The sequence below is a fragment of the Kogia breviceps genome, chromosome 19, assembly GCF_026419965.1.
Source record: "Kogia breviceps isolate mKogBre1 chromosome 19, mKogBre1 haplotype 1, whole genome shotgun sequence".
Taxonomy (NCBI): domain Eukaryota; kingdom Metazoa; phylum Chordata; class Mammalia; order Artiodactyla; family Physeteridae; genus Kogia; species Kogia breviceps.
In genome coordinates this window covers 38,462,917-38,531,002 of record NC_081328.1, presented here as the reverse complement: position 1 = coordinate 38,531,002, position 68,086 = coordinate 38,462,917, and the positions used below count along the sequence as shown (strand labels likewise).

The 68,086-nt window shown below is 53.7% G+C and overlaps 4 protein-coding genes across 4 annotated transcripts; all 4 read left to right on the top strand.

Annotated features, from left to right (window-relative positions):
* The first annotated feature begins 5,351 nt into the window (after positions 1-5,351).
* Positions 5,352-9,303, top strand: LOC131746918 (keratin, type I cytoskeletal 14-like). Its single transcript, XM_059048690.2, has 8 exons — positions 5,352-5,934; positions 6,673-6,755; positions 7,352-7,508; positions 7,663-7,824; positions 7,908-8,033; positions 8,130-8,350; positions 8,445-8,491; positions 9,038-9,303. The coding sequence occupies exons 1-8, from the start codon at positions 5,404-5,406 to the stop codon at positions 9,133-9,135; spliced, it is 1,425 nt and encodes a 474-aa protein (XP_058904673.1). The 5' UTR covers positions 5,352-5,403; the 3' UTR covers positions 9,136-9,303.
* A 29,275-nt stretch (positions 9,304-38,578) lies between these two features.
* LOC131746921 (keratin, type I cytoskeletal 19) lies at positions 38,579-43,430 on the top strand. Its single transcript, XM_059048696.2, has 7 exons — positions 38,579-38,661; positions 39,793-40,248; positions 41,728-41,810; positions 42,042-42,198; positions 42,505-42,666; positions 42,789-42,914; positions 43,046-43,430. Exons 1-7 carry the CDS (start codon positions 38,638-38,640, stop codon positions 43,298-43,300), a joined length of 1,263 nt encoding a protein of 420 aa, XP_058904679.2. The 5' UTR covers positions 38,579-38,637; the 3' UTR covers positions 43,301-43,430.
* Positions 43,431-49,133: 5,703 nt separating this feature from the next.
* LOC131746920 (keratin, type I cytoskeletal 15) lies at positions 49,134-53,910 on the top strand. The gene is made up of 8 exons (XM_059048695.2): positions 49,134-49,595; positions 50,424-50,506; positions 50,614-50,770; positions 51,243-51,404; positions 51,490-51,615; positions 51,793-52,013; positions 52,465-52,490; positions 53,185-53,910. The coding sequence occupies exons 1-8, from the start codon at positions 49,134-49,136 to the stop codon at positions 53,277-53,279; spliced, it is 1,332 nt and encodes a 443-aa protein (XP_058904678.1). The 3' UTR covers positions 53,280-53,910.
* Positions 53,911-61,409: 7,499 nt separating this feature from the next.
* LOC131746919 (keratin, type I cytoskeletal 13) lies at positions 61,410-64,371 on the top strand. Its single transcript, XM_067021345.1, has 7 exons — positions 61,410-61,874; positions 62,966-63,048; positions 63,361-63,517; positions 63,705-63,866; positions 63,956-64,081; positions 64,175-64,190; positions 64,229-64,371. The coding sequence occupies exons 1-7, from the start codon at positions 61,410-61,412 to the stop codon at positions 64,288-64,290; spliced, it is 1,071 nt and encodes a 356-aa protein (XP_066877446.1). The 3' UTR covers positions 64,291-64,371.
* The last annotated feature ends 3,715 nt before the right edge of the window (positions 64,372-68,086 follow it).

Below are 68,086 nucleotides of genomic sequence, written 5' to 3'. Positions count from 1 at the left end.
AGGGACCTAATAGAGGGTTAGTGAATCCACCTGTTGCTGGCCTTTGGTTACCTAACCATTAATGTTCTTAACAACCCGAATGTGATTCTGGGGTGCAGGCACAGCTCTTTTCACCCTATACATTGTCACCCTGTCTAGCTCAGATTCCTGGCTAACAATTGTTAAACACTTGGCACTTTCAAAGCAGGTTCCGCTGTGTGACTTTGAACGTGAACTTTCCCCTCTCTGGACCGCGGTTTCCCCATCTGTAAAGTTAAGAGACTTGTCTAGATGAACCCTGAGGACCTTTCTGGCTCAGACTTTTGGAGACCCTCTGGCAGGAGGGGACCTGTCTTTGAGAAGCGAGGCTTACAGCCCAGGCAGAGCTGGGATTGAATCCTGGCTGAGAAGCTTCCTTGCTGTGGACACTTGAGAATTTCCTCAACCTCTGAAACTTCTGCATCTAAAACGCAGTATGGTCAGTCTCTGTTCTCTCAGCTCTAGCAGCTGGCAGGCTCAGACGGGCCCATGGACACGGAAACACTTGAATCAGCCTATCTTTTGTGTCAGCGCAGGTTCTCACAGGATGCTTGGCCCAGACGGGCAGGCTGGCCTGGGAAACCAGCGGGTGGTAGAGCGCTCTAGGGGACAGGGCACCTGGGTGTTCCAGGCTCCTGATTGCCTCCTGGGCCTGCAATCCTACCTGCCAGCCTGCTCCTGACCCCCCCTGCTAGCTCTGCATTTCTGGCGACAGACACTCAGGTCCAGGTCAGTTCAGGTCCCAGCTTGTCATTCTTAGAGATGACAGCCCTCAGCTCTAGGAGACTTAACCCTTGCTGTACAGAGGTGGCTGGGACACGGGGAGAGGGATGGGCAAAGTGAAGGGGCCTGGGCAGGCGAGAGTGTGGAGAGATGAGGAAGGAAGGGCAGGGGACATAGGACTCTGCCAGGAGGAGATGAGAAGCCCAGCCCGGAGGGGAAGGTGGTCTGAGAATCGCAAGGAGGGCTCCAATTGGTTACTTGACTGTGAACCTCTCTGGACCTCAGACTTCATACATGTGACATGGGGAGGACCTTGATTGTCCCTTCCTTTCCCCCATGGCTGGTGGGGGGCTAAGAGAAGACTCTAGACACCAGTGGTTAGAGAAACACTGGGTATCTCTTAAGGGAAGAGGCCTGGGAATACCTTAGGGCACAGGGATGGTTTGAAGGGGCCCAGGCTGGCTTTGGGGCTGGACAAGAGAGGAAGAAAGAGTTCTTTCTTGGGCCTGGACCACTCCCCCAGTCTCTCCTCAAAGCCACAGTCCCTCAAGTATGGATAAATGTGGCTCTAGAGCCAGTGGGCATCCAGAGCTCTTTCCCTCCACTGATGGATTCAAAAACCAGTGGGTGAAAGTTTAAATAGAAACAGGATAAGTTGCATAGTCTCAAAGTATTTATTAGTTTCAGCGAGAAAAATAATATTACAGTGGAGAAACCTAGCAAACCCCACCTTAGCCAATGAACAAGGTTAATGTCCACAGCCCTAAGACACATTAACACACGGACGCCTGAGATGATGCACTGGGAAGACCACAGCGACACTTCTCTGCTTTTCTTGCCAAAATGCATCACCTCAATCTGATGTTGAGAAAATATCAGAGAAACCCAAACCGAGGGACGTTTTACAAACTAACCGACCAGTACTCTTCAAAAGTGTCAAGGTCTTAAAAGACAAGGAACGACGAGGAGGGGCTGTCAACAGATTGCAGGAGACATGCCAACAAGTGAGTGGAATCCTGGATCGGATCCTGCAAGAAAAAAGGATCATTGGCGGAAAAACTGGTGAAATTCAAGTCTGGCGTTAATTACCAGTATTGGGTCAATGTTCATGTGTTGGTTTGGATCGTTGTATAATGTTTATGTGATCTGTTAATATTAGGGGAAGCTGGGTGAAGGGTACACATAGACTCTGTGCAAATTTTGCAACTTTTTCTGAAAGTTTAAAATTATTTCAAAATTAAAAGTTAAAAAAAAAAAGAGCTCTCTCCCAGAGCCATTGTCTATTTGTGAAGGAGTCAGAGAAACCGGGTGATGCGGAGTGTGTGGATCAGAGACCTGAGAATTCTGTGCTTCCCTGATGCTCCCTTCCCGGCACCTTTACATGTGGAGTTAGAGCTGCTCCCAGAAGCCTTCCGGACTGGCCCTGCCAACATCTTATCACAACCCTCCCTCCAAAAAGTTTTCACCACTGCCTCTGCAACACGGATAGTTCCGGGTCTGTTACATGGTGTAGTGGGTTCAATAGTGTCCCGCTCCAATTCATGTGCACCCGAAACCTCAGAATGTGAACAGATTTGGAAATAGGGTCTTTGCAGATGTAAGAATTGAGAGAAGATCATACTGGATTAGGGTGGGTGCTAAATCCAAGGAGTGTCCTTAGATAGATAAAGGCCACATGGAGACACAGAGACGCACGTGCTGGCCACGTGAAGACAGAGGCAGAGATTGGAGTTTTGTTGCCACAAGCCAAGGAATGCATGGAGCCGCCAGAAGCTGGCAGAGGCAGGGAAGGATTCTCTCCCAGCACATCCATAGGGAGTGTGGCACCTTAATTTTAGACTTCACGCCTCCAGAACGGTGAGAGAAGATTTTCAGTTGTTTTTAACCACCAGGTTTGTGATGATTTACTTCTGCAGCCCCAGGAAATGAATACACACGAACTGCATTTTTCTTATGTTTGTTCATATCTTCAGTAATTCTGATGTGTAGCCTCTCTTTCCTTTCAGGCTGGGGGCTTCCAAAGAGACAGTCTCTTCCATTGGACCGGGCTCTGAGAGCAGGGGCTGTGCCTCCCTCCTCAGACTGGACTGTCCCTAGGTCCCCTCCTTCCTTAGGATCCCATTCCCTGTGTGGTCCTCAGCACACAGTGTGAGCTCTGTGGGGGATGCCTCGCCCTGCCCCTTCACCAGTTTGGATTGGCACTGGCCCACCCTACCACAGGCTGGTGCGGGGAGACTCACCAACCACAGATGTACCGCCCCAGGCTCCTGACATGCCACACAAAGCCTGCCTGGGACTCCAGAGGCGTGGGGAGGTACTCCAGCTCCAACAGACAACCCCCCATCACATTAGCCACGGCTGCCCCCGAAAGCTGCCTCTCTTCAAAATGTCAGGAACACCGGGCTGAGCTACTTGCATCTAGATCCCTGTGTGCAGGGGGAAGGGGACTGGCCTTAGGATCTGAGACAGGGTCTAGTCCTGGGTGAGGGAGGAGATCAGACTTGATTCCCATGCTGGGATTCCAGGGTCCACGGAGGTAGGGAGGGGGCTGGCAAAGGTCTCTTCCTAGATGGTGTGCACGAATTTACACGTCATGGGTTCCTTGCCCTCTTTGTCTTTTGGACTCCCCTTGGAGAGGGGCAAGGACGGAGCCTCTCTTCCCGTGAGAGGGAAGAGAGCTTTTCCTGTGTCCCGTGCTCCAGGGATTCTCTCCGGGGTTCCCCGTGGTGGAGAGAGACAGGGTGGTGGGTGGCACAGAGGAAGTGGGCGCTGGGCTCTGCACCCACTGGTGTCCCCCGGCTCCCTCTGGATGCTGCATTCTTCTCTGGAGAGCACCGCACCCCTGCTCCGCCCCACAGCCGACTGCAACATCTTCTAACAAAAGCTTCCTCCTTCAGCCCAAATCCCTGCTGCCTCTTACTGAGGAAGATGTAGGGCTGGGCCGGGACTGGGGGACCATCGTCTGGAAGGAGATTACGGGTCTCTGTCAGGCGTGGTCACTCGCTCACATATTCACATACTTGAGCGTCCTCAGCATGGCAGTTGTGCGGAGCCCACAGCCTCGAGTGTCTGTCTCAGCATTGTCTCCTGAGCCCCAGTGGCAGGGGGCGGGGAGGGCAGGGGAGAGGGAGGCTCCGCTTCCCTCCAGGAGGCAGTTGATCCTAGGAGGAGTGTTGGAGCCTCCAGCAGGGGCTGTTAGGACCTGTCTGGGGAGATGGGACGCGTCAGGCAGCCGCAGACATGACCACATTCCTCCCAACATGCCTGCCGGGGTCCGTGGGGCTGAGGGGTGGCAGGAGGGCGGGGTGAGGCTGAAGGGGGTGCCTTTGGAGGTTGTCTGGGAGAGCTGGGATAGCTGAGGTCCCCATATACAAACCTCCGAGGCAGAACTTGATGGACCCCTGGACATGTCCCCTGACCCTCGGGGCCTCAGTAGTCCGGGACCCTTGAGTTCACTTTCAGGTGCCTGCACCCCTCCCGCCACCGAAAACAAACCAACCAACCCCAAACACCCCTTGAGTCAGCTCCACAGGGGACTCAAACAAGTGTGCCTGAGCCAGACCCTCCCACGAGGGGCTGCCCTGGGGGCCTGAGAAAACACCTGGGGCTGGAAGCAAAAAGGCCCCCTCCAGTCCTGTTCCAGTAGCGTTGCTTCACCCCCTCTGGGCCCCAGACTGGGCTACAACAGTGCTGCCCAGACTTTGTGCCACACTCAGCTTACAAAAGCCTCTCACGTCCATTGCTACGTTGGATTCTCAGTGCTGACTCGGCAGTACTCCCATTTTACAGATGAGCAAACTGAGACTCTGAGGAGGGTCAAGGCCTGGGTCACGGAGGAGTAAATAGCAGAGTCAGGACTCAGTCTGACTCCGTGCTCTTTCCCAGTGTCTCCCGTGACACCACGTGCCCTTGGCCAGCCTGAGCAGCCAATGCCATGGGCCCATCCACAGATGTGTGGGGGATCTTAGGGTCTGTGCCTAGGGCTGGGGAGAGCTGCCTGGATTTCCCTTTACTGGGGGTGTCAGGATAGAAGCCTGAGCCACCCAACTACTGGCTGGGCATGTTTTGGGGATGTGACAGGCCCCGTGGCACAGCCCAGCAGGTCAGAGTTGGGAGGGCCCCCAAACCTTGTTTCTTTTTATCGGTGGTAATGCTGAGGGGGCATCTCTGTGTCCCATGTGACCTTGCCATGCTGGGGGGTTCCTCCTGGAACACGGAGTGCTGGGCTTCCTCTAGGAGGATGTCAGAGACCCACCTAGTTAATGGGGACTAACAAGTCCCCAGGTTTATGGTGCAGAGACCCTCTCCCACCACCTGACTGAGCCCAGCAGGCAGAGGGCCGTGTTCCCAGAGCCCAAAGGAAAAGTGTGGCCTGCAGGCCCATACCTCCTCCTGTGAATCACACCTGTGGGACGAGAAAGCCGAAACACTCCGAACAATGAGTTTCCAGTAAAATATGACAGACATGACGAGGCGGAGGAGAGGAGGGACCTGCCTGGGAGTTGGCACTGTCCCCTGGGTGATGAAAGCCAAGGGGAATGGAAAATGCCAGACCCGCCCTCACGCAGGAGTATAAAGCCTCGCATCCTTTCCTAAGTCACCTGAGCACCTTTCTCTCCTCTCTGCAGACTCACTCGCTCACTCACCTCCCTCCTTGGCACCATGACTAGCCGCCAGTTCACCTCCTCCAGCTCCATCAAGGGCTCCTGTGGCATCGGCGGTGGCTCCAACCTCGGGTCTTTCATCATGGCCGGAGGCTCCTGCCGGGCCCCCAGCGCCAGCGGGGGCCTGTCTGTCTCCTCCTCCCGCTACTCCTCCGGGGGTGTCTGCGGGCTGGGGGGCAGCTATGGCGGCAACTACAGCAGCAGCAGCAGCTTTGGTGGGGCCCTGGGTAGTGGCCTCGGTGGCGGATGTGGCTTCGGTGGAGGATATGGTGGTGGCCTTGGTGTCTGCTACAGTGGTGGCTTGGGTGGTGGCTTGGGTGGTGGTGATGGGCTGCTGGGGGGCAGCGAGAAGGTCACCATGCAGAACCTCAACGACCGCCTGGCCTCCTACCTGGACAAGGTGCGCGCCCTGGAGGAGGCCAACGCTGACCTGGAGGTGAAGATCCGCGACTGGTACCAGAAGCAACAGCCCACTGAGATAAGGGACTACAGCAACTACTTCAGGACCATCGAGGACCTGCGGAACAAGGTGCGTGGACCAGGCAGCAGGACGTGCCGTTCCAGCCAGCTCATTTAGGTGCAATGGATGCCTCAGGCCACTGGTTGCTTGGGATGCTTAGACAGTCTAGCTTCCAGCTCCAGATCCCTTCTTTTGGCTCTGGTTGCCCCCAACAGAGCCGGTCTATGAGAAGATGGTCTCCCTTCCCCTATCTTGCTCATGCCTCTCTGAGCTCCAGATTCTCAGACCGCAAGAGACCAGGGATTCCTACCCTTACATTTTACAGAGGAAGATGCTGAAGCTTTGGGAAAGCCCCACTTTGAGGTCCTGTGCTCTGAAGACTGGAAAAGGAGTGTAGATGCCTGCAGAGGACTGGCAGGGCTGACTTTTGCAGGGAGAGGAGAATTCAGATTCGGAAGGGGGTCTGGAGGGTCCGGTCCCTCCCCTCCTCCGTGGGTAGGGCACTCGAGGGCCTGAGACCCATCTCGGGTTTTGCAACAACTCAGTGGTAGATACGGGATCAGAACTCAAGGGCTTTTTATCTAAGGTCAGGGCTCTTTCTACCCATTTTGCTGACCACGAGTAGCCAAGTTCTGGGTCAAATCTGGACCACTGGGAGTTATCCTTTAGGCTGCCGTGGCAAAGGTTTGTGGGAAGTAGCAGGGACTCAGGCAGAAGGATGAAAGCAAAGTCCCGATGCAGGCTGCAGTCAGGTCTGGCTAGTGCTGTGCACTGGACCGATGACTTGTGTGCCCTTTCCACCTGCAGATCCTTGCAGCCACCGTGGACAATGCTAATGTCGTGCTGCAGATCGACAATGCCCGTCTGGCTGCCGATGATTTCCGCACCAAGTGAGTTTGCAGTGGTGTTTCAGAGCATCCGGTCTCCCCCGGGTTGGGCATTTTTGGAGAAGTGTTCCCTGAACAGAGCTGGCAAGTGCCACAATGGCTGTGTAGAAAACCCCTTGGGGTGTTTGTAAACATGCAAGACTCTTGGGCCCCACCTTTGGGGTTCTGATTCAGTTATTATGATTTTTTTGTGATTCAGTTATTGTGAATAGGCTACCTGGGTGATCCTGATCCACAGCCAGGTTAGGGAGCCACTGCTTTAGGGAGGGGCAGTCCCCACTTCCCCGCCTGGCCCTGAAGTGCAGGAGGTAGTCATATCTGGAGGCCTTGTGTGCTACTGGCTGGCTGAAGCCAGAAGCATCGTCCCTCCGTGAATTCTATAGCACGAACAACTGTCTTATTCTTGGCGCTGTGCCCCTCCCCAGAGTTTCAGATCTGAGGAATCATGGGCTCTGTGTCCATCCATGCCATCTTCAAGACTGGCTCACTAAACCACCCACAGGAGGCCACCTATGGGCAGAAGCTGCGGGGGGAAGAGAACAGAGCCTTCAGTGTGACCAGGGAGGGCGTCTCATTCCTTTGTTCCTGGGTCATTCCAGGTATGAGACGGAGCTGAACCTGCGCATGAGCGTGGAGGCCGACATCAACGGCCTGCGCAGGGTGCTGGACGAGCTGACCCTGGCCAGAGCCGACCTGGAGATGCAGATCGAGAGCCTGAAGGAGGAGCTGGCCTACCTCCGGAAGAACCACGAGGAGGTGAGAGCAAAATGGAAAAGCCAGCTTAGACGGTCGGCTGGGAGGGAAGAGATTTTGGAGAGGAACGTTCAGACCAGGAACACCTCTGACTGGGGAGCCCTAATCGGTTGCCATAGTGAGGCTCCTGACTGTGGACCGTTCTCTGGTTGTGCAGGAGATGACCGTGCTGCGAGGCCAGGTGGTCGGGCAGGTCAACGTGGAGATGGACGCCGCCCCTGGCGTGGACCTGAGCCGCATCCTGAACGAGATGCGCGACCAGTACGAGAAGATGGCGGAGAAGAACCGCAAAGACGTCGAGGACTGGTTCTTCACCAAGGTGGGTGGCCTTCGGAGCGGAAGGGACCCAGGACGCCTGCCTCCCCGGAACTTCCCGTGCCAATGCTGTTTTCTTGTCTGCAGACAGAGGAACTGAACCGCGAGGTGGCCACCAACAGCGAGCTGGTGCAGACCAGCAAGAGCGAGGTCTCAGAGCTCCGGCACACCCTGCAGAGCCTGGAGATCGAGCTGCAGTCCCAGCTCAGCATGGTAGGGGCGCTGCCAGGCTTGGGGGGCTGCCCAGGGCCCTGGAGGGAGAGCATGACCACCCTCACTGATTCCTGATCTCCTTTCCTTCCCTCACAGAAAACATCCCTGGAGAACAGCCTGGAGGAGACCAAAGGCCGCTACTGCCTGCAGCTGTCCCAGATCCAGGGGCTGATCTGCAGCGTGGAGGAGCAGTTGGCCCAGCTGCGCTGCGATATGGAACAGCAGAGCCAGGAGTACCAGATGCTGCTGGACGTGAAGACACGGCTGGAGCAGGAGATCGCCACCTACCGCCGCCTGCTGGAGGGCGAGGACGCCCAGTGAGTGGGGACCCCCCCTCCCCCATCCTGCCCCCCACTGTTCACTCACTGACCCCTGTGTGTCCGATCATCTTGCCCCTTTCTGTCTTCACAGCCTCTCCTCCTCCCAGTTCTCCTCTGCCTCTCAGTCATCCAGAGACGGTAAGACTTGCCTCCTCATCAAGCCTGGACTCAAGACTACCCCCTGTCTCCCAGCATGTCTAGGATGTTAGATGGGGGCTTCTGGAGGGGTTGAGCTAGGGTTTTCTCACCCAGTGTCCCTTATGCACCTCTGTGGGTAGAAGAAGCCATTTTCTAAGCCCTCCTTATGGCGAGGAGTTGGTGGCCCCCTATTTGTGGCAGATCCCATGGTTCTGGTGTCAGCATCAGGGACAGAGCCCCACATGGGTCTTCCCACCAAGACCAGAGTCCATTTGGGCAGATCTGGACGGAACCATTTGGGGCTGAGTTATTAGGAAGCTCCAGTCTGAAGCACAGACTCTGCCCCTGACCTTAGGGAGCTCTAGTCTGAAAGAAATGTGCTGATAATATCAGTGCCGGGGCAAGAGTGGCGGGTGAAGTGGTAATCAGGGGAGAGGGCAGCAGAGAGACAGTTTGTGTAAGGGCCCCCGGCCCCTTGCCCTCACACTCCTGATTTCTCCTTTGCCTATCCGCCGCTGATAAAGCCCTCTCTCCCCTCTTCCCCAGTGACCTCCTCCAGTCGTCAGATTCGCAGCAAAGTCTTGGATGTGCACGATGGCAAGGTGGTGTCCTCCCACGAGCAGGTCATTCGCACCAAGAACTAAAGCTGCTCTGCGCTGTTCAGGCCTAGAACGCTCCCCGTGTGGACGCAGATTTCACCGGGGGAATCCTCTATCCTGTCCCCCCACCCACCCCACCGCAAGCACTTCACACCTGAGCCCTGTTTCACCCTTGCCCCTCCCAGCAATCAATAAAGCTTCCTTATCTGAGTTGCACAACTTCCGCCTCTGCCTGGTCATTGTCAGGAGGGGTGGTGGGGAGAAAACGGAGGAAGCATCTCTTTGGAGCTCTCGTAGCACCTGGCTATGGCATCTGGGACCGGGAGAAAGGACCTGGGGGCAGATCAGGATCAGGTCGCAAGATTGCTTTTGCCATCGCAGAAGATAGATGTGTGTACCAGGTCATTTGTGGTGTCTCCTGGGGCATGGAGGAACATGCGTTCATTTACTCACGGATCCATTTACTTATTCATTCAACAGATATTATTGAGTGACTTCCATAAGCCACGCGCACTGTGCTAGGTGAGGGATTCTTACCATTTTGGTCTTTAGGGATTCTTCTGAGTATATATTGAAAACGGTAGATCTCTTCCCACCCCCAAGAAGCATACACACATTTGCATATAATTCATGAGATTCACGGGTCCCCTAGAGCTCATCAGTTGAGGTCCATGAACCCAGTCAGGACTCATGTTTTACTGAGAGTTTTGTCTCCCATGCCACCTGCCCTTGCCTCCACAGCTGGGTCTGAATCCTGCCTGCTCTTAGTTGACATAGAGCAAGTTGATTAGCATTGCCACGTCTCAGTTTCCACATCTGTAAGGCGGGCACAATGACAGTACCTACCCTGGGAGTTTTTTGCGAGGATTTGCATGTCAGGCCTCTACCGCAGTGCAGGCTCAGAGCACGGCTGTGTGAGTGATACTGTGTGAGCTACTTCTCGTCCATGGTTGTCTCATCCATAATGAGAGCTTTTTTTAGAGGCTTGGGCACAGACTGACTGGTTTCTAACCCTGGCTTTGTTCTTCTTTGAAATTTTTAAAATACCTTTATTGGAGTATAATCGCTTTACAATGTTGTGTTAGTTTCTGCTGCACAACAAAGTGAGTCAGCTATACGTATACCTATACCCCCATATCCCCTCCCTCTTGCGTCTCCCTCCCACCCTCCCTATCCCACCCTTCTGGGGGGGGTCACAAAACATCGAGCTGACTGTGTCTTTATTCCTGCCCTGCCTGGCTCTGTTCTGAATCAGCTCCATGACCTTGGAGTGTCTCAGTTTCCCCATTCAGGAAGCATGGTGAACTCTTGCTTCTTGGAGTTCATATGGGAACCCAGTGAGTGAATGCACACCAAGAGCTGGGGCTGTAGGAGCCTCCCCTGGTGGGGACTGTCTTTTCCTCTCTTTGGAGGGCTGGAAAAAGAGGAGGAAGGGGGAGGACATCGCCTGAGTGAGGTGGGGATGGCTCACAGCCCCAAGCTAGGAAAGAGATGACTAGTAACTGTGTCACTGTCTACAGCTCATTCGTTTAGCCACATGAATGAAGCTTTGAAGGGGAAGTCAAGGGTGGGACTAGGGTTAAAGAAAAGGCTTAGTCTTTGAAGGTAAGGAGACTAAGAGCTTGGGCTGGAATCAGACATCGTGAGTTGGAGTCGTGGCTCCTACGCTGACTAGCCTGGAAGAATCTGGGCAAGATCCTCCTTTGCAAAACAGGCAACGACAACCCTCACTGCATAAGGTCATGGAGGATTAAACGATCTCATGTAGGAATGGGTTTAGCCTTGTAGCTGGCACACAGCTGGCGCTCCATACATGGAAGTGTAAGAGTGTGAGTTATTAGGAAAAGGAATGAAGTAAGCTTGGTTTCTTTGACCTCATTTTCACCTCGGGAAAGGAGGCCTAAAACTCTGGGATGTCTTTTTGCCTGAGTTTTGGATCTAAAATGGGTTTCTCTGGGGTGATCTCTGGGTGAGGGTGGGCCATTCTGGAGGTGAGAGACAGCGTTTTGGAGGAACGAGGGGACAGTTCAGGGAGGTGGGAGGTTTGAAAGATCTTCCTCGGAGACTGGGAAGGGATGGTTTTCTGGCCCTAAAAGTGATAGGACCCTGGTGGGGAAGTGCTGTGTGATATTCCCAGGGATGTTTTCGGCTGAGCAATGAGCTCAAGTGGCATGGACTCTGGGGAATGGTCCACATTCGGGAGGCCCTTGTATATGTATGTGGATGTCACTCATTTTATCTCTGTGTTTTCTTTACTTCTCAGTGAATCTCATGGAGCTGGACAAATTGGCTTTGGAGGTGGCAAAAGAAGTGGATCTCAAGGTGGAAGTGGAGGCAGTTACGGAAGAGGAGCCAGGGTGGAAGTGGAGGCAGCTGTGGACGAGGAAGTGGATCCAGGGGCGGAAGAGGAGGCAGCTGTGGTGGAGGAAGTAGGTCTGGAGGAGGATGTGGAAGGACATCCTAGCCCCCGTCCTATTCCTCAATGCTGGTGGCTGTGATACACAAGGTAAGGGACAACTCTAGGTTGTGGGGTGGGGGAGGAACAGGGGTTACCTGTCAAGGTACCACCCCTTTGTGAATATCCTCGAGCCTCTCTAGAGAGAGAAAAGGTATTCTAAACAGAGCTAGATTTTAGGGAGGTCTCTGGTGAGTGCCATAGACTTGCCCTTGTTTCTGAATTGGTCATTATTTTTGACAGAGCCTTAGGTAAGGCTAGGACACACGTGGCTTAAGTCTCAAAAGCATAGGAGATGAGTTGGAAATGGTGTATTAGCTTGTCTATTTCTCCCCACACACTACGAGGTGGGTATTGTTTTTATCCTCATTTTAGAGGTAAGGAAGAAGAGGTTCAGAGAAGATAAGTAACTTACTTGAGGTCATACAACTCATAAGTGAGAGAGATCAGCTCTGTGGGGCCCCATAGCCAGTACTTTTCATCATCACGCGGATGGGGATGCCTGGGTCAGCCACGGTTCAGGTAGAAAAGAGGCTCAGGGGTTGTAGTCAGCGGTTGGCTTGGACAAGCCAGTTATATGATGAAACTGCCAAAAGGAGCATATATTAAAAATAAAGTCTAAATGCAAGAAAGAGTCACACAGGTGAAGTGGTCTCTAGGTCAGAGAATGTTTCCCTTGTGCATGTTGAATCTTGCAAAATAAAAATTTACTATGAAGTTGTAGCAAAAGGCTGGGTAACATGATTGGGAATGTTTGGCTCAGAGAAGCCTCGAGGTGCCTGAGAGCTGCTCTTCTCCAGAGTCTGGTGTGGTTTTGTGTGTCGGGTGGCACTGCAGGGCCATGGATGTGCATCTATGGGCAGAGGCTGAGGCCATCTTTGCCTCAACATGCAAGGGATTTACTAACAAAGACTGTTGCACGGAGGAGGGGGCTGCCTCATGAGCCTCCATCCTCAGATATGGGAGAGCATCTGCCAGCCGCTGCAGGAGATCTTCAGGAATTGGATGGGGGCCACTAGGACCCGAGGGTCCTTCCATCTTAGAATCCTCCAGCTCTTTGAGCTCTAGCCTCCTTGCTCCCAGTTGCCCATCTTCCTCCAAGTCCTGGTCTCTCTGTCTCTTGCTCTAAGTCCTCTCTTTTCACTCTCACCTCCCTTCTGTCTCTCCATAGGCTACCAGCTGCGTTACTAGAGCCCCTGTAAACTTTCCCAGCCCCGCCTCAGCGGAGCATCCCCCAGACACGCAGACCCTGGATGCAGCCTGCTCATTGCGTTGTGACATTGGGAATAGCTAGCAACAAGCCTACAGGCCCATTTGGAACTGGGCTGACTGGGCATGTCGTTCCTCTGGCTGCCCATTGGCTCCCTCCTCTGGGAGGGTTAGGGAGACCTCTCTCCCTCTGTCTGGTCTGGGGGTGACCCACTCCCTGTCTTATCTCAACTTCCCAATAAAGCTTTCTTACTGCAAATCAAACTTGGGCTTTGACCCATTTGTTCTTTGGGATTGAGAAGGGGCAGAAAGGAGGTGAAGGGAAAATCAAGTGAATCGACCCTAAGGGTGTTGGTTAGCTTTTCTATCAGCTAACTTTTGCTTGTAACAAAGCAACCCACAATTTAGTGGCTTAAAATCACAACCATTTATTTAGCTTGTGCTTTTGCAGTTGACAGTTTGAACTGGGCAGTTCTATTTTCCTTTAAGCATCTGTGGTCAGCTCCAAGTCAGCTGCATAGCTCTGCATCAGGGGCTTGGCTGCATATTGGTTAGGGGTGAAAGGACCACATGACTCTCATCCTCCAGCCAGCTGGCTCAAGCAAGTCTGGGTAACGAACAGAAGTGTGTAAGGTCTCTTACCTACAGAGGGGAACAAGACACAAATGATGTGGGTTTTGCTTTGGAAGATTTCACAGACGGTGAAACATATAGGCACAAATAAAGTGCTCCAAGGCAAAGTGAGGAACATTCTCACAAGACAGCAGCAGTTCTCCAAGGATTCTGACTAGAGACAGATTCAGACAGAGCCCTCAGCCTGTGTTCCAGATGCTACAGCTGTGTAGCAAACCTCCCCAAATCTTAGAGGCTTAAAAGAACAATGCTGGGCTTCCCTGGTGGCGCAGTGGTTGAGAGTCCGCCTGCCGATGCAGGGGACGCGGGTTCGTGGCCCGGTCCGGGAAGATCCCACATGCCGCGGAGCGGCTGGGCCCGTGAACCATGGCCGCTGAGCCTGCGCGTCCAGAGCCTGTGCTCCGCAACGGGAGAGGCCACAACAGTGAGAGGCCCGCGTACCGCAAAAATAAATAAATAAATAAATAAAAATTAAAAAAAAAAAAAGAACAATGCTGATTTGGGGGCTTAGTGGGAACAGTCCACTTCTGTTCCACTTGGTGTCACCGTGGCTCATAGGCTGGGGGCTGGAGCCATCTGAAGCCTTGCTCGCTCACATGTTTGGCCCCTGGGCTGGAAACACTCAAACCTGGGGGCTGGCCCTGCAGGGGCTCTTTGGCATCTCTGTATGAAGACTCTCAGTGTGACCCTTCCAGCAGGGCAGCCTCAGGGTAGCCAGACTTCTTACATGCTGGCTCAGGGCTCCCAAGACATATGTTCTAAGCAAGAAAGAACCAGGAAGAAGCTGTTTTTTCTTCGTTGCTTAGATTTGGAAGTCATGCAGTGTCACTTCTGCTGTACTCAGAGGCTTGCCTAGATTCAAGGAGAGGAAGCATAGACCTTGCAGTAGGCAGAATTCTAAGATAATCCCAGTTATTCAAGCAAAGGCAACTTAGGTGCTGCTGTGAAGGGCTTTTGGAGAATTAATTAAGGTCTCTACTGTGTTGGCCTTAAGGTAGGGAGGTTATCTGGTGGGCCTGACATAATCACGTAAGCTCTTTAAAAGCACATAGCTTTCTCTGGTTGGTTGCAGAGGAGGAAGTCAGACATTTGAAGCATGAGAAGATTTCACTATTCCATTGCCGGCGTGAAGATGGAAGGGGGCCTGAGACAAGGAATGTGGCTGGCCTCTAAGAGCTGAGAGCCACCAAGGAAACAGGGACCTCAGCCCTTCAGCTGCAAAGAAATGAGTTTTTCCAAGGACGAGAAAGAGTTTGGAAGTAGATTTTCTCCCAGAGTCTCCAGATGAGAACTCGACCTGGCCAACACCTTGGTTTCAGCCTTGTGATACCCTGCAAAAGAGAGTCCGGTCACACTTGCAGAATTGCGAGCTAATAAATGGGTGCCCTTTGCAGCTGCTACGTTTGCAGTAATTTGCTTGGCAGAAATGGAAAACAAAGACCCCATCTCAAGATGGAGGAGTGGCAACGTCACATTGAAGGACAACATGTGGAATGAGATATATTGATCTTTGGAAAATATCATTTGCCACAGACTCTCTGAATCACTGGGGGAGGGATTATGTAAGGGTAAACTTAGGACATGAAGCAAACACAGAAGCTCAGGAAAACCCAAGATCCTGGGATTTATGGAGATGGAAGCTGTATGGTGTCTCTGGGTCCAAGATGGCTCTAGCAAGATGCCTGAGCAGTGAGAGTTTGTGATCCTTTCTCTAGTGCTTTGCCCTTAGTGTGCAATGGTGACAGTCTTCTCTGGTTCTCTTCCTGCTACCAGCTCTCTTTCTCTCCTATCTTCTCTCTATCTCTATTTGGGGAGTGCTCCATCTTGAGTCTGAGACTCCCCAAGAACTGGTTTTCCCAACTTCCCTTGCTGCTAGGGCGTGGCCATGTGGCATAGCTCTGCCAATCGTGTGCTCCTACACAAGACTTTGATTTGTATGTGAAGGAAGCGCTGAGTGGAATCTAATATGGCAGGAACAGGGCTGGGGCAGACACAGGGCGTTTATTAAGGCTACGGTAGCGGTGGTTTCTGCAGGGATATGCAGAGCCCAACATCAGTGGTTCGAGCTGCAATGTCTGTGGCCAGCAGTGGTGTCTTCCTGGAGCAATCATTTAGTGTGATTTGGGCAATGACTTCTGTTTGCATAACCCCCAAGTCTGATTCTCTGAAGATGCTGGAAAAGATGTACTGCTTTCTCTGTAGGAGAGAGCAAACAAATTCTGGTATTCTTTGCTTATTGGCATAGAGAAAAAAGAGGTTTCCCTATCAGGTGCCAAGGATTATTGTGATCCAATGCGGATCAATGATTGCTTTTAGAATAGACATGTAATAAGTTGTAAACTAATCCTTCCCTAACATCTGCCCATATTCTGCACAGAGAAAATGACAAGTTAATTGGGAAGTGATCAGAGTCATCAACCCTGAATTTATCAGATCTTTCATATGGCTCTAATCTCTCTCATTCCCTTAGAGATGTAGTGTGGTTGACGCTTCTCACCACAATAATCCTTACTGCATGGATCAGGGAGCAATTTACTGTCTTCTATTCCATTTCAGAGACTGGGGGAAAAAAACACAGGCTGGGTCCAGGGTACTATTGGGATCAGGAGAGGCAGACTTAGGTCAAAACTCCATTTGCCATATGATCCTCTGTAATGGTCAGATTCTCTGCTGCAACCAACAGAAGCTACTCTGGCTATGTTAACAAGTAAGGGATTTATAGCTGCTCTAGATAAATCAAAGAATCCTTAGGAGGGTTAGAGAAATAGGACCTAGGCTGAATTTCTAACATCTCCCAAAATGACACAGCAGAGTGGGCCTGCCAAGGGATCTGTTGCCTCTGCCAAGACTAGGAAGTTTTCAAGTCAGGATGCAGCCTTCTGAATCAAGAGCCTCCCCAGCTTGGGCTTCAGGATAACACTGTCTCTGCCATCCATGCCAGCAAACTAGATGCCCCAAGTGGAGCCCATACTTCACATACCTCCCTTCTAAGTCTCACATGGTGCACCTGATTGGTAGAACCTAAATCACCTGACTTAGTGACAAAGGAAGCTGGGAAATGTAGTTTTTGGATTTACCCGGGAAAGAATAGTGATCATAATGACAGATATAAGCTAGCCCCACATAAGCTTGCAGTCTAACTGGTGAACCACAGTGTTGTTCTGCATTTTCAGAGATCAGAGTTAGTTTGGAGCCAGAGTCCAGTAATCCCCAAAGGTCTGGATATTTTCCTTCCCCCAATACACAGCTACTCTTGTAGATGCCCACAGGCTCCTATGTGGAAGGTTAGGAGGTAGACGTACAGTACTTGCTTGTGATGTTATTACAGAGTCCTTCCTCAAGGGTACCTGGACTTGCCTTTATTCAAAGTCCCCCGGGTCTAGGAGCTGATTCTGGTCTTAGAACTGGATAAGAGTCTGTCATTCTCTATCACAAGGCTTAAGACAGGCCTCTTCCTGGCCTAAAGTTTTCTTTTTGGGGGGTGGGGTAGGAAACTATGGCAGATATGACAGACTGACTTGCTCATATCAGCTCCCACATCCTTCTAGTGAACTTTCCTATTCTCTAGAGGCAGATAATCTTTAACCCTACTTTTTCTAAACTCCCTTAAAGTTACAGATCTAGGTGTAATTTGGTTTTTTCCAATCACATGCACTTCTGTGGGACATGAGTTGAGCGGAAAGAGATCTGGAGGAAGGAAGTGTTTTTTGTTGGAATAGATCTACCAGTTACTATATGGTCCTAGGGCCCCTTATTGTGGCAGACCAGGAGTTCCTCTGGGGGGTGGTTCTGTGGTGTTAATCTGGGAGCCCTTCCTAGAGGCTCAGTCTAGAGTCTGCTCCTCCAGCCTTCTAATGATTTTGTAAGCAGCCAATGCTCTGTATTAAATTCCTTTCTGTTAAGAAAGTGAGATTTGTTTCTGTTACTTTAAACCAAATGCTCACTGAAGCAGGATTTTGGTGGTCTGCCCTGGTCTTTTGGTCATAGAGATCCATGATGAACTAATCATCATATGGATCTATACAGGTCTTATCATTCTGCTTACTATTCCAGCCCTCCAGCATTGAAGGGTCCCTACTTGTCCTCTGCCACCTGGGACCCCATTTCTATAGAAATCAGGGAGGCTAATTCAACTGTAGCATCTCCCATCCACAACCCCAAAGAACAACTGCTACCATGTTTTTCTGGTAGCAGAAAAAATTCAGGGTTGATGACTCTGATCACTTCCCAAACAACTGCTACACTGTGTTCCCTCTTGTCTAGGTATTTCTTTATTGCTAGAGTCTAGACTGTGTCTTCTGGGCTCTCATAGTTGGGAATTGGTTGAATGGGTTCCACATGATAACTCCACCCCAACATTGCTGTTTCCCTGGCTGGTTGTATTTCTTCTTCTTTATTCCTCTTCCTTTATTATTATTCCTTCCTTCTTTGCAACAAGGATTTTATGGAAACTCAAGTTTATTTTGTATAGGCCACTACTGAGTTCAGTTTCTGCCACCCAACTGAACGGATATTTAGACCCGCTCCTAGACACTCAAGCTAGCAGCTGAATTGTGAATCTCTGGTTAATGTCTCTATATTGATTAACTCAGCCTGATCAAAAATTAGAGTCCATTCCCGAACCCAGTATTCACATTTCTGCTGATACAGATTAGTAACATCTTGAAATTCTCTTGGCGAGTAAGCCTTTTTCTCTCAGCTTTGGCTTTATAATGGACTTCTTCCCTTGGGGGGGTCTGATTTATAATTTTGGAGAAGATAAAGGATGGTAGGGTGGAGTGTGAGGATATTTTGGAGTTTGGGGGTACTATAAGTCAATTAAATGGACTCATATATTTCTCTTCCAGTTCTGTGGGTGCCCCTCTTTCCTGATCAATGGTCTACATTTTACATAAGAGACTCGGCAAGATTATGATTTCAACTGATGCTGTGGTTTAGCAACTTGGAGAAGTCAACTTTAAGATGAACTATTAGCTACTTCAGCCTTGTAAATACAATAAATAAGAGATCTTTTCTGTATCATCATGGGAAGTCCTCAGTCCTGTGACCATCCATAGAGTCCAGATCTTAGGAATTTGAGTATATTACTCTTTCTGGAAATTCTCCAGTGCAGCTAGAAGAAACTAGACAACCCCTCTTTTATCACTGCATGCATGGGCTTCTAGAGTCCCATATTTTAATAATAGCTGGATTTTCACTGCCTTCAGGCCCATCTAAGCCGGATAACCATTCTGATTCTCATGTCATTCATGCAACAAACTTTATTGGATAAATATACCTTAAATTCCTTCTATGCAAGACACTGTTCAATGGACAAAAGAGACAAAGATTCCTGCCTACGTGGAGCTTACAATATAGGTAGGGGGAGGGGAAAACTCTAAGTGTCATAAATAAATTATTCTCTTTTAAAGTGATAAATGCAAGGAGAAGATGGGAATGGTGGGGGGATTGGAGTGCTGTGGTGGGGTGGGGAGGGTTGCAAACTTAAATAGGGTGGCCAAGGTCAGGGCCATTGAGAAGGTGAAATGTAGGCAATGACTTGACAGAGTGAGGGAGACAGTCGGGTGGGTATACAGTGGGAGAGCAGTCTAGGCACAGAGCTTGGGTGTGTAAAGGCCCTAAGGTGGGAACGTATTTCACATGTTCAGAGATGAGTAGGGAGGCCAGTGTAGTTGGAGCAGAGAGAGTGAGGAAATAAGTGATGGAAGATGAGGTCAGAGAGATGAGTGGTTACCTCACTGAGGGCTTTGTGGGACCCTTTAAGGAACTTGGCTTTTATGCCCAGTAAAACGGAGAGCCACCGAAGGCACAGGTGAAAGTGAAGGACTCCAAGATGGCAGATGGCAGAGGATAGTAGAAGCCTGAATTGCTGAGTTCTCTGCTTGGAGGGGAGCTAGGAACAATCACACAGTCCTTATGTGAGCAAGTGACAAATGTTCATCACGGTAAAGCCAGTGGGGCTTTTGAGGTTGTTACAGCAACTAGCACTGCCAAGCGTGACTAGCACACAGGGCTTCGAGCGGAGAAGTAGCCCCATCTAAGTTACGTCTTAAGAGGATCTCTTCGGCTCTTGTTTGGTAAGAGGCCGAGGGATCAGGGGTAGAAGCAGAGAGATCGGTTGGGATGGAGGTAATCTCAGTGAGAGACAAGGGCACTTGCTGTGGAGACGGTCGGAGGCAGTTGGTTCTGGATGTAATTTGAAGGTAGAGCCATCAGGATTCTTGAAGAAAGGAAGGAGTCAAGGACGTCTCTCGTCTGTTGGCTGAGGAACTGGATGAGAGGGGTTGCCACCCACCGAGATGAGAAGGCTGTGAGTGGAGGCGTTTGGGGCGCAAGGTGAGTCCATTTTGGACATGCTAGATTTACAAGGTCTGTTAGACAATGTTATGGGTTGAGTTGTGTCCCCCCAAGTTCACATGTGGAAGCCTTAACCCCTGGTACCTCAGTATAGTTGATATATAATGTTAATTTCTGCTGTAGAGCAAAGTGATGCAGTTATACATGTACATATTCTTTTTCATATTCTTTTCCATTAAGGTTTATTCTAGCACTTTCTAAGGTCAGAGATGGGCTTCTGAAGAGCAGAGAAGAGTTTTGAGACAATTGTGTAAATAATTAGGCAAGCTCTGTGATGTCTGGCTGAGGTCTATGCTTGTTGAACACATGTTGAAGTGTAACTGATGAAAGAACAGCGGCCAGGGCTGGGGACCCTCTGGCTCTACTGATTTATGACTCCGAAACTCATCAATCTCAAAGAAAGTCTTCATTTTCCTCAAGCTTTCGCCTCCCTGCAGGGCCTCTCACCTCTCTCTCCAATGTCATGGCTCCCCTCAGCCGCAGGGGAAAGTTGCTCTAGTTTTTTCTTAGGCCCAAACACGAAAAAACCAAAATCCTCTTTTCTCTTCTCTTGGTTTTCTTCCTTTCCCTTCTCTTCTTGGTTCTGTCTGAGATGCTTTGGAATTTTCAGAGGAAATGTCTGGGAAGCACAGGGAGAACTTTATGGGAATGAACAAGGAGTATTCAGAGCCTTTAAGACCCTGTGAGATGGAGTGAAGCTTGTGGGACTAAGGGTAAAGGAAAACAAGAGAGGCTGTGTCCAAAGCTGCTCCTGCCGTTAAATCTGGGTCCTCAGTCCCCTTCCCAGGTCATCCATGCAGTTGGCAAATCTTCCGTGAGCACATAGCCCCTCGTTCCCATGGACCTCACCACCCACCAGGGACACACAGGTAAACATGGGGAGGAATGCAGGCTGGGGAGCTCGGTGCAGGGACTCCCAATCTAGACTAGGGAGAGGATTAAGGAGACACAGGTGGGAGAGGACAAAGTGGAGGTGCTGCTGGTGGTGGAATGGGTAATAAGCAGGGCATATGCAGAAGCCTGGAGGGAAGGGCCAGCCTGGCACATTTAAGAAACCAGGGGCTTCCCTGGTGGCTCAGTGGTTAAGAATCCACCTGCCAATGCAGGGGACACAGATTCAAGCCCTGGTCCAGGAAGATCCCACATGCTGTGGAGAAAGTAAGCCTGTGCGCCACAACTACTGAGCCCACGAGCCACAACTACTGAAGTCCGCGTGCCTAGGCGTGCCTCGAGCCTGTGCTCCACAACAAGAGAAGCCACCGCAATGAGAGACCCGCGCACCACATCGAAGAGTGGTGCAACTAGAGAAAGCCTGTGCACAGCAACGGAGACGCAACACAGCCAAAATAATAATAATAATAATAATAATAATAATAATAATATATATAATTAAAACAAAAGAAACCAGAAGAAGTTTGGAATGGTGGGAAGGGGAGAGTGATGAGGGTTGAAGGTGGAGAAGTAGGCTAGGCTGGATCACAAAGGATTTTGAAAGCCATGTTGTAGAGGGGTACCCATGTAGAGTGCTGTGTTCAGGCTGTGGATCCTTCTTTTTTAAAAAAAGTTCTTTTCCATTATGGTTAATTACAGGATATTGAATATAGTTCCCTGCACTATACAATAGGACCTTGTTGTGTATCCGTTCTATATCTAATAGTTTACATCTGCTAATCCCAAACTCCCAATCCAACCCTCTCCTGCCCTCTCCCCTTTGGCAACCACAAGTCTGTTCTTTATGTCTGTGAACCTGTTTCTGTTTCATAGATAAGTTCATTTGTCTCATATTTTACATTCAACATATAAGTGATATCATATGGTATTTGTCTTTCTCTGTCTGACTTACTTCACTTAGTATAATAATCTCTAGGTCCATCCATCTTGCTACAAATGGCATTATTTCATCCTTTTTATGGCTGGGTAGTATTCCATTGTATATATGTACCACATCTTCTTTATCCATTCATCTGTTGATGGACATTTAGGTTGCTTCTGTGTCTTGGTTATCGTGAATAGTGCTGTTATGAACATAGGGATGTGTGTATCTTTTCAAATTAGAGTTTTGTCTGGATATATGCCCAGGAGTGGAATTGCTGGATCATATGGCAACTCTATTTTTAGTGTTTTGAGGAATCTCCATACGATTCTACCTAGTGGCTGCACCAATTTACATTACCTACAGCAGTGTAGGAGGGTTAGGCTGAGGGATCTTCTACTGTCACATCTCTAGAGTGATCTCAAGGGTTGCTCTGAGTCTGCTATGAGCCCCTTGCCTAAGCCCACATTTCCTATCTGTGCAGGGCAACTGCTGGGGATGGGGGGAACTTGGGGGGTGGGTCCCCCAGTTCAAATACTGACCCCACCTCCAGAGGGTTTCCTCCCACCAGGTGGTTCTGGGAAGAAATCAAAGTTCAGAGAGGTTCATTGACTTGTCTAAGGACCAACAGCTAGTTGGGAACTTCCTACCCTCCTGGATTTGAGCCCACGTACATGGGATTCCATGGCTGACTGGATTTCCTTTAGGCGTCTTGTCTTAGCGCCTTGCAAGGGATTTAGTGGTGTTTCTAGGTCTCACTGGATATATACTCCTAGTTTGCCCATGTGTAGCTCCATCTCCTAACGGTCCCACTAAGCTCCACCCCCAATAGAACTATGAATCGAGGGGACTGTCCTATCCTGGGAAGGTTGTAAACATTTGGGTTACATTATGATTCCAGCAGGGATGGTACTGGGAGGAGGGAGGCTGTGCTGACTGCCCACGGGATCGTGGAGGGGCTGTGTTGCGGCCCGGTAGTTCAGCTGGGAAGGTGTGGCCGGTTTCTATGAGCTTCTGCTGCTTTCACAGCTATGGCTGCAGCGGCCCCTTGTGGCCATTTTGCGCGGGAGGCAACTAAGTGTCAGACAAACTACAATTTTAGAATTGGGAGGGGAGGTACGTTTCCTTAGATGGCCTCCTCCACCCCTCTGTTGCCCAGAGAGGGAAAGACACACGCCCAGGGTCCCACAGCTAGAATCTGGGTCTTTGGACTTCCAGCTCTTCTGGGGCTCTTTCTTTTGTATCTCAGCTCAGTGCCCGTTTGCTCTCCATAGGGAGGCCAAGGAGTAGACTGGAGTGTAGGGCCTGCCCTTGCCCAGACAGACCTCTCTGACCCTTCCTCTCTTCTCAGAATTGAGCACAGTCAGAGATGCAGAAAGGGGAGGACCGCCTCCCGTGGCAGGGCGGCGAGTCCCCATGCGGCCTCCAGGGGGCGCTGTGGCACCGAGTTGGCCTGGTCCTGGGCGCCCGCCTCACGGGCGTAATGAGCTCAGCAAGCTGAGGACAAAGGAATTCTCACGCGGCCGGGGAGCCTGTAAAGTCAGCCCGGTGGCCCGCAGCCTGCTGTTTCCGAAGCTCCGGGGCGGACACCACCGCCTCCTTCCGTGGCTCAGATGCCAGCCTCTGATCCACCTTGCAATTCCCTCTTCTCTCAGACAGAGCCCAGATTCCATCCAGTGCTTTGCACTCGACACCCAAGCGCCCTTTCCTCCATGCTGTTGACTTCCCTGAGTTTGGCTCAGGGTAAACGGGAAAGCTGCCGTGGCTGGAGGCAGAAGGCTTTGGAGTCCGCTCCACTGCCACCTGCCCCTGTGGCTTTCAGCAAGTCACTTACCTCTCCGTGCCTCAGTGTCGTCTGTGAAATGGGTGGTGGTGATCTCCCTTGGAAAGTTGTTGTACAAAATGGATGTAACGTGTTACGTCTGGGCGCCTGGTCTAGGGTAGCTAGTGTTGGAAATGTGGGGGGCGCTGGGTCTGGGCTGGGACGTCCGAGGCCTTCTGTATCTCCGTGAGGCAGGGGCGAGCTTCCCTGGATTCTGGGGGTGCAGAGCGTGGGGCAGCATTGCTCAGGCTGTTGGAACCAGTGTGGAGATGGGGCTGACAGGGGCCAGGGCTGGGGTGGTCAGGGGCAGGGCAGGGTGTGAGGGATGTGGGGTGAGTCACTTAGCAGCCCAGACCCTGGAGAGTGAAGGGGAAGGAGTACGGCAGCTGGCCAGACCTGGTGGCACCAGGCACCAGATACCAGGCACCGAGGCAGCCCTGCAGAAGGAGGTGATGGCGTGGCACTGCGCCAGCCCCACCCCACCAACTCCTGCCCTGCCCACGTGCCCCAGGAGCAGGGGTGGAGCCAGAGGAGAAATGTGGCTGGTTCTCTGGGCAGTGGGGTCCAGAGAACCTGATGGGGGGTGAGGGCCAGACCGCTTTGCTCCACCTGTTGCCCACTCCCTCCTGGTCTCCCCCCTTGCTAAGGCTTTTCTTCCTGACTGCATGGCTGGGGGTGGAGAAGAATGCTCCGTGGGCCTCTCCCAGCCCTGGTGGAGTCACCGTCTGAGACAGAACAGACAGAGGCGGTGTCCACATGGGCAGCAGGCCCATTGCAGCTGATTACCACACCTGCATGGGTCAGGGTGCCCGCAGGATACAATGACTCTCGGGGTCGGCTGAAAGGACTTTAGAGAAAGAACTCTTTTTGGAGGTCTGGTCAGGAGCAGGGATGGGGTAGCAACCGGGGTGGGGGGGAGCATGGGAGCTGAAGGGACAGTGGAGGGGGGAACAGTGTGATGGGAGCTGGTGGAGGCTGAGGCCAGGAGGGCTGCTCTGTAGAAGCAGCGACCGTAGCTGCCCTGGGGGGCAGTATATGCCCAGCCTCTTTCTTCTCTCCTGTCCATTTCCTGCAGCTGCCCCCCACTGGCGGATCCAACAGGGCAGCCAGAGATTAGCCGTCGGGGCACAGAGCAGGGCCAAAAAGGGTGGAGAATACATCTGGAAGGATGCAGAAGAATTATCAGGGTGGTGGGGACACAAACATAAATAGCCAGACCTTGCCCTCAAGGAGCTCACCGTCTAGTAGAGGAGATAAGAGCCAACTAACTCTCACCAGGTGGGGAGAGGACAGCCGAAGGAGAGGGTCAGATAAAGCACCAGATGGACTAGAGGAGGGAAGGAGTTGGGGTGGGCAGGGTGCCAGGGTCGCAGAGGCTTGAAGGAGGAAGTGGTGTATTGGTTTCCTATTCTTGCTTGAAAAAGTTACCTCAAACTTAGTGTCTTAAAACAACAGTCTTAGTATCTTATAGTTCTAACGGTCCAAAGTCTGAAATGGGTCTTATGGGCTAAAATCAAGGTGTCAGCAGAACTGTGTTCCTTCTGGAGGTTTTAGGGGAGAATCAGTTTCCTTGCCTTTTCCAGCTTTTAGAGGCCACCTGCGTTCCTTGGCTTGTGGCCCCTTCTTTCTTCAATGTGCATCACTCCAACCTCTGTTTCTGTGGTCACATCTCCTGTCTCTGATTTTGTCCATCTTGCTTTCCTCTTATAAGGACCTTTGTGATTGCACGGAGCCCATGTAGATGATCCAGGATAATGTCTCCATCTCAAGGTCTTTAACTTCATCACATTCGCAGACTCACTTTTTGCCATGTGAGATACATAGTCACGGGTCCCGGAGATTAGGATTTGTACATCTCTGGAGGGTCACTATCTGCCTATCACATCGGGCACTGGAGAAGGGGTAGGGTTCGAGCTCTGATGGCTGAGGGCGAGGACACCGCAGGTGGAGGGGATGGCGGAGCAGAGGGAGGAACGTGAGGACATAAGCAGCTCCTGCTGGCACCTGGCGTCTGGTTGCAGGAAGGTGTGGTTTTGGGGAATAGGCCTGGAAAAGTGGAAAGGCCAGTGCCTGCTCCATTTCCAAATCCACATAGTTGGCCTCTGAGATGAGGGGGCAAACATTGCCCCAGAGGGATGGTGGGGCTGGGGCGGGCCCTGTGGGTACCGGTTAGCATCACTGTTTAGCTTTCTTTCCCCTGCTTTATCGAGGTACCAGTCATGGCCAGTTTGGCCTTTGTAATTGTCCCTCAGTGACTGTTCTCTATTTAGCCTGCTCCCCTCCCACCCATGTGACCCCCGCAGCTGACAGCTTTAGAATCAGTACCACTCTCTCCCCTGTGGAAGTGTGGGTCTGGACTTTGCTCCGCTCCATGGCGTTCCCCAGCCTCCACACCTCCAACTTTACTCCTCAGCCACACTGAACTGCTCCCAGCTCCTGAATGCCCTGCAATCACTGACAAAAATCAGCACCTGCTGAGCGGCCGTCCACGCAGGGATGGTGGACATGTCACATCCGATCCTCCTATTGGTGTTACAAGCTATCGGCTGTTGAAGGCTCTCCCTATGCCAGGCGCTGTCTATTACATGTGATTTTTTATTTATCTCACACAAACCCTCTGAGGTTGGTGCTGTTAACCCCATTTCAGAGATGAGGAAACTGAGGTTCTGAGACGTTAAGTAACTGGCGTTGGATGACGTGGCCTTAAAATAAAGAGTGGATCCATGAATCAAACCCAGGCCACGTTTTATAGTGGAGGAAACTGAAGCTCCGGGCGGTGAAACAACTGGACCAGGCTAATGAGTAGCTCATAAACTGAGGTGTGGCTCGTTTCAAAGACCAGATTGTCACTGGCCTACTACACAGTCAGTCACTCATTAATCTTAACTGCTGCACTAAATTGCTTAGCCTCTGCCCCGTAGTTATTTGTACAGATCTTCCTTTGCTCCACCTCTACCTTGCCCACTCTACAGGGAGCTGGCCAGGGGCTGGGCCTGGGTCTCTTTCATCTCTCTCTCTGTATTCTGCACCTGGTTGCAGGGCCTGGCTCAGAGCACATGCGTGGCAGACAAATGAGTGAGGCAGTGAATGATGCTTTCTGGGCATGGCTCTGGACACAGGTCAGGGAGGCCACCTGCAGCCACCGAGATCCACAGGGGCTGAAGTCTTGAGGCCCTACTGGGCCCAGGCTTGGGGTCCCAGGTCATCCAAATTTCTTGGCAGGTCTGAAATCCCAAGTTTTTTTTTTTTTTTTTCACAAATGTATTTTATATGTAGTTTTTGGAAGAGGTACTACATGCACAATATAGTACAAAATTTAAAAGTACGAAAGATAGACAACAAAATGTTAGTCTTCCTGCATCCTTTGAATCCAGTCTCCTAGCTCCCCTCCCAGGAAACATTGTTTGCCATCACTTTCTTGTGTATTTTTCTAGAGCTATCCTGTGCATATACAAATATATGTGTGTTCAAGTTCTTCCCTGGAGCACACATACAAAGGGTAGCAAACGATATTCTTTGCTCTGCAATCTTATTTTTCATCTAAGTATTTGGAAGATCTTTCCTATCAGTCCCATATAGAGCTGCTTCATTCTTTTTGGTGGTGGCACAGTATTGTATTGTATAGAGGTATCACATAATGGATATTTAGATGTTTCCACCTTTTGCTATTATAAATAACACTGCAAAGAACATCCTAGTACATCATGTCATTTTGCATGTGTGCAAAAATACACCCAAAAGATAAATACCTGTAAGAGAAGTTGATGGGTCAAAGAATTATATTTAAAATTTTGATGGAAGTTGGACATCACTGTTCATAGATTTTATACTGATTATCGTGCTGTCAACGATGGGTGGATTTTTCAGTTCCCCATCTGCCCAACAAATGGTAAGTTACCTTTTCATCTTTACCAATCTGACATGTAAAAAACGAGAAATCATGATAGTCTAAATTTGCATTTCTCTTATTGTGAGTGAGGTTGAACATTTTCATACGTCTAAATGCAATTTGTATATCCTGAGATATACAATATATATATATATATTTTGGGAACTCTTGGCCCACATGCTTGGCTCTTTTTTCCTCCTGGGTTGTTGATCTCTTACTTGGTTATTTGTAGGAACTCTAAATGTCTTAAGGCTGTTGGCCGTGGGTTCATGATGTAGCTTGCCAATATTTCCCCTTGGTTGTTCCCACAAATTCTGTAGTGAAAGGCTACTCATTAGCCTGGTCCAGTTGCTTCACTGCCCTGAGCTTCAGTTTCCTTCCCTATAAAATGTGGCTTGGGTTTGATTCATGGATCCACTATTTATTTTAAGGCCATGTCATCCAAGGCCAGTTACTTAACGTCTCAGAACCTCAGTTTCCTCATCTCTGAAATGGGGCTAACAGCACCAACCTCAGAGGGTTTGTGTGAGATAAATAAAAATCATATGTAATGAACAGTGCCTGGCACAGGGAGAGCCTTCAATAGCTGATAGCTTGTAACACCAATAGGAGGATTGGATGTGATATATTCACCATCCCTGCGTGGGCCCTCAGTTTCCTAGTTGGTAAAATGGGGATATTGCTGTTTGTAACAGTATCTACAGCACAGGGGAGCTTTTATGATTTAAACCAGTCAGTGTTTGCCACATACTTGAACGGAGCCAGGCATGTAGTAAGGACTCAATACATTTGGGCTGTTTTTACGGCACCCTTTCTGGAACTTTCCACCCATCTGCCACCTTGGTGTCCTCACTCTGCTGACCCTGGGCTCTGCTCACTCCGCCTCCTCCAGGGGTGCCTCCCCGGTCACCCCAGGCCTCACATGGCGGCTTTCCTTCCCTGAGCTCCCGCAGTCCTCTGTACGTGTCCCTGCCATGTTTACCCCTTTCTTGTCTGGGAGCTCAGCTCTTCCCCTGGGGGCAGACAGCTTGGTTCCAGGGCACCTGCCTGCTGGTCTCAGTTCGCTGCGGGAAACCAGCTGTGTGACCTCGGGGAGGCCAAGTCTCTCTCCTGTCTCTGTCTTCTGACCTACAGACTGATGGAGTTGGGTGAAAGTGCCAGTGGTTGAGCTTTAGAAGAGGGACAATCCTCTGCTCAAGCAAAACCTTACAGGAAGCTGGCTGTGCGAAACCAGTGAGAGCAGAGCTGCTTTGGATGGAGGAATGTGAGTGTGTAAGTGTGTGTGTGTGTGTGTGTGTGTGAGCACGTGAGTGAGTGACTATATGAGTGTGGAGAGTGTGTGCACGTGTGTGAGTGAATGAGCGTGTATGCGTGTGACAGTGAGCATGTGAGTGTAAGTGTGTGAGTACACAACTGAGTGTGGAGAGTGTGAGAGCATGTGCACGTGTGCGTATGTACAGGTGTGTGAGGGAGCGAGTGTGTGCACACCTGTGTGAGAGTGAGTGCATGAGTGTGTATGTGTGTGAGTGTGTGTGAGTGTGTGTGATCAGGCCAGACTTGAAAACCTCGGGGTGAGGAGGTCTCCGCCCTCCCGTCCTGCAGGTGTAGGAGTTTCATCTGAATCCTCTCTTGCTCGGCCTGCAGCAGAGGTTTACCGTATTTCTTAGTGGTCAAGATGCCGGTGAGGACAAGGTAAAGTGGGCCTGACAGGAATGGCAAGTTCTGGGTTCCCGGAGCCTCCCCTCCCCCTCCCTGGCTCAAACCCTTCCTTCTGAAACCCCAGATGCGGATCTCTGCCTGAAGGTGTTGGTTGGGTTTCTGCCCGCTGAGGACCTCTCTGTGTGTTTACTGAGCTAGGATTGATGTCTTCGCTGCAGGTTCTGGTCTCCTCAGGCCCCTGCCCTAATCCCAGACCAGGCCTGCAAAGGAAGTCCCCGCCCCGCCTCAACCCCAGCACAGTCCACTGGACAGGGCTGGGGCTCAGGCCGGGGTGGCTGGAGGGCTTCCTGGCCCTGTGGCTCCAGAGCTGATTCCCCGAGCTTCCCTGGTGGCGGCTGGAAGGTCTCAGGCCTGGTGCTTGGGTGCCCCGGTGAGGGCTGGGGCTGGCATCCCATAGATACTGCCTGGAATGGCAGTGAAGCGCCCAAGGGAGCCAATGAGGTTTTGTCCTCCATTAATGGTGTGTGTGTGTGTGTTTGTCTGGGGCTGGGTGCATTTTCCCTCCCAATCGACTGTTGGTTGACCAAAACGCCCCTTGGATACCAGGCCCCTGGCAGAGGACGGGGCCTCAGTCCTCGTTCCTTCTATCGGCAAAGGGCTTCTCCCCTAGCACACCCCAGACCTGGGGCCCTCCTTTGTTCCCAGCTTCTGGCAGCCCCGCCTAGTTCTGGGATTCTTTGCGGTTTCTGCGTAATGAATGTTTATCCTGCAGCCCGCTGGAGCCAGGAGAGGCCAGGAAGAGCCGAGAGGAGCCAGGAAGGGCCAGGAGGGTCAAGGCTCAGCATTCTGTCTCCAGAGGGCTCTGAATTCCGGCTGCTCTCAGGAATGTACCCCCCCCCGCCCCCCAACACACACCCTTCCATCTGCCCTCCTCCCTGGGGAAGTAGCTGTTTTTTCTACGAGCTTGGCTAACCTGATCACCCCTCCCCCAGTCTGCTGGGCTGCACTTGCCAGATCGAGGCCACTGAAGCCTAGGGCAAGTCAGAACTGAAAATATGTAAACAGCTTCCGTCCCATATTATAGAGGTGATACATGTTCACTGTTGCTCTGTTGAGATTTTGGAAAACACAGGTTCTGGTCAGAAGTCACCTCCCTACTCCTGGCCCTGACCGTGGGCTCCGTGTGGACACAGCCTTTGTCTTTCCCCCTCCCTCAGTGGGCATCAGCGCTGGCAGACGTGGGCACAGGGAGGGCTTGGGGAGTAGAACCCAGTTAGAACCTGGTTCTGGACTTCATCCCAAGCAGATCCAGGGATGACCCTGGGGGGGGGACCACTGACTGTCTCGGGGGCCATGGGGGAATCGGATAAGCCGCGGCTCCAGACCAGTCCTCTGACTGCAGTGCAGATGCCAGGCTCAGGCCCCAAGCTAGGAGCCATCCTAGATTCCTCTCCTCCCCCCCTCGCCACCCCCCCCCCCCCCCGCCGTGCTCCTGACTCCATCAGCTCCACCCGTAGGCTCTGCGACAGGATACACCCCACGTCAGGCCACTTCTCACCAACTTCTCACATCTCCTTGGATCCAGCCCCCCCGCCCCCCCCCCTTCTCCTGCCTGGACTTTTGTCAGAGTCTCTTATCAGATCTCCAGCTTCCTCCCTTGGCTCCTGGTCTGTGATCTGGAGAGCGGCCACAGGGATCCCAGGGCTCCTCGGATCAAGGCCCCTTTACTCTCAGAATAAAGCCCAGCTCCCTAGTAAGACTGCTGACCTGTGTGCCTGGCCTCCTCCAGGACTCCCCTCCTGCACACCCGCCCCTGGCACATGCCTCTCAGCTCCGGGCATTCTTCCTCAGGGAGTCTAACCTCTGCTGTGTCCTCAGCCCGGTCCCCAGGGATCTGGAGGCTCCTTTGCCTCCCTCAGGTCTCTGTCCATGTGCCACCTCCTCAGGGGCGTCTCTTCCATGCCCCCCCCAACGCCCTTCACTCCTTCCCTTCTTTGCTTCTCCCCGTGTGCCTCTCACTCCTAGAATCGCACTGTCTGCCAGTGTGAAAGCTGGCAGAAACCCAGCATGAGAGCTCAGGAGGGCAGGGAGCTTTTGACTGCTTTGTTCTAGAAGCCCAGAGTCTAGAAGGTGACTGGCACATAGAGAGTGATCTGTAATTATTGGTCAAATGAAAACAAAGAAGGTTTTCTCCCTTTTTTTTCATCTTTTCCAGCAAATAATTATTAAGCATTTACTAGTACTGGTACTGGCCTGGGGCTAGATGCGGAGGGGAAGCTCTGTCTAGCTGCGGAGACAGGCCAGGGCATGTGATTGGGCGAATCCGGGGACTGGGGCCGGGGAGGCTGGGAAAAACTGGCCCAGCCTGAGTGGATCAGGCGGACAGAGGAGGTGATGCCCAAGCTGAGCGCTGAAAGAGGAACTAGAGTTACTGGCATCCAGGTAAAGGAGGCAGGTGAGAAGGGAGGATGCTCCAGGTCTGAGGAAGGGCCTGCTCCCCTCCTGGAGGGCAGGGATGTGGCCCTCACGGCCTAGGGTCAGCCTCTGGTGCACAGCAGGTGTTTGGTGAAAATGCGGAGATACCTTGAGTCCAGGAGCCACACCTGATTTGGAGGAAGACAGTTTCAGTTCCCGGACAGGAACCTTGCTGTGGGGAGGTCAGCAAGGGCGCTGTAGGGGTCACAGGATCAGATCAGTATTGAAATGGAAAGGATCCCACATCCTAGAGCCTCTGCCCCTGAGGGAGGAAGCGCCGGTTCCCTTGAGGATGCTGGTGGGAGGGAAGTTAGCAGAAGACCAGTCAGGGGACCACGGGGGGCTCTAGGAAATCAGGGCGGACACGGGACATTTTTCTTTCTCTCTGTCCTGTGTCTGGCCCTCCCCAGGCCCCAGCTCACGTGGTACAGGCCGAGGTTTGGCGCAGGACTCTAAATGGGGCCCAAGTAGCCCAGAATCAGGGCAGAGGCAGAGAGAGGTACCCCTGGCTAAGAGATCGGCCAGGGCCCTGCTTGTATGGAGAGGAGCTGAACCTGGTCACGTACACTCAGCCCCGTGGGAGGGGCGGGGCAGGGAGAGGCCAGTCCTGTCTCCCTGGGGTGTGGAATGTGGCACTTGGGGGGAGGCTGGCCCTCTCCCTCCCCCACTGGTCTGGACCTGGGGCAGTTCCCCAGGACTCAGCACTCCCTCTCCTCCCCCATGCTTGCTCCCGGTTCCGTCAGGCTGGTTTTTCCTCCCCTGGGGACTCTAAGAGGAACACCTGGGGTCATCCTGGGCCAGCCTGCTGTGTCTCACCTTCCCTGGGTTCCCACTTGTGGGAAGAGACAGCGATGAGTTGCCGCCGCCGAGGGAGCAGGAATTGGGTTGGGGGGAGCCCCCACCCCACTGCCGGCCTCGGTCCCCGGGACACCACCCACCTGGCCTGAGCAAGCTGCTCCATAGCATGGCCAGCCATTTCTTGTCCCCATCCTTTACTCTACATCATCAATCCTAGGACTAAGTTCAGGCCCTCTTTATCCCCATCAGGGACGATCTCAACAGCCCTAACCTGGTCTCCCCACCCTGGCCATGCCTCGCTCATCCTACCAACCCGTTCAACACGTGGAACCCACGGCAATTTCTAAAATATGAAATTGACCACATCACATCCCCGGTTGAAATGACTTTCCACTGTCTTCAGGATAAATCAACTCCTTGGCTGAGATTTACAGCCCCTGTGACTTCTTCCCTGGCTTTGCCCTCCTCCACATGCCCCCAACTGACCTGAATGTCCAATGGCCCCCCAGTGATCCCACTCTCCCAGGACCTCCTGCCTGTTAAACACCAACAGGTCTTTCAGCCTCTTGCTCAAGGGTGGTGCATCTGTGAAACATCTCGCTCCCAGGCAGAAATGAGGGCTCCTTCCCTTTGCCCCGCTCCCCACCTGCCCGCTCCTGCATGGGAATTCCTGGCACCCACACACCCGATTATACTGATTTGTTTGAGGTCCACATGCCTACTGGCTCAATAGTTATATATATATATATTTTTTAAAAAGATTATTTTTTTAAAAATAAATTTATTTTTAGTTTATGATTTTTTTTGGCTGCGTTGGGTCTTCTTTGCTGCGCACGGGCTTTCTCTAGTTGCGGTGAGCCAGGGCTACTCTTGGTTGCGGTGCGCGTGCTTCTCATTGCAGTGGCTTCTCTTGTTGTGGAGTGCAGGTTCTAGAGCACACGGGCTTCAGTAGATGCGGCACGTGGGCTCAGTAGTTGTGGCACACGGGCTTAGTTACTCTGCGACACGTGGGATCTTCCCTGACCAGGGCTCGAACCCATGTCCCCTGCATTGGCAGGCCGATACTTAACCACTGCGCCACCAGGGAAGCCTGACTCAACAGCTTCAGAATGGTGGCCCATAGAGTGGCTACTCCCTCCAGCACCCCTAGAAACTCCCTCGCAAATGTCTCCCACGTGCTCTCAAGGTGGCTGCTGGTTGCAGGCTCAGGAGGGGGTCACTCCAGCTCCAGCCCACCCATCCACATGCACTACCTGGGGAGGCTGGCTGCCCATCGTGAGAACCCCCAGGTCCCTGCCAGAGGGTGACACCGGATGTTCCTAAGGCTTCCGATCCTTGGGGAACCAGAACAGAAGGGACCTCGCCCCCCCACCCCCGGGGTCCAAGTCATCCGAGCTGAAGGAGCCCTCCTGCACCCAGACTCTTTCCAAGTCCCTCTTGAAATGTTCTGTCATGGGACTTCCTGGTGGTCCAGTGGATAAGACTCTGTGCTTCCACTGCAGGGGGCGTGGGTTCAATCCCTGGTGGGGGAACTAAGATGCTGCATGCCACGTGGTGTGGCCAAAACAAAAACAGAAAAGTTCTGTAGCCTTCTCTTCTTTTCCCTTCTCACCCTCTTGCTTCATAAAGCGGGGAAATCAGAGCAAAGGACCCAGGGGTTGGGGCAGGAGCCTAGAAACCTTTTGTGGGGGGGCTCTTTTCTCCCCACATCTACTGGTCCTCTTTCCAAAACTTCCTCTCTCCTTTCCTAACCCAAGACTAGAAGGTCAAGAGTGTATGAGTGGGACACAGAGGTCTGTGTTGTGGGTACAGGAAGGGAAAGAGGGAGTTACTGTATTAAATATGGCCAGTTCTAAATGTCCATCATATAGTGTTTCCTACGAAATTATTTTTAATTAGCAATTAATCATTTTTAATTAACTAGTAATATGTAAATACATTCTTGTTGTAAAAATTAGAAGAGCAGAGATAAGCCTGGGTTCCCCTGACTACTATCCTTCAATCAGCTTCTCTCCAAGGAAATCTCTGTTGTCAGTCTTATTGATGTGTCCTCATTGATGTGCTTACGTGCATATTCATACGTACTTGTAGAAATATCATCTTTTAAGTGTATGTCAGCATTAATTATGTTATATGTATCGCTCTCCCGCTGCTTTTATTTTACCCAGCAACTGGTTCTTTAAGATTCTTCAGGTCACTAAATATTGACATGACTCGTTCTGTTTAATTCTTCTCACATCATGTGAATGTTACATAGTTTACTCAACTGTCCCCCTACGTGTTGTTGTTTCCCTCTTTCCTTTATTACAAACGATGCTTCAGAGAGTATCTTTTTATATGCCTCCCTGAATATATGAACAAGGGTTCTTTGGGGGTAAATGCAGAAGAGTGGAACTGGGGCTTGCAAGGTGTGTGGATTTTTTTTAAAGAAAGACACTGCCAAATCGCCCTGCAAAGTGGTGGCTGTGACCTGCCTCCCACTAATGTGTCTGTGGGAGTTCATTTGCCCACATCTTCCCCAGCACTTGACGTTATCAAACTTTGTAATTTTCCAGTCTAATGGGGAAGAGTGAGTGAATCTCCCATCTTCTCCTGGTTGCCCTTGGTTGGGCTGGGGATCTGGGAAGGGAAATTGGTGCTGGGTTTTTTTTTTTTTTTTTTTTTTGCCCACGGGTGATAGTTTCCCAACTCCTACTTTATTTTTAAATTTTATATTGGAGTATAGTTGATTAACAATGTTGTGTTAGTTTCAGGTGTACAGCAGAGTGATTCAGTTATACATATACATGTACATCTATTCTCTCAAGTTAACTTGGTGCTGTTTATAGAAACTTCTAGCTAGCCCTGTTCACAGTCCCATCTTCTACTTCTCCTTTCAGGGTCCCTGGTGCCCCAATTCTCGAGCTTCTGGGTTTTGTGTTGAGAATCTTCTTGCTTCTGTGGATTTCCTGCCCTCCCCTCCTCTGTCCCCTCCCTATGCTCCCGAGCCCTAGGTCTCAGCTTCCTCTTGTCTGCTTTTAGTTACCATTTTCGAGCTTTAAAATTTTTGTAGCCATTTATCATCTTCTGTTGTCTCTTCTTTTATTCTTTTAAAATAGTCCTTTACTGTCAGCTTAACAGGGTTTTAGGAAGGTGCAAAAATTAATGTGGGTATTCAATCTACGACATTTAATCAGAACGAAATGTCTCTATAATCCCCTGCCAGACTGTCAACTTCTCAGAGGCAGGAAAGGTTCGTATTTACTTCTGTATCCCAGCATCTAGCGCCTTGCCTGGCAAACAGGGGATAGGACTTGATACACTTTTGCTGAATGGAGGAGCGAGTGAGAAAGTATTGATAGCTGAGCATCTTGTGCTGATGGTCCTTAGGAAGGGGATGTTGCTTAGGCAAGGGTTGCCAATTTACATGACAGGCAAGTTCATGAAGTCTTGCATCCTTTTCCTTTCTGTCCTCCAGCTTAGGACTTCTCTTCTGTTTACATACACGAGCCCATATCCTCTTCAAAGGCTGAACTTTGAATCTTGTTTGTATGACCCACTGACTGACCAAATAGATACTTGTGTATCCAAGCAGGGAGGACAAGTTGGGACCTTGGCAGGTGACACTATGCCTTTCCCAACTTGATGACCCTTTCTCCAGACCAGTGGAAGAAATCGCCTTAACCCCCAACTCATGAGAGGAGGGACAGCATTAGTGGTTGGGTCTACAGCTTTAGGGAGTTAAAGATCTGGGCTTGAATCCTGGGTCCACTATTTACTTGTGTGACTTTGGTCAAGTTAGTAACCTTTTGAGCCTCAGTTTTTTGGTCTGTAAAATGGGGATGATAATACTTTAAGTCACAGGATTAGTTGAGATAATGTATACAAAGTGTTTAACCTAGAGGCTGGCCCAGTAGATGCTGGCTGTCATCATTATCATCATCGTCGCCCTCACTGTCATAGTCACACCATTTCGTTCTACCCAGGGACGAAGGACTCTCACTTCTTTCCAGTGGTCCCCAACCACTATTTCATTTCCTCAGGGATGTTGAAAACTCCCTTACCTTGAATCTCTCCCCTCTGGGAACTGCAATCTGCATTTGCGCTAGTGTAAGAGGCTTCTAGGGTAGGTCCAGGTGGAGATGCAGAGAGAACCGTTGGCCTCAGGACTTGGACACAAGTTAGCCACGTGACCTCAGGCGAGCCACTTTACCTCTCTGAGCTTCCTTGGACTGGATCAGCTTTTCTTGTGATACATGGATTATTAATAGGCATTACCTGACAAAAGACGCCATGGTCCAGTATATTTTGGAACTGCTGATTAAATGAAGTTAAATAACAATACTTAATATGATACTTACATGTATGTAATACATTATATACAATCAAATGATAAGTATTTATTGTGTTACATTGTTATTATTAAATAGTACATTACTATCTATCTAATTAGCATCTATCTAACCACTGAAACAACTCCAGGAACTAGATTGTTATTATGATTATTATCCCTATTTTACAAATGAAGGACTGAGGTTTTCACAGGCTTTAGTACCGTGCATTGTGAATTTCCAAAAGGGAGTGGGGACAGCAGTGTTTCTGATCCTATCTGACAGTGGCCCCCCTTTCCCACGAGGATGTCATGGGGCTGCGGCTCTGCAGCAACAAGCCAGGGGAAGGCTGGGCAGCTTCCTCTCTGGGATCCCTTCATGCTCAAACATTCCCTTTTCATCATTCCTGACCCTGTGTGCCCCTCCTCTGCAGACTGTGGATCCCCAGGCTGGAGATCAGGACTTGGGAAAGGAGCTCCTCTGATCAGGTTCTACAGGTTCTTGCCCTCACTCAGCGAGAGGCAGATCAAGGACTCTGCTCGTGGGCAGTTTGTTTACCGAATGAGAACCGCAGCTTGATTCCTCAGTTCCGTCTCTGGGGGTGCGGGGCAGACTTTACAGTTTGTTCTCTTGAGTTCTTGATGTGCCAGAGAAGTGTTTAAAAGCAACACAACTCATGGTGGAAGGTGCTAGGCACTGTTCTGGCCAGAGTGGGAGCAGGGGACTGTCTTTGGAGTTAGCCTAGGATTTGGGGGGAAAGAGACCCGAAGGAGTCGTTTTGGAGCTGGGACTTCCCTGGAAGGGAGAGTGCAGCCTCTGTTGCACTCAGGACCCCAGGCCATGGGGCTGAGGATTAAGAGGCTGGAAGCCAGAATCTGACACTCCTGGCTGCCCCTCTCGAAGCTTCTGTTTCCTCATCTGTAAAATGGGCATAAGAATACCTTTTCCACTGGGCTTCTGTGGGAATCCAATGAGATCAGAAAAGGCTTTGTAAATGGTACTACCCTGCAGTCAATTGTTCTTATGGCTTTGGGGTAGGGGGCTGGGACTCTAAGCTCTTCTGAAGTTTAGTGAACTCACAACCAGTTAATCTTTGGAGGAGAACTGTTGGTCCTATTCTTTGTTTTCTAATGCAAAGTCCCTTCCCAAACTCTCCTATGAGGCCACAGAAGCAGAGGTTCCAGCTGGGGCTTGGTGTGCTAGCAACTATCTGGCCGATCTCCTCCTTCCCCTACTAAGAGCAGGCCTCCTCCTTAAGGCCAAATAGTGACTCATGTCAGATCAGCCCTGGCAGCTACAACCTTTGTGAAAGCCCAGCCACACCCTGCTTTCAGGGCCAGCCTTGAGTCTTCTTCCCCCTTGGAGCCCCAGGACCCACTTGCAGGTCTGATTCACTAGTTTAAACAGCCCGAGGCTGGCCTTCCTAGTGGCTTGGGGCTGCTCCTGGTGGGTTATGGGGGTGTGTGTGTGTATGTGTGTGTGTAGGGGGGGTTTGCTGTCCCTGTTCCTGGATCAATTGGTGGCCAGAAGACAGTTTATTGGGGGCAGGTTTCAGAAGTTGGGGACAAGTCTTTATTTAGCCACAGGTGACCCAGGTGATAATATGCAGAGAGGAGGCCCAAGATTTCACAGGAAACTGAGAGTAACTGACCCATCTCCCTACCACCCTGTCAAAAGGGCACCGGGCCTCTGTCCTGAGATTGGGTGGCTGCTCTGACATAAGGATGCAAAGGAACTGTGGGGACAGTTCTGAGGAGGGGTGAGGTCCCTGTGGACAGGAACTGGGGTGAGGCTGCTTCAGGGCCCCGCAGTGTCTGGCAGGGGGGCCTCCAAGGCGATCAAAAAGGTGGGTGGAATTACTGAGCTGGATGAAAAACGGGGCTGGGGGTTGTGTGTGGAGCGGAGGGACTCCTTCCTCTATTATCAAAACTCTCCACGTTGTGTGTGGGCGCCCTCCCTAGCAATCCAGTCATTCATCCATGTACTAGGACAGGACTGTTAGGCACAGGATTCAGCCTCTGACACCCTCCTTGGAGATGCTCACAAGGAGGGAGGGATTCCATCCTGTCTCTGGGCAGCAGGCGCTAAAAGCCTCATGGGCGAGTTACTCGCCTCCCTTAGACTCAGATGCCTCCCTACAGCATCACTTCAGTAAGTCTGTGTCAGATGCATGCTTTGGGGGTCGGAGGGTAGAGGGTTGTCCTGGTTGGGGGGGCGCGTGGGTGGATGGTTGGTGAGAGTACTGAGTCGGGGGTTCAGCTCCCAGGTGGGGTTCTGGCTTGAGCTCGGGATTCTGAAGGTGCCTTTTACAGTCCTGCTGCAGAACCCCTTCCAGCAGCTGTTCCCAGGAGCCTATTGTCACCTTGGGGCTTTGTATGGCCACAGCAGGGTGGGGCGGCTTTGTCTCAGGAGGCCTGGGAAGTTGCAGCTCAGAGCACCTCATGTGGGGGACTGAAGGGGGGTCAGGGTGTGGGTGATCCCCAAGGGGCAGGTTCTGAGAGAGTGTAATTCCCAGTGGGGCATAGGAATCAGGTGAATGTACTTTGGTGGGGGTTAATTTTGATCACAAGAAGGGGCTCAGAATGTGATGGGGGGACTCTGAGTGAGGGATCACTGGGGGCGCTGACGTCTCGGCGTGTACTCTCAGAAAAACTCTAATTCCTGGGGGGGTGTCAAACTCTGGGTGATCTTTTTTTTTTTTTTTTTTCGTGGTACGCGGGCCTCTCACTGCTGTGGCCTCTCCCGTTGCGGAGCACAGGCTCCGGACGCGCAGGCTCAGCGGCCATGGCTCACGGGCCCAGCCGCTCTGCGGCATGTGGGATCTTCCCGGACGGGGGCACGAACCCGTGTCCCCTGCATCGGCAGGCGGATTCTCGACCACTGCGCCACCAGGGAAGCCCTCTGGGTGATCTTAATGGGGGAGGGCCAGCATGTGAATTGCGGGGATGTCTAAGTGTACGTGTGGTGGGGGTGAAGATCCGAACGAGTGTGCCAGCAGGGTGTGTGGCTAGGCGTCTGAGTGGGCTGGTGGGGGGCAGCTCTCCGGAGGGCAGGAGCCTCTGGCCCCTGGGAAGGGAGAGTCGGACGGAAGCAGAGCCGCCAGGAACTGACCAATGGGGAGAGCGCCCGTATTTGCACTCAGGAGCCTGCAAATTCCTGGGCCCTCAGATATCCGCTCGACACCGTCCCCCCTCCCCCGCCCAACCCCGGGCATAAAAGGCGCCAGGTGAGGGCCTCGCCACTCCTCTTGCCGACTGCAGCCACTCCTCTTGCCGACTGCAGCCACTCCGACCGGTGTCGCCCGCGTCCTCCTTCGCCATGACTTCTTACAGCTATCGCCAGTCGTCGGCCACCTCGTCCTTCGGGGGTCTGGGCAGCGGCTCCATGCGCTTCGGGGCGGGAGGCGCCTTCCGCGCGCCCAGCATCCACGGGGGCTCGGGTGGCCGCGGCGTGTCGGTGTCCTCCGCCCGCTTCGTGTCCTCGTCCTCCTCCGGGGGCTACGGCGGCGGCTATGCGGGCGCCCTGGCCGGCTCCGACGGGCTGCTGGCGGGCAACGAGAAGGTCACCATGCAGAACCTCAACGACCGCCTGGCCTCCTACCTGGAGAAGGTGCGCGCCCTGGAGGAGGCCAACGGCGACTTGGAGGTGAAGATCCGCGACTGGTACCAGAAGCAGGGGCCCGGGCCCGCCCGCGACTACAGCCACTACTTCAAGACCATCGGGGACCTGCGGGACCAGGTGGGAGGCGGCCCGGCCGCGGGAAGTGTACCTGCCGCGGATACCCAGCCCCGCGGGCCGGGCGAGGCCCGAGGCGGGGGCGGCGGGCGCCAGAGCCACTGCCCGGCGGGGGCGGGAGCGAGTGTTAGGATGGGGGAGGGCCCGCAGGGTGGGGCGGAGGTAAGCCGGCCGGTGAGGAGGGGCAGGACCACGGGGCAGGAAGTGGAGGCCAGCGGGGGGGGGGGGGTCCGGGAGCTGGGGTGGGGGCGGGTTAATGTGGGGGACTGGAGGGCGGGAGGAAGAAGGCGCGCCGGTAGGCTAGGCCTGGGAAAGCGGGGAGGAAGGAGGGGCGAGAGATGGGGCGCGCTGTGGGCTGCCCTGGAGTCTGGACCTGAGTCGCTGTGCAACAGGGAAATGCAAGAGTTTGGCCAGGGAGGAATCTGGTTCTCGCCGGGCCAGACCTGCAGTCTGCTGCCCCGGGCGAGAGGCCTTCTGCATTCCTTTTCTCCCGGCGGGGCGGGTCTGGTTTCCAGCCCGCTGAGGCTGAAGCCCCTCCCCCGCCCAGGGGGCCACTAGGGACTTAAGAGGAGCTCTAGGAAGAATGGGAGAGGCCAACTCTGGCCCCTGGTCAAGGGGGGACATATGCTGTGGCCCCTGGACTGGGTAAAGGAGAGACGAATGCTGAGCTTGAGAAGACCTCTCTGGAGAGGCCCAGTGCCGTGTGGGTGGAGACCCCGGGTCCCAGCTACAGCCTTGCTGGGCGGCCTCAGGGTCCTTCAGGGTGGGGCTTGGTCTCTGCCCACAGGGAACAGCTCAGAGCTGGGATCTCGGTCCAGAAGAAATGTTTCAGAAGCCAGTGGGACATTTAACAGCCTCACACGTTGGGTCTCCAAACGCACAGTCCCCACAGCGTAGGCCAGGGCCCACCCTGCGCCTGGCGTGGTGCTGGGTGCCAGGGGCCTAGACCAGACCCGTAGATGAGGGAGAGCTAGAGATGTAAACAACGAGCTTTCAAACTTTATTAACTGTGACCTACATGAGGGAATACGTTTTGCCTCAAAGAGGAGGCACAAAGTGCCAGCACATAATAGATGCTCAACAGAAGCCTTTCCCTTCCCTGAAGGCAGAATGTGCTTTGAGTGGCGGTCAGACCCCAGGGCGACCCCTGTGCTCCCTGCATCTGGTTTGCGGATCTAGATCCGCAAATGCCTCCCTGCGAGCATTTAGAGTTTCCCTGGGTGCAGGTCGTGGAGACTTTTCCCCCAGGCTTACCTCCCTGGCAGTAGTTTCTCCTGCTCCAGCTCCGGGGCCTGGACGCATTCCAGGGCCTCCCAGAGAGCAGGCTGCTGGGCAGCCTGGATGGCTGAGGCTTTGGTCTCCAGGCGGCGGAGGCACACAGGCACGCATACTCCTTTGCTCTTCTCTCTCCTCTGGGAAGAAAGTGGGTGGACAGTGCCCATGTACTGAACTGGTGCCAATCTCCTGCCTTCCGCCTTCCAGATTCTTGGTGCCACCATTGAGAATTCCAAGATAGTCCTGCAGATCGACAACGCCCGTTTGGCTGCAGATGACTTTCGAACCAAGTGAGTGAGTGTTTCTGCCTTGGGGGCTGCAGAAGCCAGGGCAGGGGAGGGGGGCAATCTCAGGCCCTTATGGGGCTCAGTGCCGTGAGGGGAATGGACTCTGCTTTCACCCACCCCAGCTGGTCTGAAGCACACCCCATCCCCCATGGGCCCCTGAACCCAGGGGAGGTGGGGAAGTCTTCAGAGGTGCAGAGGAAATGCTGGCCCGACTGCAACTATTTCCTCTGAAAGGTTCGAGACGGAGCAGGCCCTGCGCATGAGCGTGGAGGCCGACATCAACGGCCTGCGCAGGGTGCTGGACGAGCTGACCCTGTCCAGAGCCGACCTGGAGCTGCAGATCGAGGGTCTGAAGGAGGAGCTGGCCTACCTGAAGAAGAACCACGAGGAGGTGGGTTTCAAGCTGGGCTTCCCATCCATCCCAGCCCAGCATCCCAGAGCTGAGGACACTTTTTTTTATCCTGTATCCTCTGACCGTGGCCACATCTGCTGTACCCTTGACCTGGCCCTGAGTGTGTCATGTGGCTCCCAAGGGTTCCAGCAGGGGATGGTGGTGACCCCGTCTGTACCCCAGTGCTAGCTCCTAGGTCTGCACCTGGAAACCAGCCCCCTATGGCCTGGGGGATGGGGGCGTGACCTGGCTCAGGCCCAGCAGGCTCTGGGCCCTGACATGCCCATCTCTGCTGTATCTTTCTAGGAAATCGGTGTCCTGAAGAGCCAGGTGGGTGGTCAGGTCAGCGTGGAGGTGGACTCCGCTCCGGGCATCGACCTAGCAAAGATCCTGAGCGACATGAGAAGCCAATATGAGGTCATGGCTGACAAGAACCGGAAGGATGCTGAGGCCTGGTTCACCAGCCAGGTGTGGAGGGGGAGGCAGGTGCCACTTGGGGAGGTGGCAAGGAGAGTGGGCTTAATGCTCCCAGGCAAGGGTCCGCCTGGGTCCGCCTCAGCGCTTACTCCCTCCGCCTCCTCTAACTGCAGACCGAGGAGCTGAACAGGGAGGTCGCTGGCCACACGGAGCAGCTGCAGATCAGCAAGACGGAGGTCACCGACCTGCGGCGTACCCTCCAGGGTCTGGAGATCGAGCTGCAGTCTCAGCTCAGCATGGTATGTGCCCTCTGCCCTGTGGGACGCACACTCGTGTCCTTGCGGCCTCGGGCAGCCAGGATGGTGGCCGGGCCCATGCCATTGCTGGGCACCAGGCTCTGCTGAGTCTCCTTCCCTCTCCCTGCCCTCAGAAAGCTGCCCTGGAAGGCACGCTGGCCGAAACGGAGGCTCGCTTCGGAGCCCAGCTGGCGCACATCCAGGCGCTAATCAGTGGTGTCGAAGCCCAGCTGAGCGATGTGCGTGCCGACACCGAGCGACAGAACCAGGAGTACCAACACCTCATGGACATCAAGTCCCGGCTGGAGCAGGAGATTGCCACCTACCGAAACCTGCTGGAGGGCCAGGATGCCTACCACAACAGCGTGTCCACCCCGAAGGTCCTCTGAGTCTGGCAGCCTCCTGGCCTTCCTCCTCTGCTGCAGAGGGATTCCCCTGGGTAGGGGCAGGGGAGGGGAGGGATGCTTCTCCCTGGCTCTCCCCCTGACCTTCCAATAAAACTTTATGGCCCAAGGGAGGAAGGACGTTGAGTTTGTTATTTCAGCCCATGGCGGGGGGCCAGGCCTTGGCACTGTTTAGGTTTTACTGTGTAGGTTTCATTTGGACCAGAGTCCACCCTTTCCCAGGAAAGGGGAGGGAGGGCGCTCACAAACTCCAGCTGTTACAGTAATTCCTGTTTGCAGAGGTCTTCGTGTATCTCACGTGTCCCCTAAAACAAGGTTGTTAAATAAGCGTTGCTCCCATTTTACAGAGGGATAAACTAAGGCTCAGAGAGGCGAGGTGGGTTGTTGTATATATAACTGTTCTAACACATGGCAAAGGTGGGATTTGAAACTGGTGTTTGCTTCCAGATTTAGTTTTCTTTCCACTGAACTCACCCCAAGGGTTGCTGTGTGTTTGTGTATCTGTCATTAATGTTTACTGAGCACCTACTAAGTGCTATTGAATCAAACAACACTCTATATCCTATAGAGTAGGAAACAGGCTCAGAGAGGTTAAGTAACTTGACCAAGGCCACATAGCAACTACATGGCAGAGCTAGGACCAGAATTACATTTCCTGATTCTTAGCCTACAGTGCCACCCCTGCACCCCATCTCCTAGGATGACACTGCTGTGCCGTTTCCTCAGTACATTCCAGTCTTGCTCTGTGTGAAGGTCTAGGACTGGGATCCCCTGAGGCAGTTCCTCCTGACAGGTTTCTCCACCTAATTAAGGAGAAACTGGGGCTTTGGGGTCAGGGGGCGGGCACCAGCTCAGAACAGGGCTGGAGAGGACGCCCTCGTTGGGGTGTGTGCGCGCATGCACTGACACCTCCATCCATCCCCTGGCAGCCCTGCGTAAGCCCCTTAACGCCCGCCAGCCCATACCTGGGTCCAGAGCCTGGAATAGGACCCAGCTGTGACCTAGACCTCCCACAGAGACCCCCAAACTGGCTTGCCTGGGGCCCGTCCTGGGCCCCCAAAGGAATGCAAGTCCCAGCTTCCTGGTACAGCTCTGCCCTTGGGTTGGTATGGTCCTGCCCCTGGGGTTTACAGCTTAGCTGCCAAGAATGGAGGCCAATTAAAGGTAAATAAGTCCCACTTCCCCCAGCAGAGAGGTCCAGGCTGAGTGGGTCTGTTCAGGCCCCGTGGATCTGGCTGTGACAGCGGCCGACCCTGTGAGGGAGGGGGCTGAGTGAGGCGGAAGCTCTCTAGGGGAACAGATCGACGCTCTGCCACCGTGCTCAGCACTGCGCTAAGGAGGCTCAGGACCCCGCCATACCTGGTGTTCATCCTGAAGGGGGTGCTTTTTTCGCCATTTTCCATGGAGCTTGGTAGGCTCATTAGCTTACTCCAAATCACAGGCTGGTGACCCCCGAGCCCAGCTCTTCCTGCTTCCCCTGCCGCAGCCCTGGGCCAGGAGCCCCTTCTGCCACGTCCCCAGCTATTCCGCTGTGGCCATCGGCACCTACAGACCCAGTCTCCCACTTGACTTAGGAGGCCTTGGAGGTAGAGGCCAGAGGCCTGGCTGCACCCCCAGTCCCAGGCTGGGACTGCCCTGAGATATTTGTCCCCTGTTCGTGAAAGCCTCTGTTGTCACAGCTGAAACTCTCCCCTGTGCCCCAGAGGCCCCTGGAATGTGGCTGTGAGGCGGGGTCTGGGCCCCATACAGGTGGGGCTGGTGACTGGGTCTCAGGTCTGGGTGTCAGGAATAAAGCTTTCCTTTGTGTGTGTGTGTGTGTGTGTGTGTGTGTGTGTGTGTGTGTGTGTGTGTGTGCGCGCGCGTGTGTGGACACTTCTCTGTCTCAGTCTGGGAGCTGAAACTCGGGGTACTGTGTTGACAGAAGCAGCTGGGATAGAGGAAAGGGAGCGAGAGGAAGGGGGAGGGGCTTTGGGGGGGCAGGGTCTTTCCAGCCCAGCTGATGCCGGCTTCAGTTTGCAAGCATTTCCGGCCCGTCATCTTGCTGCATCCCCGTGAGTCAGACTGGGCCAGAGTTATTTCCATTTTTCTAATGGGTAGACTGAGGCTCGGAGAGAGGAGGCTTGATTACCCAAAGCCACATAACTAATAAGTGAGAAATGAGGAATTCTCCAGGCCCCAGGGCATGCCCTCGCTCTGACCCTGACATCTCCCTGGGGAGCGGAGGAGTGAGGGAGGATTCTGACATCTATGGAGGTCCCCGCTCCCCCTGTGACACTGAATGCTCACTGTGGCCCTGTAGCTGCAGTGTTAATGGGGTCAGTGTTTTGGTTTTTTTTTAAATTTTTTTATCGTGGTAAAATACACATAACATAAACGTTACCATGTTACCCGTTTCTCGGTGCACAGTTCTGTGGCAGTTCTGTTCACTCACATTGTAGTGCAAGCATCATCACCCTCCATCCTCAAAACTCTTTCCATCTTGTAAAACTGAAACTTTACCCCCATTAAACCATAACTCCTCATTCTCCCTCCCCACCCCTGGCAACCACCATTACACTTCCTGTCTCTACGATTTTGACTCTTCTTTGTATCTCATGTAAGTGGGAAAATGGCCCAATTTTAAGTCAGGAGCCTGGCTCGGAGGCGTTGTGTCACACCCAGAGGTGGAGTCCAGCTCAGGGTCTTTCCACTGGGCTGCATGGTCCCATCCCAAGGAGGGAAGGCCGGCTCTGGGACAGCCTGTCTGCCTGCAGTGGGCAAAGGACAGAAACTGGCACAGCATCCCAGGCGGGCTGCCTGGGGCAGGGCCCAGGTCTGCAGTCTGGGCTGGAGCCAAATGGAGCTTGATCTCCGCCCTTGCCCAGCCATTCCCTTCTGGTGCTAGTGAGTAGGCTCTGGTCACCCAGACCTTGAGCTCATAGGCACTGTTTGGACCGAAACCAGGGATTTGTGACTGGGGCAGCTGCTGCCTGGCCTGGGCCTGAGAGTGGAGGGAAAGCCCCCTTGAGGGGCTGCTGGAGGGGAGTCAGGGTACAGAGAGAGGTTGGCTGGGGTCCAGCCCTCCTTCACCCCCGGGTGATGGTACATAATTTTTCCCGGGGTAATTGCTGGGGCCATAATGTCTGCAGAGGCTTTAATGAGCTATGGCTGATCTGAGTTTGATTATCTTTCTTTCTGAGGAAAAGACAGTATCCTCCCACCCACGAGACAATACCTCACTGTCTGGGCCCAGCACTCAGAGGCTGGCTCACTGTGTTGCTGGGCTAGGAGAAGCCCAGCCCCACGTGCCAGGAATACTCCACGACCCCAGCTCAGGTGCAGGAATCTGGGGTCTGGGGAGGGGAACACCTTCTTTTCCTGTCTTCTGTTTGAGTGGGAGGGGGGAGGTCAGAGGACCCAGTGAGTCCTGGCGATGACTTCTTACTAGCTGTGCCACCTTATACAAATCACTTCCCTCTCTGAGCTGCAATTTCATTCCTTCTGAAATAGGGGCAGGGATCATCTTCTTAGCTGTGAGGAATAGAGGAGGCGTGGATGCAGAAGTGCTTTGTAAACTGTGAAGGATGCCGTGGAAGTAAGAATTTACTGTTATTAGAGCAATAATAACAATGAACTGTACTGCCCAATAAGTGCTGGTTATGGAAGAATATGACAGAGTATGACGGTCACTCACAGGGCAGATCTGATGCCCAAGGACAAAAAAAAGTCCCCCCAGGTGATGGTACTTGGGAGTCCTAAGTATTGGACGTGCACCCCACACTAGCCAGTGCCTCAGAAGACGGGGAGCAAGGAGGAGGCAGGATGGGGGCTCTTGGGCCTCAGGGCTTCTCCGTAAGTGGGAGCTGAGAGTGCCTGTTGCCACAAGGAAACTGAGACTTGAAAGGTACCGTGTCCAAGGTTTTCCAAGCAGTGATGGGTAGAGCCGGGCTTGAAGCCAGGCCCCAGGGAATCCAGAGCTCCGTCAACCTCACGGTGTTGCAGCTGTGGTCCAGGAATCCTCCTCCTGACTCTCCAGCCTGGTCTTGCTCACTTCTCCGCCCCTGGCTCTCTCTAAACCCCACAGCCAAAGCCAGAGGGCCAGGCCACGCCTCCAGTGGCACTGCCCACAGGTATCAGGTATCCCCGGAAAATCGAAATCGGGCCTTTGAGCTGACGGCAGAGAAGGCTCCCCTGAGTGCTGGACTCCCCTCTCCGGCCTCAGCATCCTGCTCTCTGAAGCGGTGCCTGGTCTGTCATACAGAGTGAACAAAGTCAGAAAGAGAAAAACAAATACCGTATGCTAACACATATATATGGAATCTAAGAAAAAAAAAAAAAAGGTCATGAAGAACCTAGGGGTAAGACGGGAATGGAGATGCAGACCTACTAAGAGAATGGACTTGATGATGTGGGGAGGGGGAAGGGTAAGCTGGGACAAAGTGAGAGAGTGGCATGGACATATATACACTGCCAAACGTAAAATAGACAGCTAGTGGGAAGCAGCCGCATGGCGCAGGGAGATCAGCTCGGTGCTTTGTGACCACCTAGAGGGGTGGGAGGGAGGGAGACGCAAGAGGGAAGCGATATGGGAACATATGTATACATATAACTGATTCCCTTTGTTGTAAAGCAGAAACTAACACACCATTGTAAAGCAGTTATACTCCAATAAAGATGGTAAAACAAAACAAAACAACAACAACAAAACAAGCAAACACAAAGATCTCTGAGGTGTCTTCCAGCCTGGCCTCCAGGCCTCTCTATCCCCTCCCCCCTCATGGTGCTCAGACACACACAGCTTTCTGGATCGGGTCCCTCCCCAGCCCTGCAGTGCTTGACAGGACAAACAGCCGTTAATCTAGCCCCGCTGTGCAGCGACTTGCCTCTCCCTGGAGAAAGCAGGGGCTTTCTGGGACTTGCTCCCGTCTTATCTGCAGAGGTTTGCCCCAACTCGTCCCAGGAGCAAGCAAAGGTTCAGTGACATGCAGTTGACAGGTGGTGGGGTTATCAGTCAGCACCTTGTCAGCCCTGAGCCCTCTGGCTTTTGTGAGAATGCCAGTGCCATGGGGCTGAGGGCAGGGTGGAACTGGAGAAGAAGGAGGGGGCCTGTGGGTGGGGGAGGAGAGGAGGAGAGGGGTCCATTTGGAGCATCAGGGAGGTGACAGAGGCTGGCCCCTCTGGTCACCTCAGCTGGAACTTGACTCAGGACCCCTCTCCTGTCCTCAGCCTGTCCCCGTGGGCCCTGCATTCCTCTGTGGACCTCTGCCTGCCGATCCCCAGAGGCCGCAGGCTCACACGTGGGGTCTGGGAGAGGGACCACACAGGGCAGCGATGGAAAGCGGATTCTCACACTGAGAGCAGGGAGCCGGCCACCTGCGGGCAGCAGAGAAGTCCAGCGGAGGGTGGAGTTGACCTGAGCCTCTAAGAGTGCAGGCGGAGGCCTGGCAGATGGGATGCGAGTTTGCCCCTTCCAGGTTTTCTCCTGGAGTGCAGAGACGAACCTGTAATCCAGGTGTTAAAGCCATGGCCCGGGGCAAAACACCATTCAGAATGAATCATCATCTCTTTTGTTGCATTTTAAAAAAAAAAAAAAAAAAAGAGGGAAAGAGAAAAACCCCATACTGGCCACGTAGAGGTGTACAGGTGGCTGTGTTTGTCAGGGACGTAGAAGGAGTTGGCTTCCCTTTGGGGGAGGAGACATGGTCCCACGACACCCTGGGAGGGGTATATAAGGAGCCAGGGGCTGGGGGTGACAGGTGCAGATCTCGGGTTTCAGCCCAGCTCACGCCTCCTGCCAGCTTTGCTTGTGCTGCTGAGAGCTCAGGGCTGCTGCCTGGCCATGAGCACCACATTTCTGCAGACTTCTTCCTCCACCTTTGGGGGTGGCCCGACCTGGGGGGGTTCCCTCATGGCTGGGAGAGGAGGCTTTGGTGGAGGGAGTCTCTATGGGGGAGGTGGGAGCCGCAGTATCTCAGTTTCTTCTGCCAGGTTTGTCTCCTCGGGGTCAGCAGGGGGCTATGGGGGCGGCTTCAGTGGAGGGGCTGGTAGTGGTTTGGGTGGAGGCTTTGGTGGTGGCTTTGGTGACTTCGGCAGTGGCGGCCTCCTCTCTGGCAACGAGAAGCTCACCATGCAGAACCTGAACGACCGCCTGGCCTCCTACCTGGAGAAGGTGCGCGCCCTGGAGGAGGCCAACGCTGACCTGGAGGTGAAGATCCGCGACTGGTACCAGAAGCAGAGCCCAAGCAGCCCGGAGCACGACTACAGCCGCTACTTCAAGACCATAGAAGAACTCCGAGACAAGGTGAGTCTTCGGGTGTCAGGGAGAAGGGAGCAGGTGGCTGGTGCCAGCTGCCTGGGGGAAATCCTTGCCTTGCCAGGTAATGATGTGCAACCTCAGCGAACTTGGAGCATGGAGAATGCGTTCCAGGTGTGGGTCCCGCAAACATCCGCTCCACCTGGCAGTGCTGGGGATCCTGGCACGCTGGTCTCAACCAGTAGGGGTCAAGGTGGGGGCGGTGCTCACACCCTGCAGGGCTCTGCCTAGAGCGTTCCTTTGGTTTTTTTTTGCAAGAACTGAGATGTAGAGATGAACCTCAGGTTCTAGGAGTCTAGAACGGCAGGACTGCCTGCCTCACCCTTCGAATGTCTTGGGTGGCAAAAGCACTGTTGGACCTTAGGCGACCTGGAACTGGGTATGGGCTCTCCCAGACACTCACTCACCCTTCACTCACCTGCACCGGTTTCTGCAGCTGCCCTCCAGTTTCCCCCTGACTGGAATGTTCTGTAGATGCATGGCTGTGTTAAGGTGTGCAGGAGGCCGGAGACCATGAGTTGTTTACAGGGGAGGCTGGTGGAGTACCCCCAAGAGCGCACCCTCTCCGGGCCAGGCAGTTTGCACAGGGGGTTCTCTGCAACCCTGGCTCCTTGGTCTTTCATGTTCTGGAGACGAGGAGGGTGGCTTGGGGCAGACCAAGTGGTGGCCTGGACCCTGCCCCCGGGCCCTACAGGCTTCCGTTTCTGGTGTCAGAGGGGAGATGTTTAGTGAGGGGTCCCGCCTGGGGTGCAGGGCAGGGGGAGCGGCAGGGAAAAGGGAGGGGTCCTCTAGACACCAGCTCCCTGTATCCTGCAGATCCTGGCGGCCACCATAGACAACTCCCGGGTTATCCTGGAGATTGACAACGCCAGGCTGGCCGCGGATGACTTCAGACTCAAGTACGCTCTCTCTGTTCTGTCTCCCAACTCAAGTGGCCCAGACCCCTCCCAACTCAAGGGTCTCACCCCTAGACCCTTCTTCACTTGGGTTCCCTTTTCCTTTCCAGGTATGAGAACGAGCTGGCCCTGCGCGTGAGCGTGGAAGCCGACATCAACGGCCTGCGCAGGGTGCTGGACGAGCTGACCCTGGCCAGAGCCGACCTGGAGTTGCAGACCGAGAGCCTGAAGGAGGAGCTGGCCTACCTCCGGAAGAACCACGAGGAGGTGAGAGCCAGGCAGTGGCTGGGGCCTCTGGGAGGCAGAGTGGGGCCTCCGGGGCCTCCTCATAGTTGGGGGAAGGGCTTCGTGGTTCAGATATGCACGCCCCCCAACACAGGGGTCCCCATGGAGAGGAAGGGGCACTGTCGACCCAGACCCTTTTTCTCCTCTGATCCATAGCCAGGCCGGGTGGCCAGCGGGCACTGCTGTCCTGATCTGCTTCATGAACTCACACAAGGGCCCTACTGTCTTGAGGTCCTCCCTCGGCAGGACCTAGAGAGGAGGGATCCTTAGTGCTGAGGGGCTCGTGCGATCAAAACTCTTCATGTGCAGTGGGAAACAGGGGCCCGGGGTGGGTACCGGGCAGAGCCAGCGTCACGTGGTGAGTTAGGGATGGAGCCGGGATTGGTACGTGGAACCCCAGACTCGGCTCTGGCTTCTGCCCTCTGTCTCTGAACGGGCCCCACCCACCCTGCAGGAGATGAAGGAGTTCAGCAACCAGCTGGCCGGCCAGGTCAACGTGGAGATGGATGCAGCCCCGGGCGTGGACCTGACCCACGTGCTGGCGGAGATGAGGGAGCAGTACGAGGCCATGGCAGAGAAGAACCGCCGGGACGCCGAGGCCTGGTTCTTCAGCAAGGTGGGCCTGACCTGCCAGCCCCGCTCCAGCTCCCTGAGCTCCTGGGAGGCCCGTGGAGCTCACTTGTCTTGTGTGTGACCTACAGACAGAGGAGCTGAATAAGGAGGTAGCCTCCAACACAGAGATGATCCAGACCGGCAAGGTGGAGATCGCAGACCTGAGACGCACGGTGCAGGGGCTGGAGATGGAGCTGCAGTCCCAGCTCAGCATGGTCTGACTCCCACCCCACCCACCCCAGCCTCTTCCACCCTCCAGGGCTGTGTAAGCCTTGGCGTTCCGGAGCTCCCTTTGGGGCTGTTCCTTGCGATCCATTCAGCCCCTCTCCCCAGGCTCTCGGCGCCTTCCTGTCTAGCCTGATGTGATGTCTGTTGGTCTGCTGCCCCACCAGAAAGCCGGGCTGGAGAGCACGCTGGCGGATACCGAGTGCCGCTACGCCCTGCAGCTGCAGCAGATCCAGGGCCTCATCAGCAGCATGGAGGCCCAGCTGAGCAAGCTCCGCAGTGAGATGGAGTGCCAGAACCAGGAGTACAAGATGCTGCTGGACGTGAAGACGCGACTGGAGCAGGAGATCGCCACCTACCGCAGCCTGCTGGAGGGCCAGGACGCCAGGCAGGGGCTCGGGTGCAGGGGGCAGTGAGGGAGGGGCCAGTTGTGGTTGATGGGGGAGAGTCATCTTAAGTGCAGCGTCTACAGTGAAAAGACAACAGAACAAGGAGTAAGAGGTTCTGGACTCTGCGCTCTAGGCTTTGGCCGTTACCTTGGGCAGGTCATGTCACCTCTCTGGGCCTGTGTACCTTCTGTAAATGATAGCAATTGGGCTCGTGGTCTTGGATTTAATGCTGGTTCCATTTCCAGCATGAAATAGATGGGATGTTATCATAGATCCGAATCTGTGTGCTGGGGGGTGGCTCTCCGGATGTCCCAGGCTTTCGAGAAGTCAGATGTGGGTGTGAGGGTGGTGTGAGGGCTGGAGAGGACGGCTTAGCTGTCTCCCGGGGCCTCCTGTAGGCAGACCTGAGCTTTTGTCCGTTGCTTACATCTGCTTCCCCCTCTCTTTCAGGATGGCCGGCATTGGTACCAGAGAAGGTAAGAGGCTTCACTCTTCTTTTTTTTTTTTTTCTGGCCACACTGGGTGGCATGCGGGATCTTAGTTTCCTGACGAGGGATTGAACCCGTGCCCCCTGCAGTGGAAGTGTGGAGTCTTAACCACTGAACCACCAGAGAAGTCCAAGAGACTTAACTCTTCCTGAGTTGAGGGGAGAGGGAAGCTATTGAAGCCACAATTCTTCTTGGAATGGGGAGGAAGGTGAAAGAGCCCAAGCATCCCAGTAGCATGGGGACGTGCCCATTCCAGTAGGTACCTCTTCCCCAGTGGGACCCCTCTATCAGCCCCAGGTAGGGTTGGGATTGAGATTTACTGAGAACCTTCCAGGATGAGTAAGCTTTGTTCAGGGCATAGCCCCCCCACCCCGCCTCCCCCCAACCCCGCCCGCCCCCACTTCATGCACTTATGCTAAAATGCCCATGATTAATTTCTGTTTATGTACAGCTTAAAAGCCCTGACATTCTTGCTCACTACAGAGCATACCTGCCGGTGCCGCTGCCAATCTCTTTGATGAGTGATTCAGCACCAGTCCTCATGGCTGCTCTGGGAGGATTGGCCAGTGGCCATTATCAGGGGTGCTGTGCAGTTCTCCCAGAGCTCAGCCAAGGTCCTGGCCCCTTGGGAGGGAGGACAGAGAGAGCCTCCCCCTCTAAAGCTTGCCTCTTCTTTCTACAGCCTCCCTGGGAGGTGGTGGCAACGGCAAAGTTCGCATCGACGTTGAGGAGTCAGTGGATGGGGAGGTGGTTTCTTCTCGAAAGAGAGACATCTAAGTGCCCAGCGCAGGAGAGACAGACATCCCCGTCATCCCCACCCTCCCCAGGCTGAGTGGACAGCTGGCTGGAGGGACCAGAAAAGCAAACTTGGGCTTCCCTGGTGTCACAGTGGTTAAGAATTCCCCTGCCAGTGCAGGGGACATGGGTTCGAGCCCTGGTCCAGGAAGATCCCACATGCCGCAGAGCAACTAAGCCCGTGAGCCCCAACTACTGAGCCTGCACCCTAGAGCCCGCGAGCCACAACTACTGAAGCCCACGCACCTAGAGCCTGTGCTCCACAACAAGAGAAGCCGCTGCAATCAGAAGCCCTCGCACTGCAACCAAGAGCAGCCCCCCCACTCGCCACAACTAGAGAAAGCCCGCATGCAGCAATGAAGACCCAACACAGCCAGAAAAAAAAAAAAAAAAGAAAGAAAAGAAAAGCAGACTCCAGGCCCTGCCTTCAGAGGGTCCAGCTCAAGGGGTCCCTCATCTCCTAGCTGGGTGCTTCACATGCTTTCCCAGACCCCGCTTCAGCTTTCCCACCTCCCTTACAGCAGGGAGGTGCAAGAAACAGCTGTATTGTGTAACAAGCTCATGGTCTGTACCATGTCCATGCAATAAAGAATTGCTTTTCCTTTTGCAAATATCTCTTGGTAGTATGTCCAGTTTTTCTTGTTGGTGGCCTCTGAGGAAGCCCAGGGCCCACTGAGAGGGCAAGCTGCCATCTCCCCCTGACTTTGAACTCGTCCCTGCGCGGTCACTCTTTGGGTTACCTGGGGCGCCTGGGACAAATCAGGTGGCTCAGATGACTTGCTGTCTTGCTTACCCCATTTAGTGATCACAGAAGCAGGAGGCGGGGTTCCTTAGAGCAGTGTGTTGTACTTAGCACAGGGCTGGACACATGGATTAATCACTTACTGGATGGTTGACTGAATAGATGGCTCTGGTTCACCACTGTATGGTTGGCACTGTGCCAGGCACACCCACCTATGGGTCTCATTTAATCAACTGCCGGTGGTCAGGATTTATTCTTCCATCTTAGAGATGAGGGAACTTAGAGAAACTTACAAATGAGGAAGTCAGGCTGATGACTTGCCCAGAGGCCTCATGGATGGATAGTAAGCAGCAGGGCTGGGGCTGGGCGGCACACCTGTATGACTCCAAGACCAGGGCTTGTTCTGGGGCCCTAGGCCCTGGTTCTTCACAGCTCATTGCCAGGACCTTCCTCCTTGCTTCTGGCCCTCACCATATGTACCCCCTGAACCTCCCCTCTTTTCCAGCCAGGCACACATGACCTCCAGAGAGGCTGAGCCAGTTCCCCTCTCCGCCCCCCTGCAAAGCTGGCCCCCATCGCCCCCCCGAAGCTGCCATCTCCCCACAAAGCACTGAAAGTGCCCAGAGGGAAAAACACCAGCTCCAGGAAGTCCTCCCTGATTTCTCCAAGCTTAAGTTCAGAGCAACACCAACCCCTACTTGCCCTCTCTGTCTAAATCCTGCTCCTGCTCTCCTGTCACCAGTCTCCACCTGAGGGCTCATTAGAGCAGCGGTATCCATGCACACCTGATTTGTTGCTTCTGGTTTGGGGCTGTTTCCTCTGGGATTCATAGCCCCTGATAGAGGGCAGGGAGTGAGTAAGTGGAGAACTCTGGGTGCCATGGCTGGGCTGGGCTCGGGTGAGGATTGCGGGGAGAGGGAGAACCGGTTTCTTTGTTCTGCTGGGAAGAGCAGGTAGGAGGTGCCGCTGTTCTCCTTAGAATCAGATCATTTGGGAGGAGGGCCAGGCCCTCTGAGAGGGAGCCCATAGGCCTCGCTGAGTACAACTCCTCACCCAGCAGCTGTAGCTGGAGAGAAGGTGGCATCTGTTCTTTCTGGGGGAGATTTAATCTAGAATGTGTCTCCTGAGTACACATTTTGAGGCTAGATTTCCCTGGGGCCGGAGGAAGGAGAGGGAATTTATTAAGTGTCTGAACACTGCCAGGCTCTGGGCAGGGCATTCAATGGATGGCATCTCATTTACTCTCCAGACAGCTTTTGAAGCTGGGGGTCAGACTTCAGAGGCAGTTTTCAGAAGAGGAAACCGAGGACCAGGGAAGCTCAGTCACTTGAATGAAGCCATAAACGAGGAAATAGTGAAACTGGGTTTGGGACGGTCTCTCTGATTCCAGACCTTTGCTTTTCCCTGGATGCCATAAGGGTGGCAGAAGCTGACAACACCTTCCTTAGAGGGTGTGCTGGTCTGAAACCCATTGCTTAACCTCTAGGGGCAGCCTGTTGAAGTGTCACACAGCCATTACTGTCAGAAAGGTTGTCGTCACATGCCACCTTGGTCTCTCACGCTGTGGTTCAAGCCCAGAGCACCAGGTTCCACGTCCCCAGCATCCTGGGATCAGCCAGGCTCCTTTGGGGAACTCTCCGAACCCACTGTGGCCGGGCTGCTGCTCCTGTCTCGCCGACTTCCGGGCCTCTGTTGAGAGGTCTCAGGCCTTCTAAACAGCCACCGAAGAGTCTTCCTTGCTTGCAAAAATAACCACATCTGCAAAGGTGCAGGGTGGCGTGGGGGCTCAGCCCTCATCCAGTGAGCCTTCTCTCTGGGCCAGACCCTGAGCTGGGGGGGGTGGGAAGAGGAGGCTGCTTCTATCTCCCCCGAGTTCCCATTCCTGCTCTGCTGGGATTCAGGGACAGGCTATCAGAGAAGCCCTTGGAACTTGCCAAGTCCTGTCCCCTGCCTGACCGTGGAGTGAGATACCCACACCTAGGGATAGCTCATGCCTGGCTGAGCCCTTAAATCACCTTCGGGGCAGAGAGCGCACTTCCTGCCCCTGGATGGAGGTGGGGCTGGGTTTCCAGCCAATCCGGGAAGCAGGCAGCAGGCGTCTCTCCTCCCCACAGAGAGGGCAGCTTTGGGACTAGGGATTAGGGCCCCGGGCGGGCGTGTCCTGTGTTCCGCCCGGCCTTCCCAGAGCAGCGGCTATGTCTTCTCCCTGCGCTGCTGAGTCCTCAGAGGGGTAGCTCAATAAACAGCTGTTGCACGAATGCATGAACTTTCTGCTCTTTTGCTCTTTCTTGCCTTAGACATGGCTCTGGACATTCGCTCACGTCTTGGGCATGTGCCCACCTGGGGGTCACCTGTCCCTCCGTGGGCAGCTGGCGGCACGAGGGGAAATAAGGAGGTGGCAGCTTTCCCCACGAGATTTGCAACTGGGGTGACCCCACTTGATACCATTCCTGCTAGATATCCCTCCTCACCTAAAGCCAGCAGACAGCGTGTCTCTGAAACGGCTTCTCGGACGGTTAGCCAGAGCTCCCCTGTGCCAGGAGCGGTATTCGGAGGACAAAGCCCTTGTCTTCACGGAACGTAAGACTGAGTGGGGGAAATAAGACAGGAATGCCACCAAACTGTCACATGTCTGGTTGCTGTGGGTGCCGTGCTGGCTGCAGAAACCAGAGAGGGAGGCAAAGCAATGAGCTGGCACTGGATGGAGGCGATCCAGAGGATTGTCCGCTGGGTCCTCTGACAACGAGAAGCTCGCATTTCCTCACTTGTAACGGGGAGGGAAGAGTAACCTTCCGCCTGCCGGGAGCTCCTGTGGGTCAGGTGCTTCTCAAATACGAACTCATCTAATGCCTATTTTTCAGTGGCGGTCACCGAGGCACTGAAAGGTTGAGTAACCTTCCCGAGGTCACACAGCCAGTCTGTGGCAGAAGTCGGGTTGAAACAGGTCCACCTAATTCAAAGCCTTTGCTGGCCTCGCTGGGTTTCTGGGAAACCCTGGTGGTATAAAAGGGGTTTTAGAAAGCTGATTATGTAGAAACGTGCAGCCCTGAGGCCTTGAGGCTAGTCTGGAGAAGGCTCCTGAGGATTGCTGTGTCAAGCAGCTGTCTCTGAGGGTCGGGGGCTGACAGAGGGCCCGGGTCCACCGTCTGGGGTGGGTCTGCCTTTCACAAGAGACCCCTCCCCTGGGGGGGAGCCTTAGGACCCTTTGGGAGGTGGTCAGCCAGCCTGGGCTCCAGGCCCCCTGTTGTCCAGGGAGAGAGGGAAGGAGGGAGGAGCCTGATCCAAGATTCAAGCAAGGAACTCTGGGTTAGGAGCTGGGGGATGAGGTCTAGGCCTCAACTTTGCAGACGAACAATCTGGTGACTCTGGATAAATTTTTTTTTTTTTTTTTTTTTTTTGCGGTATGCGGGCCTCTCACTGTTGTGGCCTCTCCCGTTGCGGAGCACAGGCTCCGGACGCACAGGCTCAGCGGCCACGGCTCACGGGCTTAGCCGCTCCGCGGCATGTGGGATCTTCCCGGACCAGGGCACGAACCCGTGTCTCCTGCATCGGCAGGCGGATTCTCAACCACTGCGCCACCAGGGAAGCCCTGGATAAATTTTTGAGAACAAGAGCCTCAGAGGGCATTGCTGAAGGAAACGTAGAAGTCATTTCAACGTAAGGCCCACAATGAATCACCATATGTACCCCCATATGTACACCATATGTACAATGAATCAGTGGTAGAGCTAGAGATCCATGCACTTCTCTTCCCTTCCCACTGCCCTGGGCCTTGGCATTCTGGGTCTCAGTTTTTCCCACGTGTGAAATGAAGGCGTTGGATGGGGAATTTCCTAGGACAATTTAGGCTTTGACATTTTGCGTCGAGGAAGTAACCTTACAAGCCCCCGAGCTTTGGAGCTCACGTCAGGCCAGACGGCAGACAGGCTGACCATCAGGCCAACAGCTGCACAGCCCTAACGACTGTGGGATGCAGAGCCATCCACCAGCTGGGTCTTGAGTGACAGGAGGCCTGAGAATGGAGAGGGCAAGAGAGAAGGCCCTCTGGATGGGACAGCGCTAACACTGGCCTGAAAGGGATTGACCAGGCAGTCGTTAAGGGCGCAGACCCTGGAGCCAGAGGTTCGAATCTTGGCTCTGACATATTCAAGTTTGGGCAAATGTAGTTAACCTCTCTGGGCCTTTGTTTCCTCATCTGGAAAAAGGATACAATAACAATAGCAGAGTTGTTTCAAGGACCCAATGAAGTCATGCATGTAGAGTGTTTCACACAGTTATTCAGAAATGTTAGCTAGTGTTATTCCATTATCTTTTAACACATACAGAACGGAACCCTGAGAGATCAGACACCGAGTTTGCAGCAAGGCTCCAAGACACCAACTGGTGGGGTAGAGAGAGCCAGATGCCAGTTTAAATCTTGACTTCATGATGATGGTGGGCTAGTGACTTAGCTTCCCTGAACCTCAGCTGCCTCATCTATAAAATGGGGCAAATAAACCCCCTCTCCTGTTGTTGTGTGACAACCTGTTAAGCTCAGCTTCCTCTGCAGGGGTCACTCATCAATGAGGCTTTCCCTCCCCTTCCCTGGAAACGTTACAGCGGAGGTGATTTTGCCAGAATGCAAAGAAGGAAGCTTTAGACATGTGGGCAGTGCCTCAGCCCCATTTGGACAAGGGCTGGGAGAGGAGAAATGGGGTCCCCAGGATGGGTCTCTACCCAGCTCCCTTCAGTAGCGCTGGCATGTGTCCCCCAGCCCCATGGGCCCTGGGGTTCACTTTGGGTCAGAGGAAGGCATTCCTATGTCAAGACTTCACTTACACTGCTTGGGAGGGGTGCGGAGGGGCCGTGTGCCCTGACCCTGTGAGGGAGGCATGTCCTGGCCACCGTGGGGCTTTGGAGGATCTGTGGTTATTGTTCCTCTAAGAGGCGTTGGCTGAACCTGCTCTTCAGCTCCAGGAGGATTGTCATTCCAGGTCTGGCAGGTTCCATTAATCACCTTCTTGGAGGGCTCCTGCTTTGGGCTGAATCACACTTTTTTTTTTTTTTTTAGTACGCGGGCCTCTCACTGTTGTGGCCTCTCCCGTTGCGGAGCACAGGCTCCGGACGCGCAGGCTCAGCGGCCGTGGCTCACGGGCCCAGCCGCTCCGCAGCATGTGGGATCTTCCCGGACTGCGGCACTAACCCGTGTCCCCTGCATCGGCAGGCGGACTCTCAACCACTGCACCACCAGGAAAGCCCAATCACACGTTTTCAGAGAGAGAACTGAGCCATCAGTTTGGGCAGGAGGGCAGGGCAGGGTCAAGGGTCAGCCTGAGTCCCTGGCCTCCCCGTGGTCTTAGAGCACCGCAGCCTGACCTGGCTCTCTCCCTGACACTGACACTCGCTGGGGGAGACGCAGGCCCACTTCCCTACCCATAGAAAACAGAGGCCAAGAAAGCCCTGACTCCGAGCCCTCCTTTCTGGTCTTGCTGGATCAGCGAAGGGGCTTCCAGGACAGCCTCAAGCCTGTGTCACCTCATTCCAGCTCCTGGCCTATCCCACCCAGCCCCTCAGGCTGCTGTGGGCGGGCAGCTCCCAGGAGGTCATTCATGGCAACCCTGGCCCCCTTGGTGAGTGCAGGGTTGGAGCCCAAGTCCAGTGTCCTGCACTCTCAGCCCTGGCACCTCTCCTTCTCTCCCAGGCTTCTGAGAGGCCAGCTCAAGGCCCGTTTCTTTCTTCTTTCACCCTGAGTGGTGAGGCCCCCTCCACTGGCTTCCTAAGCAGACCCTGAGTTTCAGTCACATCCCAGGCTCCTCGGCAGAGACCCTGGCCCCAGGCTCTGGGTCACATCCTCTATGTGGCCTCTTGGTCAAACACTCACAAGCTGAGGCAGGTGTCATGTGGTTGGGGGGCTAGAAAGAGCCCTGCTCAGTATTACAAGACTTCCTTTCTGGAAGTGGCTATGGCTCTGTGGCTGCTATAATGGAGTAATTAAACCCATGGGCCAGGCTGACCTAGGGCTTTATGACCTCGACACTACTGACCTTCTGGGCTGGAGAATTCTTTGGGGCAGGGGCTGTCCCGTGCACAGTAGGATATTAAGCTGCATCTCTGGTGTCTATCCTGCAGATCCCAGTAGCATCCCCCAGTTGTGACAACCAAAATGTCTCCAGACACTATCAAATGTCCCTTGGGGAGCAAAATAGCCCCTGGCTGAGAACATCCAAATTGATCTATGGTGACAGAGTTGGAATTATGGGTATGTTAGGGGCACGGGGTGTATGGGGGGGCGATTGACTGGGAAAAGGTACAATGAGCTTTATGAGGTGCTGGAAATGTTCTGGGTGGTGGTTACACAAGTAAACACACGCTTAAATGTTCATATGGGGGTAAAAATGCATTAAGCTGGATGCTTATGATTTGTCCATTCTACCGTAGGAAAAAAATGCCTAAAAAATTGAGCCTAGTGTAGACAGGACCAGACTTGGGTTTCAGTCCTGACTCTGCCCTGAAGGCTCAGTTTCCTCCTGTGTAAAATGGGGATAATAGGAGTACTCACCTTATTGGACTGTTGCAAAGATTAAATGAGGCAGTCAATATAAATTTCTTAGCCCAGTGCCTGCATATGGTGAGGGATCTCAGGGTGTTAGCTAATTATAATGTGCAGGGCCACTTGCTCTTTCTATGCCTCAGTTTCCCCAGCTGAGGAAACTGTGTTGGATGGTCCCTAAGATCCCTTGCCACCATGACTTTCCCTGATGGTCTTGGAGCCATTTTTTTCTCAGCCTAAAAGCCTTCAAGGTTGTTGATTCTACAGGACCAAGCAAAGTTCGTCATTGTTGCTGGGAGCACTGGAGTAGATGAAACGCTGAGAAAGATGCAGAACATTCCAGTCAGACCTTTTAGAAACAGCAAGAAGGGAGGCAGAGGGCTGAAGTGACAATGCAGTGCCACTTTGCAGCCACCCTTCCTCTGCAGAGGCTCCCTGGCAGACCTGTGCAGCTCAGTCCCGGTTCTAACATTGGGTGGGGCGGATGGGAGTGAGTTCCCTAAGTGGAGACGTGAGACAGAATTCAGTTGTCAAAGGGTAGTCTCAAGTAGAACACTGTTCCCTCTGAATCATCACTTTTGTTAAGGATTAAGAAAAGAAAAATGCCCCCTCCCCCAATGGCACAACCCACCCTGGAGAACGGAGGTAATGAGCTTGTGGGAAACAGACGTGCAGCTGGCACCAGTCAGAGGGTGGGGAAGGGAGGAGAGAAGATGGGGCAACAGTCCAACCCCCTGGAAGGTGTATAAAAGGCATCCACTCTGGGGAAGAGCCACAGTCCTCGGCCAGGCCAAGCCAAGATCCTACCGCACCGGCACTCTCTGCCCATCTCGCTCTCACCATGAGCTGTTTCCTGCAGAATTCCTCTGCTAGCTATGGGGGTGGCTCCTGCAAGCTGGGAGGAGGTCGCAGTATCTCTAGCGGCTCAACCCGGTTTTACTCTGGGGGATCAGCTGGGGGCTTTGGGGGTGGCGTAAGCAGCAGCTGTGGTGGAGGGGCTGGTAGTGGTTTGGGTGGAGGCCTGGGATGTGGCTTCGGAGGTGGCAGCTTTTGTGTGTCTCTTGGCGGTGACTTCGGTGGAGGATACGGTGGTGACAATGGCGGCCTCCTCTCTGGCAACGAGAAGGTCACCATGCAAAACCTCAACGAACGCCTGGCCTCCTACCTGGACAAGGTGCGCGCCCTGGAGGAGGCCAACACTGACCTAGAGGTGAAGATCCGAGACTGGTATCTGAAGCAGAAACCAGTCGGCCCAGAGCGCGACTACAGCCAGTACTTCAAGACCATCGAGGACCTCCAGGACAAGGTGAGTCCTTGCAGGTCGGGGAGGGTTCCTCTGAGCAAGGCAGAGACGCGATGGCAGGAAAAGCAGGGTCCCTCGGGACCAGAAGATGCAGTGCGGGCAGAATTGTTACCCTTCCTTTGGGGGAAAATCTAGTCTTTTACTGCCTATCAAGCATCTCTGTTCCTGATGGACTCTCTCAGGCTATGCGTTCTCTCCCATTATTCATTTTTATTGTTCTTACTCATGCCACCAGTTTTTTACTGCTTTCCAGTTATATTATTACTGACTTGATCGCTATAATCCTAACCCACTGGGTTATTTGGAAGCTGTGCTGGGTTATTTGGAAGTTTTACAAGCCACTAAGAATGGCTAAAACCAACAGAGAAAGGAATGCATGTTCATTCATTGGTCTGGGAACACTATTTTGTGGGGGCCTCCTTTAAACTGGCATTCTCAATTGGCAGCGACCAGGTAGGGGAGATGCAGGCAGAGGCTTAGGCAGTGCTAAGCTGAGATTCTCTCCGTCAAGGCCTGTCCGTGACGTTGTGATGCCAGCTTGTTGGAACAGAAATCCATCTGCCTGGGCTGAGTCCCAGCTATGTGGGGTGGATTTTAAATGCTTTGGAACACAAAAGTTTAGGCAAGAAATTCAAATGGATGGGGATATTTGTTGGAATTCCACCCTGCTCAGAGGGGAGGCCAGCTCCGGTGATGTTATTATGAACTGTGGGGAACCAGGCTGATTCTGTCCTGATCTTAAGGAGAAGAAAGCCTCTCAAGACAGCGGCCATGAAAGGTTGCCAGTGTGATGCTGCAGAGACGTGACTAACCACAGATGTTCTTGGGGGGTCGTTCCCCTGAAACGTACATCGCGATCTTTCCCACCATGAGCAGACATAGAATGACAGAGAGACAGAACAAACAAAGGGGACCCGTCCTGTCTTTCACTTTACAGAAGAGGAACTGAGGCCCAGAGAGAAGTGCCCTGTCCCAGCTCGCAGGGGCAGAGAAGAGGCAGAGTCTGAGGGCCACCCGTCCTGCCCGTGTTTTCTCAGTCCTGCTCCCCAAGCTTGTGGAACCTCCAGTGGTTGGCTACCTTCTGTCTTTTTCAGATCTTGGCGGCCACCATGGACAACAACCGGATCATTCTGGAGATTGACAACTCCAGGCTGGCTGTCGACGACTTCCGTCTCAAGTGAGTTTATTTCCCTCATTCCCCTTTCCCAGCAGTTATAGTTTTAGACAAATGCTCCTCTGAACAATGTAACCAGAGCATCCCAGGAGTGAAGGTCTTGCAGAAGTAGCAGAGTCCAGGGCAGGAGGAGTGGAATGTCTAATACCATTTCTTCCTCCCTCCCTCCCTCCCTCCCTCCCTTCCTTCCTTTCTTTATTGGAGCAGAGAAAGGTTTATTGCAGGGCTAAGTAAGGAGAATGGGTGACTTGTGCTCAAAAACCCAAACTCCTAATACCATTTCTATGCTGTTTTTTCAATTGAAAAATCCTTTAGGTATGAGAACGAGCTGGCCCTGCGCCAGAGCGTGGAGGCCGACATCAATGGCCTGCGCAGGGTGCTGGACGAACTCACCCTGATGAAGACCGACCTGGAGATGCAGATCGAGAGCATGAAGGAGGAGCTGGCCTACCTCCAGAAGAACCACGAGGAGGTGAGAGGTGGGCTGTGCTTGCCATGGCTGAATCACCTTCAGTGATGATGGGGAGCCCTCTGCCGCAGCCAGGCTCAGCCCTCCACTGTGGGACCCGGAAGCACTTTCCAGAACATTCCAGTAGCATTCAGAGCCCAGGAGGGGCAGGCTGAGGAGCTTCATGCATCTTCCTTTTCCATCCCTACAGGAGATGAAGGAGTTCAGAAACCAGGTGGTCGGCCAGGTCAGTGTGGAGATGGACGCCACCCCAGGCGTTGACCTAAGTCGCGTGCTGGCGGAGATGAGGGAGCAATACGAGGCCTTGGCGGAGAAGAACCGCCGGGATGCCGAGGAATGGTTCAACAGCAAGGTACCTGGCCCTCTAACCTCGCTGAGCCAGGGGGTGCTCGGGCCCTCCAGCTGGGCTCTTCCGTCACCTTGGTCCTGCTTGAATTCCAGAGTGCAGAGCTGAGCAAGGAGGTGTCTACCAGCACCGTCACTATCCAGACCAGCAAGACGAAGATCACGGAGCTCAGGCATATGCTCCAGAGTCTGGAGATTGAGCTGCAGGCCCAGCTGAGCATGGTACACCTGCTGCCCCTGTCCAGCGGCTGCCGCCTCTAGGCCCCTCCCCCTGGCTCGGCTCCCCTCTGACCTTCTCCTCTGCTGCCCCACCAGAAAGCCGGGCTGGAGAGCACGCTGGCGGACACCGAGTGCCGCTACGCCCTGCAGCTGCAGCAGATCCAGGGCCTCATCAGCAGCATCGAGGCCCAGCTGAGCGAGCTCCGCAGTGAGATGGAGTGCCAGAACCAGGAGTACAAGATGCTGCTGGACGTGAAGACACGGCTGGAGCAGGAGATCGCCACCTACCGCAGCCTGCTGGAGGGCCAGGATTTCAAGTGGGTCATGTGGGAAAGTGACTGAGGGACCCTGGGCTGTCAGAGCAGGCATGGCCTTAGGGATCAGGCCCTTGTGTCTGGGAGGGAAGGACACCTGTCTGAGCTTAAACAGCCTGGACCAAGATCCAGGACCAGAGCTTCCTCCTTGTCCTCTGGCATCAGACTGTAGGGGCATTTCCTTTAACTTTTAAATTCGGGCCTCCAGGTTAGACTGGCAGGACTAGGGACTATGGAGAAAATATCTCATATTGGAAAAGTATTAGCTTGGCTTCAGGGCAGCCCAACAAAACTGTTAAAATCGAGATTTCACTGCCTTCAGACTATCTGCAGGGATCAGGCCATCCTTGTGGGATCAAGGAAGGGGTAAGGGGTCGAGTGAAGCAGAGGGAGAACAAAACGTCCAGCAAATGCCTAATAATATCTCCGCCTGGGGCTTCACGGACACATAGGACAGGCCTCGGAGTCACCTGATTTCGCTGCTCTGTGGGGTGGGGGCACAGCTGGGAAAAGACCCCAACTCAGGGGCTCCAAGTGATGATATGAGAGACTCCATCTGAAGACAGGTAGGTGGCTGTCCTCCGTTCCCTTCCACTCATGGCTGCCTCTCTCCTTTCCCCCAGGATCCCCAGCTCCACCACAGGAGGTAAGGAAAGAACCCAGTGGCAGAGGTGATGAGGCTCCTGCCTATGGCCCTGTGGGCGGGCTGGGCGGCAGTGCTGGATTCCCCAGTGCAGGGAGGGGGGATGGTACTGGAGCAGAAGTGGTCACCTGCTCCTCTGTTTTCCTTTCAAAGTAGGTGGCTCTGTCCCCACAGAGGAGGGAGTCCCCCAGACAATAACACAGAGTCCCCATCAACTACCCACCACGCCACCAGACTGACTAGGGGTTTGGGGCCCTCCTGGGGGGCCTGAGCTGGCCTGAGCTGGGTCTTCTCCAGCCTGAAGGTCTCTTGCCTCTTGCATTTCCCAGGAAACGTCAGCCGCAGCAGCACCATCTCCACTCGCCGCATTTCAGAAAAACTTAAGCCTTAAATCTGCCGGGCAGCCCCTCGCTCTGTCTTCAGCACCCAGAGGAGAGAGCTGACGGTTCCCTGCAGGAGCAAAGGAGGGGCCGCAGGACCGCTCTCGGCCTGCACCGTCCCGAGGGCAGCCGCTCCCCGCCCTTCTCTCCGGGGTCTGCTTCCTCTTCCCCAGGACCTGCCTCCTCTGATCCCTCAGCTTCTCCACTAAAAAGAAAAGCGAATTCAATAAAATTTCCCACTTTCTTGCAAATGTATTTTTGATTCTGGCTTGGTTTCTGAGGGTGCCACCTGCCGAGGCCCTGACTGGGGGTGGTGGGGGGAGGTGGGCGGGTGAGGTCGGGCTGAACGGCCCAACCTGACGAGGCCCGGCCCAGAGAGCTCCCAGCTGGGAGGGATACAAGGCACCCGGGGCCGACCGTCAGCCACGGGGTCGATAATGACAAACACAGGGCCACAGGTGGCTCACGGGTGATGGCGCCCTGCAAGCATGGACATGCGGGAAAGAGGTACAGAGGGGTTGGGGCAGAATGCGAGGGGTTAGTGCAGGGCTGGTGTGAGGAGAAGGAGGCCTAGGACAGTGACTCCAGCCCCAACTATTGCCTTCCTGCTTTCTGCGGAGACAGCTTCCTTTGGACACCCCCACCTGCAGTCCCCCCACCCCTCTGCTCACCCCAAGGTCCTGCCATTCCAAGCCACTCAGGGGCCAGATGCACGACTCAAGGAGTGACCTCAGCCTGTGCTGGTGGTGACACTCCTCCCCGCCTCCCCTCTGGACCCCTGTCCCCCCTGCTTCTCTGCACATCCCAGCTTAGACGTGCAGCCTCCTCTGGCTCTGCTTACTCCTCACGGGGACGGGTCCCCTGGATTCTGATGTAGGCAGTCTTCTCTTTTGCTTTTCGCCCCGCCCCTCCTTGGGCCATCTGGTATATCCTGATGACTCTCCATCGAGGCCCCTCTCCTCTGTTCCAGTCTCACATGCCCAGATGAGCCCGCCAGCACCTCCTCAGATCCACTCATCTGAAGGAGCATGCCTCCTTCTCCCAGATCTGGGCCTTCCTGGTCCTCCATCCCAGAGGACCCAGAAATCCAAGCCAGGAGGCTGCGAGTCCTCTTGGCTCCCTCTCTCCTTCACCCCCCTCACAAGTCCATCCCGTGGATGCTCAATGTCCCCAATGTCTTAACTTGCTCTGCAGGTTGCCACAGCCTCCATGGCCTCCCTGGCCTCCCTGCCTCCAGTTTTTTTTTTTTTTTTTTTTTTCGCGCTACGCGGGCCTCTCACCGCTGTGGCCTCCCCCACCGCGGAGCACAGGCTCCGGACGTGCAGGCCCAGAGGCCATGACCCACGGGCCCAGCCTCTCTGCGGCACGCGGGATCCTCCCGGACCGGGGCACGAACCCGTGTCCCCTGAATCGGCAGGCGGACTCCCAATCACTGCGCCACCAGGGAAGCCCTGCCTCCAGTTTGAGCTGCCCCTTTATCCGTGCTTCACATGCCAGCCGCCCTGGCTGGAAACGGAAAGTCCTCCTCCCAGCTTAGAGATGCTGCAATAGCTCCCCACAGGCCACCGAGGAAAGTCCAGACTCCTCACCAGCCAAGAGGCCAGCGGGGTCTGGCTTCTTCCGGCCTCTGTCTGGTCCTAATTCTACACTAGCCTCTCCCCACCCACCCAGAGGTCCTGCCACTGCAAACTGTTCTCAGTGAGCCAGCCACATGGCTGGACCCATCAGGCCCTTGTTCAATGAGTGACCTCCGTTTGATCTGAGCTTCCTCCCCTGTTCTCTCTGTTTTATTGGAGACCACCAGATTTTTATTCAACACTCCGACTGAGATGGACACCCCCTCCTCTGTGGCACCCGGAGAGAGTGGGGTGCACTCAGATGTTGGCACATCTGCGCCCTCCTGCCCGGGTGTTGACCGTAGACCGTGTGTGCTGAGGGGGCTGGGCTGTGTCCAGCCGATTGCTGGGGCTCAGCCAGTGCTTATTGAGGGGAGACACCAGCGAATGAACTGGGGGAGGGCCTCTCGGATGCCATCTGAGTTTTGTCGTGGGGTAGTGGGCCAGAGGGTAGGGGTGTTCTGCGTCTCTTGCCAATTGCCCTTTCCCTGCCCCTTCCTCATTTCCCCTCCCCCTCCCGCCCCCCTGTGCACACGGTCGCTGCCCTCACTCATCCTCCTCCACCCCAAGCCTGTCTGGGCACTGGGCAGTTGGTTTAGTCCACAGTGGTTGCTCAGAGGGGACCCGCCCAGCGTGCTAAGCCAGGGGGAAGGTGTCACGGCCACTCATCCCAGATCCCACCCCCACTGAGGAACGAGGTGCGGCTCAGTTCTCATCCATATGCCCAGAGCTGTGCTAGGAGCTCCGACATCAAAGAGAAAGAGGACATGACCTCCACTCCCAAACCCGGTTACTTTTTTTGTTAATCTATTTCATCAGCAGCTGTGAATTGAGTGCACCGTGTATCAGACGCTATATTGGATCCTGGAGAGAAAGAGATGTGCACGAACGCAGCCTCTTTCTTTAGGGAGTCCACAGACTGGCGGGCGGTAGGAGGTGACACCCGCAACAATAAATTGCCATCTTCAAAGCTCAGTTCAGGGTTCACCTTCTGCCACAGATCTCTGCTCTTTCCCCACCACTCCCACCCTCCCCGTCTGTCCCCAAGGCCCCCT

What these genes read in the sequence shown, in the direction of transcription:
- LOC131746918 (XM_059048690.2), top strand. Translation starts at nt 5,404, where the DNA reads ATGACTAGCCGCCAGTTCACCTCCTCCAGCTCCATCAAGGGCTCCTGT. An exon ending in AGGACTGGTTCTTCACCAAG is followed by an intron (nt 7,825 to 7,907) that starts GTGGGTGGCCTT and finishes TCTTGTCTGCAG; the next exon opens with ACAGAGGAACTGAACCGCGA. An exon ending in TGCAGTCCCAGCTCAGCATG is followed by an intron (nt 8,034 to 8,129) that starts GTAGGGGCGCTG and finishes CTTCCCTCACAG; the next exon opens with AAAACATCCCTGGAGAACAG.
- LOC131746921 (XM_059048696.2), top strand. Translation starts at nt 38,638, where the DNA reads ATGCCTCCCTACAGCATCACTTCA. An exon ending in CTCCCTACAGCATCACTTCA is followed by an intron (nt 38,662 to 39,792) that starts GTAAGTCTGTGT and finishes TGCCGACTGCAG; the next exon opens with CCACTCCGACCGGTGTCGCC. An exon ending in AGGCCTGGTTCACCAGCCAG is followed by an intron (nt 42,667 to 42,788) that starts GTGTGGAGGGGG and finishes CTCTAACTGCAG; the next exon opens with ACCGAGGAGCTGAACAGGGA.
- LOC131746920 (XM_059048695.2), top strand. Translation starts at nt 49,134, where the DNA reads ATGAGCACCACATTTCTGCAGACTTCTTCCTCCACCTTTGGGGGTGGC. An exon ending in TCCGGAAGAACCACGAGGAG is followed by an intron (nt 50,771 to 51,242) that starts GTGAGAGCCAGG and finishes CCCACCCTGCAG; the next exon opens with GAGATGAAGGAGTTCAGCAA. An exon ending in TGCAGTCCCAGCTCAGCATG is followed by an intron (nt 51,616 to 51,792) that starts GTCTGACTCCCA and finishes CTGCCCCACCAG; the next exon opens with AAAGCCGGGCTGGAGAGCAC.
- LOC131746919 (XM_067021345.1), top strand. Translation starts at nt 61,410, where the DNA reads ATGAGCTGTTTCCTGCAGAATTCCTCTGCTAGCTATGGGGGTGGCTCC. An exon ending in GTCGACGACTTCCGTCTCAA is followed by an intron (nt 63,049 to 63,360) that starts GTGAGTTTATTT and finishes AAAATCCTTTAG; the next exon opens with GTATGAGAACGAGCTGGCCC. An exon ending in TCCAGAAGAACCACGAGGAG is followed by an intron (nt 63,518 to 63,704) that starts GTGAGAGGTGGG and finishes CCATCCCTACAG; the next exon opens with GAGATGAAGGAGTTCAGAAA.